Source organism: Dreissena polymorpha, chromosome 16 (assembly GCF_020536995.1).
Source record: "Dreissena polymorpha isolate Duluth1 chromosome 16, UMN_Dpol_1.0, whole genome shotgun sequence".
Lineage (NCBI taxonomy): Eukaryota > Metazoa > Mollusca > Bivalvia > Myida > Dreissenidae > Dreissena > Dreissena polymorpha.
This window is the reverse complement of record NC_068370.1, coordinates 43,888,597-43,960,685: the sequence shown is the minus strand read 5'-3', so window position 1 is coordinate 43,960,685 and position 72,089 is coordinate 43,888,597. Positions and strand designations below refer to the sequence as shown.

The 72,089-nt window shown below is 34.3% G+C and overlaps 4 protein-coding genes and 1 long non-coding RNA gene across 8 annotated transcripts in view; 1 reads left to right on the top strand and 4 right to left on the bottom strand.

Annotated features, from left to right (window-relative positions):
• LOC127862038 (uncharacterized) overlaps positions 1-900 on the top strand; it is an 8,948-nt gene extending 8,048 nt beyond the window's left edge. For 3 of the 4 annotated variants that reach the window (XM_052400975.1, XM_052400974.1, XM_052400973.1), the window contains exons 6-7: positions 232-396; positions 511-900. In XM_052400975.1, the coding sequence (XP_052256935.1) occupies positions 232-396; positions 511-663 (318 nt within the window). In that variant the 3' untranslated portion in view covers positions 664-900. Of the gene's footprint in view, positions 1-231; positions 397-510 lie in introns of those variants that run through there. The other variant, XM_052400976.1, reaches the window with a different exon arrangement.
• Positions 901-15,355: 14,455 nt separating this feature from the next.
• On the bottom strand, positions 15,356-16,348 carry LOC127862059 (uncharacterized). Its single transcript, XM_052401009.1, has 2 exons — positions 16,236-16,348; positions 15,356-15,745 (listed from the first exon to the last, which is right to left on the bottom strand). The coding sequence occupies exons 1-2, from the start codon at positions 16,282-16,284 to the stop codon at positions 15,483-15,485; spliced, it is 312 nt and encodes a 103-aa protein (XP_052256969.1). The 5' UTR covers positions 16,285-16,348; the 3' UTR covers positions 15,356-15,482.
• Positions 16,349-30,183: 13,835 nt separating this feature from the next.
• On the bottom strand, positions 30,184-33,283 carry LOC127862064 (uncharacterized). The gene is made up of 2 exons (XR_008040410.1): positions 33,135-33,283; positions 30,184-30,574 (listed from the first exon to the last, which is right to left on the bottom strand). It is a non-coding gene; the product is annotated as an uncharacterized LOC127862064 (long non-coding RNA).
• A 17,366-nt stretch (positions 33,284-50,649) lies between these two features.
• Positions 50,650-53,077, bottom strand: LOC127861793 (neuronal acetylcholine receptor subunit alpha-7-like). The gene is made up of 2 exons (XM_052400473.1): positions 52,775-53,077; positions 50,650-51,501 (listed from the first exon to the last, which is right to left on the bottom strand). Exons 1-2 carry the CDS (start codon positions 53,075-53,077, stop codon positions 50,650-50,652), a joined length of 1,155 nt encoding a protein of 384 aa, XP_052256433.1.
• A 6,867-nt stretch (positions 53,078-59,944) lies between these two features.
• Positions 59,945-60,799, bottom strand: LOC127861792 (chemokine XC receptor 1-like). Its single transcript, XM_052400472.1, has one exon. The coding sequence runs from the start codon at positions 60,797-60,799 to the stop codon at positions 59,945-59,947; it is 855 nt and encodes a 284-aa protein (XP_052256432.1).
• Between the last annotated feature and the right edge of the window lie 11,290 nt (positions 60,800-72,089).

Here is a 72,089-nt window from a genome sequence, read left to right as displayed (position 1 = left end):
TAGTGCACACAGTCAAACGGCCAAATGTTAGGCTATTGTGTTGTAATTATACATATGAACTGTGCGCAAGAGTGTCTCCACATATTCATCTTTAAATAGTGTCAGTCGAAATTCAATCAACATTTGAATATTTAAATGTTTACATTAAATACCAACTTTTTATAAAATACTATAACAAAAGCAATATTAAATTAAAGAATTAAAAATATCATAAATCTTTTATTTAAAAAGGTGGGGGTAAACGGCTGCACTAATTGTCGCGGCGTCATCACAGTGCCGTCTGGCGGCGGCTATACGAAGAACGTGGAGTACTATGCCATGGGACACATGAGCAGGTTCGTCAAGCCGGGAGCCGTTCGACTTGAGACCAACAACTTTGGCTGGGATGACTTGCAGTTAGGTTTATGATCATATTGAAATTTCTGTTCGGCTAAGAATACATCGTCGAAATAATTTAATTGTGTGAAAGATAAAAATAATCCCAACCTTAAATACCTTACGTATTTACAGGCGGTTGCATTCGTAAACCCAGACGGCACGACTGTCATTGTGGTACAGAACCCAAGCACGAGCAAGTCTGCTAGCTTCTCTCTCGACATCGACGCCAAGCACTACCACTACAACAATCTCCCTCCGCAGTCTGTAGTCACGTTCGTGAAATAATCTGAACATCTAAGTCTTGTTAACCAACATCGTACGATATAGCATACATCCTCGAAACAACATGTATATTCCTTATACACAGTTCAGAAAGTGGATAAAAACTTATTTTCAAACGCATAACAGTTAATACAAGTTTTAAGATATTTTGTTTTGTTAATGATCATTCTTACGAGCATAAATGTTGCTAGTTATTGCAACACTGTTCCAATAACCGCCAATAAACAATCACATGTTCAACGCTTTTTATGTTAACTTTATAGCATTAATAATCGTATTTTTGTCAAGCGTTGATAAAGGTCATGTAAGGCGGCATTTACTAAGTATCCTTCTGTGTAACCACACTGTCCGTGCCAGAAAAACGCCTGCAACTTGATTTGGATCTTGTTCAGTTGTTGTTTTTAATGTGACACGATTAATGTATCAATATACAATTTTCTGCACCGGCATTTAGAAACATAAATCACGATATACGGTAAGTTAGCATCTTTTAAACTGCCTTTTGCATTTGAATGGCAAGGTTTTTTACGGATATGATGTGTTACTAAAATATAATTTCAAAATAAATAAGCAAATATTTAATAATATTTTTTTTTTTCTTCGCCAACCAAACAATTCATGAAACTATGATACAATCTTTAAAAACTAATTCTATATATTGCATTCATCAATAAGCACTGGTTGACATCCTGGATTGAAGTTACTAAATTAATAAGAATGTTAAACGAGTTTTCGCTCGTTAAAAATTATGTGAATGAAACAGCATTACACATATTGCTAATCAGAACGCAGAGGTTTGTCATTGGTGTTTTACTTGGAAAAATCAGTAAAAATAGAATCCGGATGTTTTTGATAACGAAGTCCGTTTACGTCGAATAAGTATAACTCTGTGTCAGCTATTTTCTTAACGTTGAGCGATATATTTATTTTGTGTGGGTACTATGCTTCGATAAATGGGAACTCCTTAGTTCGTATTTATTATTGAGTTGCGTCATTAAAAAAAGTCCCCAGTCGGATAAGGGGCTACGCTGTCCGGTATATAGTCACGCAAGTCTCAGAACTCGTGACTAGAAGTAAATGATTGTTTGAACTATAAAGTAGTTCGATGAACACATGCTTGTTTGAACATGATCTTAAGTAACTTATACTCAACATCAGCATAATAAGAGCATTCAATAAAAAAAATATTTTCATCCTCGATATCATTAATTTTTCTTAATACACATTTGCGTTGATCACGGTCAATGTTCTGGTTTCTTCCTGTCTGTATATATAATATTATGAGACAATACACGTTATAACGCTTTTTATTTTCATCAATATCAAAATATGAAGATCTTTCGACTAGTTTATTTCTTAATATTGAATCAATAATTATTTCAAAACGGATTTCTTTAACATCTTTTTTAAATGCTCGATGTTTTTTCATTATTTAAAAAATTAAAATAAACAATTGAAGATGGGTGTTTGTGAACATGGTTGAAATTCGACTACTGTGTGTAGTTTATTATAAAGAATATGGAGGACTGATATTCATCTAGTTATCTGAAATTGTGACACTTAATCCGCTTCTGAATGTTACGAAAACGGTCGGAAACGAATACTTGAACGAAGAAAATGTCCATGAAAACAATGCGTGTACTTTTTACTTCCTGTAGTATTTTTTTTTTTACTTCAAATTTGCAAAAGCAAATATATATAACTAGGCTATTTATTGAAAAAATAAACATGTTTAATGGAATATAGAATTATATCAAAATGTTAGCAATTAAATTGATCCAATTATATATACACCAGTCCGGCAGAGTATAGCAACAGTTGCTAATGAACGAATCTATCGATTAAACTCCTGCTAATGCTAACACCTTTATGATAGTGCTAAACTACATGACAGAAAGTTTGAAAATAGAAATAAACCTGGTTTACTATATGGTTCGCACAAAATATTGTGGTATGAAATTATCAAGCTTGGATGTACACATGATAACTTTTAACGGAATAATAAGTGACCATAAGCTGCTGATAGCGCTGGCCCTTAACCATACATTAAACAAATCTTTGATAAATGGACTTTGTTTGCAAACGCATCAATATAGCATGTCATACTTAGTAACTACGTATTTCCATGGACCATTGTAAATCATGTCTTTGTTCGAAAAACGAAATTACTCTGAACGTAATTATATGAAACTTCATGGGTGTATAGGTATCAAGAAGGAAAATGGCTTTTCAATAGAACCATACCCATAACTTTCTTAAACAAGAGTTATTGCCCTTTTATTTTTTTGAATGGTGTACTTTTTCACGGCTATATCTCAGATACGCTACAAGATTTCAACATGAAACTTCATGAGTGTATTCATATAAAGGAGGAGAATTCGAATGCATACAAACAATTTCCCTACATTTAATTATTTTTTTAGGGTTATACCGTTTATGATGGGATTTTCTCCCTTCCATAAACAACATTTATTCGGCCGGGGATATCAATTCAACAAATTTGCTTGTTAAAGTATAGTTGTCGTGTGCGTATTAAGTTAACAAATCCTTGCTGCGATAATCAATGCAGAGATGAACTATTTGAACTTCCCATTATTTTAATGTTTACAAAACTAAAACCCCTCATGTATACTTTAAATCCAATTATGTGTAATGCACGATGCTGCATCTTAATAGAACATGACCAACTGCAAAGTGTGTTCATTAAAACCGAAATGGCGGAGGCATTAAAACAATATAAAGAAGTGAAACTCCAGCTGCTGGAGCAGTATTGAATTTTCATTAAAAACAATTAGTTGGTCCTTTATTTAAGGCAAGTGACCGATTGCCAAAACAGTACAAAACAGCACAATACAGCACAATACAAACCAACATAAACACAAAATAAGCATTAATTATTAAGACTGTCGAAGGCTTTATTAAAATCAGAAAAAAAGATACCGCTTTCGTTATTTTTCGTTCAATAATGTCTTGCAAAAGTCTTTCGCTTTCGCAAATGTCGTTTCTTTTTATCAATTTAATTGTAATGATTATATGTTTAAGAAAGATTTAATGCGATTGGCAATATATTTGGAAGCTATTTAGTAATCAATACTTATAAGTGAAAAAGGTCTCCAGTTATCGATAAAAAAAGGATGTCTTTCCGGTCGTTTCACCCCGAAACCAACGCTCCCTCACACTCCCGCCCAATGCTGTCTGATATATTTGATGGTTGAATTGTTCTGGTATTTTTTATATTATGATAAAAAATATATGAATACTCAAATACGATCCGTTTTAATTTGATAACATATTAACCGGGTTTGAACGGTAATTCATGCCTGCACGAGTGTAGACCACGTAGTTAACCCAATTTTTTTTCAATTGTTCACACACAATCGTGTAATTCACGCACCAACGATACGTATCTCGATACATAGCATCAACAAGAACCCCTTTAATAACATTATCCACATAAAAAGTGGTATTTACTTCGTATATACTCGTTCAGAACCTATTTTTTCTTTTCAAATTGCGTGTTAGTACAATTCAATTTTATCGGCCTTATTCTGCACAATTCGACAAGTCGCGATCCATCATCTATTCATTACCTCTTCATTTTAAAATACTGTGCGCCACACATGTTTTGAATTAAGTTGTTAATGTAATTACAAATGGTCTTCAAAATTGAGACTACACTCGTCTTTACATGTTTCTCTCATAGGTTTTATGACTGTCTTATCATAACAGAACGTAATGAAGGTATTTTACGATTATATGTCCAGATAAACATGTTATGAATAAATTGTAAATGCAACAGTAATGGCAAGTTCTACTAATTTGTCCAAATTCCATTGTCAAGGATCTTTCGAGACATAAACAATTATTAAATGCTCATAATTGGTAACAACGTTTTTTCAATTGTTTATTTAGTTTACTTCCAATAAAGGGGTCTATAACTCAGCATGGTGAGACACATTTTTTGAATAAATGGGCATGATGTAGACCATCTAGCTGAAGAAGACCTAAACAAAGTAACATCCCAGATACAAAACCTGTTGGCCTAGCATGTTCAAAACGACTTTGTTTATTTTCACTTAATATTGACAGAAGTAACCACCAGGTGGGAGCAACATGTTGTTACATGTCAAATACCGAACTTCTCTGCCTTGTGGTTTCAGAGTAAAATACTTTAAATTTTTACTATCAACTTGACAAAAAACAAATAGACCTTAGGGAGGGGCCAATTTAATCAGAAGGAGCAGACTTATAATCGGGCACCATCATGTGATATCACATAAAAAATACACAAACCATCCTATGTGTAAACGTTTCGGTTTCAGAGGAGAATTTGGTTTTGTTTACATATCTTATCTTTTTATATCTGGTGACCTACATGCAACATACCGGAACGGTTCCAGACCAGAGCATTTAAAACAAACTTTAAGAAATGTCAAATGCACGAAACACAAAGAAAAAGCCACCTATCACACTATCTTTCAATGTGCTAAAAATAGGATTAGCATTAGCGAAAGCGAGTTCTATCAACATGACCATGTGTGGACCGCACATCGCTTTCAAAATGCAAGGCATGCATACGTCACTTTACGGTGGCATAGAGGTGACATTCACTCCTCTTTTTTGTAATTGCACTCCTCTTTTTTCTATCTTATGAAAATGAGTCGCATCTCTTTCTGACGAAAATGAAAGCAATGATACAAAATGATCTAGAGTTGACGCAACAAGTTATTATCGTTGTTATTATTCGCATTATACAACACAATATCGCCTTTAGGGTTGCATATGTAAAATACACACATCATTTGTTTAACACCATATTAAATACAGAATACAGATTTTGCCAGGACTGCCATAAAGACAATACAGAAAATTGTTTTCTGTTGAAGATGAAATACATTTGTATTATCTATCAGTAGTAAAAATACTACGGGGTCAATTATTAAAAGACGGATGTAACAATATTCTTATTTCACAGTTTAGACAGTATATATATGTCCCGTTTTTTTTCATTAGTTTTTTAATAAACCATTGTCAAAAAACAAATTTTAAGCGATAATCGGTATCATGTTAAGAGGTCTATATTTGTTCATACTCAGTGCATATCTAATGTCATGTTTATTTTTACCCCAGAAAAAAACAACCCGATCCCGATTACTCAGTAGTAGCCATGCAAATATGATACAGTATCGTTTTGTTAAACCTTGATGAAGGGAAAATTTTTTAATTCAAATGTTAAGTGCCTCACTGGATTTTGCCTCAAGCCGCATGCGTCCTATGTTAGCGTTTACATTCACAGTCATTTTGAATCCTTTTATCAAGTCAATAGCGGCTTGTAGTATAATTCTCAAGGAGTGTATCTTATTCTAATTGTAAAGTACATGTTTGTATATCAATGTATTGCAAGTTTGAATCTGGTTCATTAAAAGAAATTTTGAAATTTGAAAGAAACATTGCCATATATAACATTTGTGTAGGCCAAAAACATATAATAATCGTTATTTTTAATTTAGACCAAAAAAGTACAAAATACGGGTTTGGTTTTTGACGAAACAAAGTTGGAATTGACGAATACAAATAAAATAAAGCAAATTAAATTACAATTTGTTTGTTAAACTGAACTCATTTTAACCGCTCAAGACTTATATATTAAAGAATATCTTATTAAGGAGCGAACATAATCACGATGACTTTTTAGTAAAAAACCAAGACATAATTTAGACAGGTGCTTGTTCGGTTAGAGTGTTATAAAAGCACATTATTCAAAGCCATAAATACATTAAATACAAGATCCTTGACATTTTCCGCAATGAGGAACGATGTTGTTATCTCGTGACAGTTAACGTTAGTGGAACGTATGCTGGGAAACAGAGCGTGAATTCGTGTACGTTGGCGCGACTATTGAAATGAATGTTTACGTTATTTGAATGTATTCAGGGAAAATGAGTTTTTATTTGCCTTCTTGTATTAAAAGCTTCATTTTGACACCAACGCAAACATCAGCCTCCTCGTACTCACTTGATATGAAACCTGCTGTGAGTCGAATACATATACGGAAACTTGACTAGTATTCGAATACATCCTAAGAAAAATCTTAACTGGATTACAGGATATATGGTTAAATTTAAGATTTCAAACTTTACATTAGAAATCATGTTTCCGGCTGAGAAAATAATAACATATTTATCATTGTATCTATAATAACATGTTTAATACAGTTAAAAGTTTAAAACAGCTACATGTCCACGGAATAAATGACAAAATAAAGGGACACTTAATGATGTTTATTAATTTGTTGAAATTCCTTTTGTTTTCCTCAAGAAACTTTAAGAATACTGGCCCATGTATCTTGTCGTATTTATATTTGAATCATACATTGATTGCAAAGAGTTTTGGTTGTACATTAAGTCACCTAGATATACTAAACGAAAACATTAAATGCTGCATAAATGAAAACATATCTATATTATTAGTTTTTTATATTGTGGTTAATTATCGTATACATTAATTAGACATGTTATAGAGCAAAAGTTGCAACAAACTATAGACTTATACCAGTTATCGTCGTATTCAATGAAAATGTCTTGTTTACAGAGCAGGCAGTTATGTTGTCTCTAGTTAAATGATTGATGAACAGAGCATTTCCAGGTCATGTCACGATTACAATAAGACTTCTATTCAAATGTGACGTTGAGTACAACTTTCTTTACGAAAACGTTTAACATTGAAATGTGCGTATGTTTGTTTGTCGTTTATCGCTCCTTGTGATTACATTGTGCTGTAAGAATAAGCATAATGCTATGTGCGTAGTAATTAATGTCCGTAGAAACGATAACATTGCCGTTGCTATGAAAAAAAGGTATCTGATTTTAATCGTATGCGAACTTATTCAGAATGTTCATATTACGAACTATGTTCTTTGTAGCAATATTTTGTTAACAGTTACCTTCATTATTGATAAACATGTTCCAATGTTTAATCAATATTCGGATACACATTATATGTGATTATTTTTCTTATTTACTTACAAAATATTTATGGTTTGTTTATGGCATTCATTCAACAAAAAAGACGTATTACAATGATGTCTATATTGTCTTCATGCGTGTATGTCCTAATGCAGTGCATATGACGTATGGCATTCCTGCTTATGAGCATTGATTTAAGTCTTCTGGGTTGAATTTGAAACATCTTGGAAATACCTTTAATCTTCAGCTTCTGGCTGTATAAAGCAAAAATGATATAGACGATTGTGTTTCTATTATTACAATTAAGTTATTTATAAACATGATATACATCCTTTAGTCAGCCATGATTCTTTTGTCCATATAAAAATGTAGTGGACCGCTTTTTTTAAAATCCTTTGTAAATTTATCGCAAAACTGTATATTGGGGGGGGGGGGGGGGGTTAAGAAAGTTTGATCGAAAGAAACTATGTTTTTTACCTGTTCTATCACATTTGCCGATATTGCAAAAACTTATTCCAAAGTTCGTTGATTTACAAATAGAACTCACGCCATCCTATCGTTAGGCGGCTTATCTGCTGTCTCAGAGGTAAGATGGAATCGTACTTGTTACGCCCTTTTGAAGGTTTCACTTAGAGACGTACCGCCATTGCAACTGACCGCCTAACTGATGTGTTCTGATTCGTTTTACGAGTTTATAATTCAGCTTAACACAGAGTCTCTTGCGCTCATATATACAATAAGCGATACAACTCTTATAACGGAATGACACTTATAACAGCATTTTTGGTGCGCATTTATCGGACATGAGCAATTACAAACAGGATATATAACTATGTTCTGTTATGTACAAGAACTTTTCAGCTATACACCGAATTTGCAGGTTATACAATCAATAATAAATCTCAATTAGAGTATTATCGAATGCTAGAGTCTTATTTCAACTTCTATAAAAATTAATATCGTATAAATTTTAAAACAAACAATTATAAAAATTCCGCTTTTCAGCATTCAGCTAAACATCAAAAAATTAAACATAATAAATAGCACAATAACGCCTATTTCCAATATGGCTTATTTTGTATTTATATTTCTTTCAGATGATTACGCCCTTTCGGCTCTACAGTGTTTGCGCTTACCTCGGTTTTTAGTGTGAGCGTTAGCTCACACTAATGTTACAGACCATATTTTGCAAATCAGTATGTGCTTAGAAGCCTTAGGTACGGTATGGAAAGACAACCACTTCCTGTTGTAGCAGACGACTAATGCCATTCTTCTAGCGGAGTTGTCGTTTGTGCCTCAAATACATGTGAATGTGATGAACCGCAGTGTAAGAGAGTGGACAAATGCTATGAACGTCTGCTAGGAAAGATAACCAGCACATTTGCCTATTTATAGTTCACCACTGGTACACTGCAGAGGGTTTATATGACTAATAGTTTTTAACAGCTTGTAAGACGAGATGGCCAGTCTGGTGTTTATCATTGAAATCTGTACATATTGGCTGCTTTATGGGAAAACGGGGCTTAATACATGTCAAATAAGATTAGCCTGTGCATACTGATTAGCCTGTGCAATACGCACACGCTAATCAAGGACGACATTTTACAACAGCGAACACCTACAGTGCCTTCAGCGCTTTGATTTGCTTCAAGATCGTAGTCGTCGGGATAAAAAAAAGTAATTAAAGGTAAACCGTCAATAAATCTGTTGTCTTCTTACTTGACGTTCAAGAAATTTTACGTACAATTTTCTCTTATAATACACAGTATTCACCCGAGTGTATAGTAATATAGTTTTGCACCAAAACACACTGCACAAATTAAATTGTAAGCAGTAAAGAACGCTGTTCACTTTAATAATTAACGATAGTATTATTTTGCAATTGGTTGGATTTAAACTAATTGCGGAATCTTAGGGACGCTTTCTTTACCATGCTTGTATAGCGAAATAAGAAACGCTTTTTATTGTGTTTATCTTCAATTAGTTTAACAAACAAGGTTTATCCACGGGCAAAGCAGTTAAACAACAACTGTCATGTTAAGTTGTTGTTGGTTTTTGACAGCATGTCTTAATCGTTACGTAAAGAGGTGAAGAAATCAAAGTTAAATACAGTTTACTTAAAGGCTTATTCACGCATTATGCGTGTTACGGATACCTTCATGGGTCATATTGAAAGCGAGTCTTTATAAAGAAAGATCCAAATTATGATAAGGAATCTTAACAAAATCAAACAGAATGGTGTGTTGTGAAGAAAGTTAGAAAGTTCCCTAGTGAACCTATATTGTAATGCTTGCAATCAAATGTATATAAAATGCAGTATTTAGCAGTCAACATATTAACTGTCAAAACAAAAAAACTAAGTTAAATAGTAATCTAGCATTCATTTAATCTGTCCTACCTGTTTACACTTGTAAATAATATTTTACTTTACGACATCCGCAGTTTGTTTTCATCAACCTCCCTTACACATGAGCTGGGTATCTGAATGAAAATCGGTATATTTAAAAATTATCATATTTCAAATACAGTGTCATTCACTCAATTTACTTAATTTATTGCTACAAAAGACCCAATCAATGTGCACTAAATGTAAATACAGTATCCCTACTAACTGTGCTCTGATATTGCCACATATACTGAGAAGAAAGCCGAAAAGCTGTGAGGCTTTCTGTAAGTCGATACAACCCAAAGACCATTTCACCCTACAGTACCCGTTCCCATCAGAACCGAGGCAATTGCGATTATAACATTTTATTTTTGTCAATGTAAAACATACATAAATAGTTTCACTTATGACATGTTATCATCAATTGTATTTTTGTATCATATGATCATGGGTTCTAAATTCTTATTTAAACATGAAGAAATTAACTCATACATTTACTTCACGTTAGTCGTGCCCCGGAACGTTGTTTTTCTGCTAGTATCGTGCATATTTATGGTACTTGTTATCATAGTTTGGAAAACAATGAATGTGCGTCATTTAACGTTAAAACTAACAAAATGTAAGAAAAGAGACGAAACTGCAGAAGTAAAATAACCAGTAAATATAAGAAAATAGAAGGCAAAAAACCGTAAGGCGTTTTTCTTAAACGTATCAGTATCATTATTACACTCTATCTCCGGGTTTGACATTTCCTAACACCCTGCCGGATTACCTATGGTGCAGTATATGGTTTGATTGTGGTTTGAGTTTTTTTTGTATTATTATAAATGGAAAACTTCAACTCCCATTGGCAGCCATGTGTTTAACGGACCGGAAATATGTTCATTGTCAGCTAAGACATCATACAAACGATTTTCTAATAAAGTTTCATACAGACTGGGTCAAAATATGAATTGTATCTATATATAAACAAGTAATCTCCAGCAAGGGGCCAATTGTGACTCAATGGGCATGAATGGAACAAACTTGGTAAAGGACCAACCCATTGTGCGAAATGCCATATAAAAAACCTCTTGGCCATGACGTGCTAAATGAGATTTTTTAGTTTTCATTCTATGCATATGAAGGAAACAAATAACATCTAGGAAGGTACGAATTGCTCAAAGAGCAGCGTTTGCAAAAGCTTTGTAGAATCATCATATGTTACATCTCATATATCAAACATATAGAAATTATAGGTCTTGCAGTTTCGAAGTAGAATGTTTCCATTTAAAGGGTCCTTTTCAAGTTTTGGTAAATTGACAAAATGTATAAATAAATATTGTTTCAGATTCGCAATTTTACGTTCTAGGTATGATATTTTGTGAGGAAACAGTAAAACAGAACATTAACCCTGCTCCAAAATATCCATGATATGCATCTTTTGACGATTCAAAAACCTAAAAGTTATAAGGCGTTGCAATGCGAAACCACTCCAGGTAGGCTAGTTAATGCAGAATGTTGGGTCAAACAAATTCCTTCACAACAGTTATTATCAACACACGATTTATCAATAACATATCTTACTTCAACAAAAGTCCTACAAAAATCTCCGTGCAGTCTCCGAGATATTTTACTGTTTAAAGTCAGTAAAATTCTTAGAAATAGCGATGTTACCGTTACACTATACAGCCGTATTTTACCGGAACCGGTGTAGAGGTAAGCAATGTGCTCTGAGCAGCGTTCTTTTCTTGGATCATTTTCTTGGCTATTTCCAGCTATAAGCAGCATTATAGGTAAGTAATGTGTTTCAGAATCAAAAATATATAATACGAAAGAACGCTAGTCTTATAAATTCAATTATGTGTACCCGTTTCTTAAAAATGAAAATGAACATCGTTGCAGACGATGGAAACTCATTTTCGCTTTACATTATATATTTTTTTCAATTTTCGGTTTTATATATGATATTTGTTAAGATTGCTACTTCGTAAATTATGAAAACATCAATTATATATGCATATGGGATTGATAATATATGCATATGGGATTGATATTTTATTATTATTATATTAAGTAGACAAAAACAATATATCGCACGATGCATTTTTTTAATTACGGAAGCGTGAAATTGCCATCTAATTAAAAAAGTAAACATTTTAATAAAGAATTTATGTTGTGTTTTTAATTCTTTTTCAGGAGGAGATGTTTGTTTATCAAAATCGCATCTGCTTTTATGAGCTTGCTGGTTTTTCAGCTTAATATAGATAAAATAAAGGTATTTTAACTTTATATTTATATTTCTTTAAACCATTATAATAGCTCTACAAATAAGAAACTTTATATGAATAAAATAAAGATATACATGTACATATAAACTGGATAAGGTCTAGTTTCTGTGTGTTTTTATTATATACAGGTGTAATAATGTAACTGTAACATTAATACTTTATTAACTTATAATACAATAATGTCTGGATAAAGAATCAAACAGCACTCATAAAATTATGCATGTCTCTTCTTTTTCAGACTGATGTCTTTGTTTTTATCGTCAATTATCTACCTTTGCGTGATCTAAAGAGACAACTGTGATTTCTCCGCATATGAGAAAACAACTGTATATAGCAAAAAATGAGGTTACCAAATTTAATATAGTAATGAATAAAATATGGTTTTAGAAGATGAACCAGTAATATGTGAGATCATTTACAAAAACATCAGTAAATGATTAAGTCTACCTTAATATTTTGATTATAGCTGTATATATTTGATTAGCCATGCTGGCTGCATTTATATACTTATTTTGAGGAAAAAAAAATACAACTTGATTATATATAGTAATATACTATAAATGCATGTAGCTTTAAAGATATTTTCAATATTTACAGCCTGGAAGAAACCTGTATAGACATTACTAAAAAGGTGTGTGTCATCTGTGAAGAGCAAGATGACCGTCCAGTTTCAAAACTTGGAGAAAAGGGATGTCAAGGACTTTCATTAGCTGCAAAAAACTATAAAGGTATCCTAACTTATATATTTATATTCATTTAAAATCATGTATAATAACATAACATAACATATGATTTATTGTAATGCAAGGCCTCCGGCCAAAAATACAATTATTCAACAATCATCCAATGTTGTGACAACAGAGATATGTTAATAAATACTATATTATCAACAAGATGAACAGCTTCTACTTTCATTTTAGAATAGAAAACTGTAGATACCAATTGTGAAGGAATTTGTTTGAGGTTAAGTGTTTATTTTGGCTAATATACCTAGCCTAAGGGGTCAGTGTTTCGAGCCCAGATAAGGGTTACTTTTTTCTTTCTTTAATTTTATTCTTGTTTTATTTTTACTGGAGCTTCTAAGATCCAATGTTTACATTTATAAGGGTAAAGAATTTAATGAAACTTCAATACGTGCCAAAATCTATGAAAAGGTCTTAAAAAGTATATTGTTTGTTATCTGTTGACAAACAACGAGCGTACAGGAACGCCTTGAAAAACTTTTAAGCTTTGTCACTTACGCGACACACGGAAGACAAATACACCTACCACACTCGCTTTTAGGTGAGTAAACGTAAAAATACGACGAAAAGTATCAAAAGCTGAGTCTATCAACAGGACCGCCCATCGCTTAAAAGATATACGACACACATGGAGGCCTGTCGTAATTTTGTGGTCATTATGAATGAACGATCAAATGGATACTGTATCAGGTAGTAACTGAACTTGTGCAAATGTCCAACATCGATTTGAGAAGTGAAATACTATATCATAACCACGTTTTGGACATTTACTTTTTCCGTTTATAGAGGTTACCTATGCTTTTTGGAAGTGTATATATGCAGGTATGTTTTTGTCAATAATAAGTTAACCTCGCGTTACTATCTAATATCGACTTTCGGTTTCAACATATCAGTCTTAGTATACATTCCTTTCCTCTCCATGACCCATACATTGAATTTTCCTTGCACTTTTGTACCATGTGTACCGATTTTTTTCACATAATTCGTCTTTCCTTTTACTAGTATGTTGTCAATATTACTACCACGTATACAAGCCCCATTTGCATGTCCTCAAATACATCTTTAATTTGATCAGTCTTATTTAATGCAGGGCGGTTATTTCTAAAAAGTGTACCAACAAGCTATGGGTGTTTGGAATATGTAATTACACGTGGAACCCTCTCATTTCTCTTCTCTTCTGTTTTGTTCTTGTTATCCCTCGAAATAGAGAATATCGGGTTATTAACGTATCGTTTTGAAATAAGGTTGTGCTTAGAAAAAAACGACAGTTACTTATTTTTCTGTGTATCATGTGTGTTTTTAAAATCCCCATTTTAAAAGAAATGACGCAATTATACAATTGCTACGACGGTGCATTTTTAGCCGAAATACATCTGATATTTATCGTTTGACTTTTAAGTAATGACTTGGTGCGCACTTGCGCTTAATATTTGTAAAATATGTTTTTCGCTGTTTTTGTTGCGCGTTGTGTCTAAAATATAGGTAAATGTGATAACTGATGTACGAAACATATCCACAAACATCAGAGCTCAACTTGTTAATGCGCCAAATTCATATCATGTTGAATTTGTTTGCATTAACTATTTAACTTAAGAACCAAAGGGAGGAACACAATATATATAATATTATGTGTTTTCGCGACTTAAGAAATAGCGCCCCGTCTTCAGAAATCGCGTCAAATCATGTTTAGTTTGTTGTTTCATTTTGTTTTGTATTGATTGCATAAATTTTATACTATATTCAATCGGTCATGATAATTTTTAAATATTAAACATATATAATATTCTTTTGGTAGGTTGAATTAACCCAATTTTCTGTGTATGCGTTAACATTGACAGCCATTGCTGAAGTACTTTTAAGATGAACTTACAACCGTTATGTTTGTTTTCTGACGATGGTCAGTTCTTGGCGATCTGATACCGTTAACATTGTTATAAATCGAAACAAATAACCCATGCTATCACACCATCGAATTGTCGGCTTATACCAAAGAGTTACAAATGGCGCCAAACGTGTTTTGATCACATGGACAGGCACAAACGGATAGGAAAATTGGGTCGAACATTCCTGGTCAGGTAAAATGTGGGGATTATTGTCTGAACCGTGTCGGGTCTTTGGTAATTGTCAGTGAAGAACCAGCGGAACCCAGAACAGTATTTACAAGAAAGATGGTCAATCATTAGCGTCGTTCGCATTACATGTTGTGACTGAAAACACTTCAGGACGTTCCGGATAAAGGCGCGCCGGCCGTTCAGGACCATTGGGATCCAGCCATGCCGGTCGTTTTAGATGCCGTTTGACTAAGCTGATAAATTAATACAAGACATAAGATATCAATTCTACACGATTTTAATTATTAGATAGACAAACATAGCATTTACATTGGCGGAAAAAAATGTATGGATAGTTGTGTCTTAAAACAAGATTATAATGCAGAGTGAATGCGTGGTAACATCGTTTAATCGTGTATGCAGTCTCCATGGCATGCCCTGTCGTCGCACGTGGCGTTTGGACCGCACTCTCGCACGCAGTCTGCGTTAACCCTGCACTCGTTCGGTACATGACAATGGCACTCGGCGCCCGTAGGGGACGAAGCGGCTCTGTGGCACTCAGGGACCTCACCGTAGATGGTGCATACTACACGCTTACAGTCCCTGTCATATCTGCACGGTGGATGAATAGGCGACTTCGGTGTTGTTCTGCGTATTCTAACGGATAGAACTGAATATACAAGGTAAACTATAGTCTGAGAATACCATTAGCATGGCATTAACCCTTCCATTTAGATAGAACTAAAATTATGTTCAAGTCCCATCTTACATCAAAGTGTTTTTAAATAGACATGCATATATCAGTATTTGATTTGAATTTTAATGGTCTGAAAGTGCATACATTTAATTCATTTTCGTATACATCATAAAAAAAAATATTTATTTAAAAAAGTGCACCATGTCTTATAAGTATGAGAAAAATACTCTTCAAACGCCGCAATTGCAATATGCGGATTACATTCAAGAAATACCTGCTTAAGTTTTGCAATCTGTTTTTTTTAAGTAAAAAATATATTACTTTGATATATGTATATTGCGACTTAACAAATTATTCGCTGTAATAAATAAGTTTTGACACAATATCAAGTTCAGCTCACGTTAGCACTTCAACAATTAAATTTACACCACATATAAAATAATTCACGCATAAATTTACTTACCCATCGCAAAACAGCAAAAAGCGACAATCACAGCAAATCCGTTATTCATGTTTTAATAATAATATTGTGCTTCTTAATTTCTTCCAGAAATTGTGTACCTTATTATCGACATAAAAGCCTTTTTATATGTTGTTCTTTCAGGATCTACGCCAACTACGTCATTCGAGGAAATAAAAAATATATCCTGTTCGGACAGTTATTCATAGTAAAACTAACCACAATGTCATGTCGTAAAAAATAGATTGCTTCAAGTGCAAACCAGTGACATCCGATTCACTGTAATTAAATTTACACCCATCGTGTTTACCTTTTAATTGGATCGACAACAGAACATTAATATGTGTATAATGCAGCAAATTAAATACCAATACCGTATATTTGTATCATACGGCAACCGGACCGAGCTAAATGATCATTTACGAAGACATATAATTACAAAAGTGGTAAATATTTTTTTGAAAAGAAACAATGTTTCATTCACATAAATTATATAAACATTAAAAAATACAAAACTTAATGTTAAATTGTATATTAAGGATTTCAACGTGCTCATAACGTCCATTTCATGAACATAAATAATTTCGTTTTATAGTGTGTATACTGAATCTTTTTTATCATACGTTATGTTAATATTTTTTCTGTGGATTAAGAATATAATTTCACTTTAAAAAAAAAAAAATTTTTCAATAGCATGTCTTGAAATCGACAGACAAGAAGAATATGGATTTCATCTTCAACCGAAAACAAATAGTTTTGTGGCATTGCCGATCAATATTGTGACGCGTACCCTTTTTAATGTTCAATTCATCGCTTGAGCAACCAAAGATATGACATTAATTTGTATAATTCAACAGAAATGATTCATGTTATTATACTTTTTATCGGCAATGAGCCTTTGTTTACATGACACTGTGTGCAAACTACTAGTTTGCGAAATGGCCTAGCAATACTACACATTGACCAAACATCTGAAACGTGGTCACACGAGAACAGCGGTCACACCGCCATACTGAACTGAATAAGTTCGTTAACCTGGGTCCCTTTACATGTGTAAGCGAGGTTACTCTGTCCTGCTCGGGGGAAGGACCAATTCGTAGTACTGGCGCGGTTATCGGCGTATAGGCATCGTTTAAAGATTAAGCCAGTATGTAACACACTTTGCCATGTACATTATTGATTGTGTCAGACGCCCTGCTTTGCTGGGAAATGCTCGCAACGTTTCTATTTAAACAATCTTACTGTTTACAAAACATGTTCCCATCAACTGGCGGGAATCGGATAAACCTTAATAGGAAACTTCCATAGATATAAAAATACACAAAATACCCTATGTGTAGGCGTTTTGGTTTCAGAGGAGAATTTGGTTTTGTTTACATACCTTATCTTTTTATATCTGGTGACCTACATGCAACATAACGGAACGGTTTAAGACCAGAACATTTTAAACAAACTTTAAGTAATGTCACATACACAAAACACGAAGAAAAAGCCACCTATCACACTATCTTTCAATGACCATTTTGTGCTAAAAATAAGATAAGTAATATCGAAAGCGAGTTCTATCAACATGACCATGTGTGGACCGCACATCGCTTTAAAAATGCAAAGCATGCATGCGTCACTTTACGGTGGCATAGAGGTGACATTCACTACTCTTTTTTTTCGAGCTATGTCCCGATTTATTTTTTCATTTGTTTTGTATAAACCATTGTCAAATAACAAATTTTAAGCGATAATCTTTATCATGTTAAGAGGTCAATATTTGTTCACACTCTGTATTCAGTGCATTTCAAATGTCATGTTTATTTTTACCACATAAAAAAACGATCCGAATTACTCAGTAGTAGCCGTGCAATAATTATACAGTATCCTGTTGTTAAACCTTGATGAAGGACAAACTTTTTTAATGAAAATGTTAAGTGCATCACTGGATTTTGCCTTAAGCCGCATGCCTCCTTTTTTAGCCTTTACATTCACAGTCATTTTGAATCCTGTAAACAAGTCTAGAGCGGCTTGTAGTGTAATTCTCAAGGAGTGTATCTTATTTTAATTGTAAAATACATGTTTGTATTTGTTGCGAGTTTGAATCTGAATTTGAAAGACACATTGCCATATATAACATTTGTGTAGGCCAAACACATAGCAAATTATTATATAAAATGACATTTGTATGTAAAACTGAACTCATTTTAAAATAACCGCTCAAGACTTATATATTAAAGAATATCTTCTTAAGGAGCTAACATAATCACGATGACTTTTTAGTTAAAAACCAATACATTATTTAGACAGGTGCTTATTCGGTAAGAACCTTATAAAAGCACGTTATTCAAAGCAATGAATGTATTAAATACAAGATCCGTGACATTTTCCGCCATGAGAAACGATGTTGTCATCTGGTGACAGTTTACGTTAGTGGAACGTATGCGCGTGAATTCTTGTATGTTTGCGCGACTCTTGAAATGACCGTTTACGTTATTCGAATGTTTTTAGGGAAAATGAGCTTGAATTTTGCCTTCTTGTATTTAAAGCTTCATTTTGACACCAACACAAACATCAGCCTCCTCGTACTGTGACACTCACTTGAAATGAAACCTGCTGTGAGTCGAATACATATACGGAAACTTGACTAGTATTCGAATACATAGTAAGAAAAATCTAAACTGGATATATGGTTTAATTTAGGATTTAAAACTTTGAATGAGAAATCCTGTTTCCGCTTGAGAAAATAATTAAATATGTATCATTGTATCTATAATAACTTGTTTAATACAGTTAAGAGTTAAAAACAGCTACATATCCACGAACTAAATGACAAAAAAAAGAGAGACTTAATGATGTTTATGAATTTGTTGAAATTCCTAATTTTTTTCCTCAAGAAACATCTAGTTAAATGATTGATGAACCGAGCATTTCAAGGTCATGTCACGATTACAATAACACCTCTATTCAAGTGTGACGTTAAGTACAACTCTCTCTACGTTTACGTTAAACATTGCGTATGTTTGTTTGTCGTTAAGCGCTCCTTGTGATTACATTGTGTTGCAAGAATAAGCATAATGCTATGCGCTTAGGAATTAATGTCCATAGAAACGATAACATTGCCGTTGCTATAAAGAAAACGGTATCTGATTTTAATCGTATGTGTACAGGTTACACATGCGCAATGAATTTCCTTCTATATTACAAATAAAATAGTTGAAGTTCGATATCAATTTTTACCACGACAAGCTTATAGCCACTATATACATTTGTAATCATACATCATTGGAAGAGATAAATGCAAAATCTTTTGAACAAAAATGCATGTCATTAAATTCTATGCGTTGTAACTCAAAATATTTACCTTAGAATAGGCAAACCGGTTTTGACAGCTGTGGAGGCGGCCATTTTGGGCTCAAATAGTATGACCTTCTTTCCAAGCCGGGAACCATCAACAGAAAACGAAGAGCAAACAAATGGTCTTTTTTCTTATTGCTTACAAATATACCTTTATTTTGATACCAAAACATACCATTTGCAATGTATTTTAGAAATCCTAGGCAGCATGCACTGAACAATGTGTGCTAAGTATCAAGTTGACAAAATGTAACCCTAAAACAGGAGTTCCGGTTTTGGGTTGTGTGACCTACATATTCAGATTGTTCATATTACGAACCATTTTCTGCGTAGCAATATTTTTTGACAGTTAACTTCATTATTGATAAACATGTTCAGATGTTTCATCAATATTCGGGACACATAATATGTGATTATTTGTCTTATTTACTTATGAAATCTTTATAGTTTGTTTTAGACATTCAGAACATAAAAGGCATATTACAATTATGTCTATTTTGTCGATGAATGAATGTCCTAAGGCAGTGCATATGACGTATAACATTCCTGCTTATGAGCATCGATTTAACTTTTCTGGGTTGAATTTGAAACAGCTTGGAAATGCCTTTAATCTTCAGCTTCTGACTGTATTAAGCAAAACTGATATAGACGAGTGTGTTTCTATTATTACAATTAAGTTATTTATAAACATCATATACATCCTTTAGTCAGCCATGATTCTTTTGTTTATATAATAACGTAGTGGACCGCTTTTTCTAAAATCCTTTTTTAAATTTATCGCAAAACTGTATTTTGGGGGAATTTAAGAAAGTTTGATTGAAAGAAAGTATGTTTTTATCTGTTCTGTCAAATTTGACGATATTGCAAAAACGTACTCCACAATTCGTTGATTTACAAATAGAACTCACGCCATCCTATCGTAAGGCGGGTTATCTGCTGTCTCAGAGGTAAGATGGAATCGTACTTGTTACGTCCTTTTGAAGGTTTCACTTAGAGACGTACCGCCATTGCAACTGACCGCCTATCTATAGTATTCAGACTTGTTTTACGAGTTTATAATCGAGCTTAACACAGAGTCTCTTGCGCTCATATATACAATAAGCGATACAACTTTTATAACGAAATGACACTTATAACAGCATTTTTGGTGCGCATTTATCGGACATAAGCAATTACGAACAGGATATATAACTATGTTCTGTTATGTGCAAGAACTTTTCAGCTATAAAATTCTCATAGGTTAAAAGCTGTTAATTCACCGAATTCGCAAGTTATACAATCAATAATAAATCTAAATTAGAGTAGTATCGAATGCTAAGGTCTTATTTCAACTTCAATAAAAATTAAGATCGTATAAAAATAAAACAAACAATTCTCAAAATTCCCCTATTCAGCCTTCAGCTAATCATTTAAAAAGTAAACATAACACAATAACACATATTTTCAATAGGTAAGCCATTGTGTATTTAAATTTCTTTTAAATGATTACGCCCTTTTGGCTCTACAGTGTTTGCGCTCCCCTCGTTTTTTTGTTTCACGATCGTAGTCGTACCATCAATTAATCTGTTGTCTTCTTACTTGACGTTCGAGAAATTAGATGTACAAGTATCATTTTCTCATATAATACACAGTATTAAACCAAGTTTATAGTAATATATAGCTAAAATCACGATTTTTTTTCGACGCCTTTTCATCTCTGATAATTAATTTATTGCAAATACATTTTTGTTTAAAACTGAATCGTACGTCCGCAGGAACGTCATTTTGTCCCTCATTGTTTAAAACGTACACTTATTATTATTCTAAAAGGTCACGAAAATTATTTGGGTCTGAAATGTCCCCATATATATGTGTTGTAATGATAACCCCAGTTGACCAGCTGTGTTGAAATCGTTTGTTATGAAGTATGTGTAACGTGTCTACCGTTCCTTCGGGATATATATATAATGGCTTTTCCTCGGGCTTTCCTTAGCCGTGTGATTTAATAAACAAATAATATAATTTGCCTCTATACAAGCCGGTTCCGTATGCCCTGTGCGCCTTGGATTTCTTTGATCACTTGGGTTGACTTGGGTCGACTCGGGTTGACATGGGTTGACTTGGGTCGACTTGGGTCGACTTGGGTTGACTTGAGTCAACTTGGGTTGACTTGGGTCGACTTGGGTTGACTTGGGTTGACTTGGGTTGGCTTGAGTCGACTTGGGTCGACTTGGGTTGTCTTGGGTCGACTTGGATCGACTTGGGTCGACTTGGGTCGACTTGGGTTGACTTGGGTTGACTTGGGTGATTTGAGTCACCTTGGGTTGACTTGGGTCACCTAGGGTGTCTTGGGTGACTTGGGTCACCTCGGGTGTCTTGGGTGACTTGGGTCACCTCGGGTGTCTTGGGTGACTTGGGTCACCTCGGGTGTCTTACACCTATAGCAACGAGTCTGCAGTGTCTCCCCTCTGCGTTACGCAAGGAAGACAATCAATGTCCCCCTCTGCGTTATGCGAAGGAAGACAATCGGTCAGTGTTGTACAAGCGACAATCAGTAGCTTGACAGACTCAGGCTGACCTACGAGACCTGACACGTGCACTAACTGGAATGGAAACCTTTGACCCGGACTTATATACGAGTCTCTAGGCTACCCAGCAAGCCAATGGTATGTTGTGCGCAAAGTTGCCAGGGTCACCTTCACTCGAAAGTATCCAAAGTCACATAGATGTCCCTTGCTCAGGCTGACCTAAGAGACCAGAAACGTGCACTGTCTTATATTACCAAAGGAAAACCTGTGCCCGGACTAGTATATGAGTCTCAAGCTTACCCAGCAAGCTATGGTATGTTATGCGCAAAGTTGCCTGGGTCACCCCCACTCAATAGGCATCCAAAGTCACAGATACTTCCAATGGTATTTGGTCTCTATAACGTATTAAACGTTGTGTTTTGTTCGACGATCGAACGCAGACTGCTCGCTCCCCGTGTGTGTGTTTCAGAGTTTATTTACAGGTCCTACTGGCCTCTTCACGAGGTTACGGTAGCCCGACCTGTCTCGCTCCCCATAAGAGCAGCGCTTTATATACTGATATATATACCACGTGACCCGCTTGCTAAAGACATCACCCTACTATTTCATGTAAACACAACCCTACCGTTTCAAATAGTAATTGTATAATACTGTGGCTATATTATGAAATACATATTATGCATCTTAATAACCGACTTGTATAATTAAATCATCCAATTATGTACATAAAAATACAATGATCAATCCAAAATACACACGCTATTTGCGTGGAACGTACCGAATAGTCGAATGCTTGTTCGCGGGAAATGTACTTTCGTTTTGGTGTAAATAATAGAAAGAACTCAAAAGAATAATGAACCTAAAGGAAAAAGTACCGGCAAAAATCGTCACACTACCCACGCCTCCGATTTAAGCGTCCCGCTTACAATACTCTGTCTAAGTGTGAAACAAAAACGTCAACAACATCTTTTATTGACGATCAAAATACTACTCCCGGTAATCATGTTAAAAGCAAATGTTAAGACAAAACATGATATCTAATGCTAAATGAATGACTAGTATCCTGATGAGATGAGAAAAACAAACATGAGTATAACCTGATAAATAATGATTAACTTGATAGTTCAACAATGAAAAGAAAGGGGAAAGAAAAAAACATTAACGCAACAGTAACAAAACAAACTGCACAGCTAACGTAAACAGTTCTAAAATCATCACTCTACTGGATTCTTTGAAGTATCCTCTAAAGTTGGTGCTCGCACTACTACTAACTGTTTTATTCTCAGCCTTGTAGAATGCGTCCAATTCTACGGCATGCCTAACAGCATCATTGAGACTGATCGGGCGTGCTTGCTTGGTACGAATACGTAACTCAGTGCTATGTAAGGAATCTATGAACTGTTCCTTTGCTAGTGTCTCGCGTACATCAGCAGGGGCAGTGGGATATGCCAGGTTAGTAAGCCTGCGTATATCCTGAGCTAACTCAGATAGCTGTTCAGAGGCCCGCTGTCGGCGCTCTCTTAATTGCACCCTGTACACTTCCGTTTGGTTCGGCGGAAGAAATCTTTCCTGGAGGGCTTGAACCAACGCAAAATAGTCATGTGACTTTTCAGGAAGATTACCGAACACACCCTGGGCCTGTCCCCTCAAAGATACTGCTAGATACAACCCCATTTCTGACTCAGTCCATTTGTTTATATACTCAATAGGCATCCAAAGTCACAGATACTTCCAATGGTATTTGGTCTCTATAACGTATTAAACGTTGTGTTTTGTTCGACGATCGAACGCAGACTGCTCGCTCCCCATAAGAGCAGCGCTTTATATACTGATATATATACCGCGTGACCCGCTTGCTTAAGACATCACCCTACTATTTCATGTAAACACAACCCTACCGTTTCAAACAGTAATTGTATAATACTGTGGCTATATTATGAAATACATATTGTGCATCTTAATGACCGACTTGTATAATTAAATCATCCAATTATGTACATAAAAATACAATGATCAATCCAAAATACACACGCTATTTGCGTGGAACGTACCGAATAGTCGAATGCTTGTTCGCGGGAAATGTACTTTCGTTTTAGTGTAAATAATAGAAAGAACTCAAAAGAATAATGAACCTTAAGGAGAAAGTACCGGCAAAAATCGTCACATATGTAATTAAATAATACTTTAAATTGCTTGGCGATGAAATAAATTGTTTCTGTAAAAGTATTCGACTATTATATCTGTATATATAATATTGTCATGCGAATGCGTTTAAAGAAATACACACGCGTAAGACTATTTTAATGTATCGGTTCCTTTTACATTTCTGTAATGTACTTTCGACTATTTTTTACCACATTTATATAGCGCCCTTTTCATACAGTACAGTTCGGAGACGCTTCACATTTTTCCCCTGATCACTGTATAAGTCGTCCGTTAACATTTCAGCGCAGTATGCAGCCACGGCACATTGGAGTGTGGGATACATTTCTTGCTCAGGAATTATTCCAGTGGTCAGGGCGGGATTCGAACCAGGGACCTCTCGATCTCTACGCCAGCGTCCTACATTAGACCACTGCTCCAACTGACTTAAAATTTGATACACGTGATATATTTATGAAAGGCAAGGTAGATATTTTCCTTTGAAGCTTTATTTGTAAAAACAGAAATAAAATATTTACATTTACATAATATGCATCGCAGAAAGATCATTTATTTAAAACATTTCTAAGAAACTAATTATTTGATATAAAGTTATGTCCGTAATCAATGCTGTGGCAGGCATTCTTATCGCATGTTGCATCAGGGCCGCACTCCAGACCGCAGTCTTGCGCTTCAAAACACTCTCTTTCAGGAACGTGGCAGTGGCAATCTCTGCCCGTGGTGGAGGACAGGGAATCGTGGCATACTGAGACCTCGCCTGGCTTGGAGCATTTTAAGACCTTGCAGTCCGCGTCGGTCTTACATGGCGGATGGAAGGCAGACTTAGCCGTTGTGGTGCTGAGTGTTGATGTGGATAGAACTGGATGAACAAGATATATACAATTGATTGTAACAGAATGGGGTGTTGTTGTGAACCGACCTGATTTACAGGATACCTTAAATGAATCGTAACAGGAGTTTGTATTATTGCAGATGGAGCATAATATAAAAGATACATAATGAATTGGCGAATGGCGTTAAATGTAATTTGAAACCGTAAGTACATAATGTGGAATGATATTCAACCTAATCAATTTGTTGTTGGAACAAAAAATGATAAACAATGACAATCCTAAATACACGTTTGATTTATTAAAAAATGATTTATTATTTAATGTTGGAAATTTGTATACATACATTGTACATGCACATGTAATTGTTATTTTCTGTTTAATGGATGCATTTTATTTATATTGAAATAATTTGTTTAAGAGAACAAAAAAAAATTCTGAAAAAAAGACACGTTTTAGGACATGTATTCCTTTTTAATACATTTTAAGCCGTATTTAATGTATTAAATATTCTAAAAATGTTGATAAGAAATACTCTTACATGTCAAAAGAAGATAAGGACAAGTCTCTGTTTCTACGTTAAGAAATAGTGCTATAAATTATGGTTTTGAACGTTTATATTAGCAGTTCTCATATGGTCTACGCGAACTACGCATTAAATGAAAAACATATTATCCTGTTGTGACAGAAATACAAGAACAAGAAAACGATTACAACGCCAATCATGTTGAAGACACGAGTCGGTGTTTTGCACCAAAACACACTGCACAAATTATATTGTAAGCAGTAAAGAACGCTGTTCACTTTAATAATTAACGATAGCATTATATTGCAATTGGTTGGATTTAAACTAATTGCGGAATCTTTAAGACGCTATGTTTACCATGCTTGTATAGCGAAATAAGAAACGCTTTTTATTGTGTTTATCTTCAATTAGTTTAACAAACAAGGTATATTCACGGGCAAAGCAGTTGAACAACAACTGTCATGTTTAGTTGTTGTTGGTATTTGACAGCATGTCTTAATTGTTACGTAAATAGGTGAAGAAATCAAAGTTAAATAAAGTTTACTTTACGGCTAATTAACGCACTATGCGTACGTGTTACTGATACCATCATGGGTCATATTGATAGCGAGTCTTCATAAAGAACAATCCAAACTTATGATAAGGCATCTAAAAAAATCAAACAGAATGGTGTGTTGTGAAGAAAGTTCCTTAGTGAACCTATATTTCAATGCTAGCGATCAAATGTATGTAAAATGCAGTAGTTATCAAGTAACATATTAACCGTAAAAAACTTATTTAAATAGTAATCTAGCATTCATTTAATCTGTCCTTCTTGTGAACACTTGTAAATGGTATTTTACTTTACGACATCCGCAGTTTGTTTTCATCAACCTCCCTTACAAATTAGCTGGATATCTGAATGACAATCGGTATATTTTAAAATTATCATATTTCAAATACAGTGTCATTCACTCAATTTACTTAATTTATTGCTACAAAAGACCCAATCAATGTGTACTTATTGAAAATACAGTATCCCTACTAACTGTGCTCTGATATTGCCACATATACTGAGACGAAAGCCGAAAAGCTGCGACGCTTTCTGCAAGTCGATACAACCCAAAGACCATTTCACCCTACAGTACCCGTTCCCATCAGAACCGAGGCAAATGCGATAATAACATTTTATTTTTATCAATGTAAATCATACATAAATAGTTTCACTTATTACATGTTAACATCAATTTTATTTTTGTATCATACGATCATGGGTTCATTAATCTTATTTAAACATAAAGAAATTAACTCAAATTAACATTTACTTCACGTTAGTCGTGCCCCGGAACGTTGTTTTTCTGCTAGTATCGTGAATATTTATGGTACTTGTTATCATAGTTTGGAAAACAATGAAGTGCATGAACGTCATTTTAAAAAGTTTTAATTAACACAATTTAAGAAAAGAGACGAAACTGCAAAAGTATAATAACCAGTAAATATAAGAAAATAGAAGGCATAAAACCGTAAAGCGTTTTTCTTACAGGTATCAGTATCATTATTACACTCTATCTCCGAGCCAAACACTTCCTAACACCCTACCGGATTACCTATGGTGTAGTATATGATTTGATTGTGGTTTGAGGTTCTTTTTAATTATTATAAATGAAAACTTCAACTCCCATTGGCAGCCATGTGTTTAACGGACTGGAAATAGGTTCATTGTCAGCTAAGACATCACACAAACGATGTTTTAATTAGGTTTCATTAAGACTGGGTCAAAATATGAATTGTATCTATATATAAACAAGTGACCTCCAGCAAGGGGCCAATTGTGACTCAAGGGGCATGATTTGAACAAACTCGGTAAAAAACCACCCCATTGTGCGAAATGGCATATACAAAACCTCTTGGCCATGAAGTTCTGAAGGAGAAGATTGTTCAGTTTTAACTGTATGCATATGAAGGAAACAAATAACATCTAGGAAGGGACGAATTGCTCATAGAGCAGCGTTTGCAAAAGCTGTGTAGAACCATCATTTGTTACATCTCATATATCAAACATATAGGAATTATAGGTCTTGCTATTTCAGAGTAGAATGTTTCCATTAAAGGGTTCTTTTCAAGTTTTGGTAAATTGACAAAATATATAAATAAATATTGTTTCAGATTCGCAAATTTTCTTTGTAGTTATGATATTTTTGTGAGGAAACAGTAAAACAGAACATTTACCGTGTTAAAAATATCCATGATATGCATCTTTTGACGATTTAAACACCTGAAAATTATAAAGCGTTGCAATGCGAAACCACTCCAGGGGTCAGTGTTTCGAGCCCAGATAAGGGTTACTTTTTTCTTTCTTTCATTTTATTCTTGTTTTTTTTCACTGGATCTTCTTAGATATAATGTCTACATATATCAGAGTAAAGAATTAAATGAAACTTCAATACGTGTCAACATCTATGAAAAGGTCCCATTAACAAGTATATTGTTTGTTATCTGTTGACAAACAAAAAGCGTACAGGAATGCCTTGAACAACTTTTAAGCTTTGTCAACTACTCGACACACGGAAGACAAATACACCTACCACAATCGCTCTAAGGTGAGTAAAAATACGACAAGTAGAGTCAAAAGCGGAGTCTATCAACAGGACCGCCCATCGCTTAAAAGATATAAGACACTTATGGAGGCCTGTCTTAATTGTGTGGTGCATTATGAATGAACGATCAAGTGGGTACTGTATCAGGTATAAACTGAACTTGTGCCACTTGATAAGTGAAATACAATATCATAATCACGTTTTGGTTATTTACTTTTTCCGTTTATAGAAGTTACCTATGCTTTAAGAAGTGTATATATGCAGGTCTGTTTTTGTCAATTAAAAGGTAACCTCACGTTACTACCTAATATCGACTTTCAGTTTCAACAGGTCAGTCTTAGTATAAATTCCTTTCCTATACATGACCCACACATTGAATTTTCCTTGCACGTTTGTACCATGTGTACCGATTTTTTCACATAATTCGTCTTTACTTTTACTAGTATGTTGTCAATATTACTACCACGTTTACAAGCCGCATTTGCATGTCCCCAAATACATCTTTAATATGATCAGTCTTATTTAATGCAGGGCGGTTATTTCTAAAAAAAGTGTACCAAAAAGCTGGGTGTGTTTAAAATATGTAATTACACGTTGAACCCTCTCATTTCTCTTCTGTTTTGTTGTTGTTATCCCTCGAAATAGAGAATAATAGGTTACTAACGTATCGTTTTGAAATAAGGTTGTGCTTAGAAAAAACAAACAACGACAGTTACTTATTTTTCTGTGTATCATGTCTCATTTAAAAATCCCCATTTTAAAAGAAATGATGCAATTATACAATCGTTACGACGGTGAACTTTAAGCCGAAATAATCTGACATGTATCGTTTGACTTTTTAGTAATTACTTGGTGCGCACTCGCGCTTAATATTTGTAAAATATGTTTTTCGCTGTTTTTGTTGCGCTTTGTTTCTAAAATATAGGTAAATGTGATAGCTGATGTAAGAAACATATCCACAAACATCAAAGCTCAACTTGTTAATGCGCCCAAATCATATCATGTTCAATTTGTTTGCATTGATTCTCAAACTTAAGAACAAAAGGGAGGAACACAATATATATAATATTATGTGTTTCTGCGACTTAAGAAATAGCGCCCCGTCCTCAGAAATCGCGTCAAATCATGTTTAGTTATGTTGATTCAATTAGTTTAATATTGATTGCATTTATTGTATACTTGATTTAATCAGTCACTATAATTTTTATATAATATTCTTTTGGTTGGTTGAATTAACCCAATTTTCTGTGTATGGGTTAACATTGGCAGCCATTGCTGACGTACTTTTAAGATGTACTTACAACCGTTATGCTTGTTTTCTGACGATGGTCAGTTCTTGTCGATCTGGGGACCGTTTCAATAAAGATCGTAGTACACATTCACGATACAATACATTTTTGAAAGATACATAATTGCTAAAGTCCATATCATATGATTATAAATGGTCAGTACTTAATTAATTACATTGGCATCTCGAGCGTCGTATATATTTAACGAGCATGGCGAGCTAGTTCGTCTACAAATTAAGATTACAAAATTCCCTCGTTTGTTAAAATTGTCGTATGATCGTTTATGAAACAGCCCCCTGATACCGTATTTGTTATAAATCGAAAAAAAGAACCCATGCTATCACACCCTCGAATTGTCGGCTTATACCAAAGAGTAAAAAATGGCGCCAAATGTGTTTTGATCACGCGGGAAGTCTTAACGGGCAAACATTGGAAAAATTGGGCCGAACATTCCTGGTCAGGTAAAATGTGGAGATTATTGTCTGAAACCGTGTCTGGTCTTTGATAATTGTCAGTGAAGAACCAGCGGAACACAGAATGGTATTAACAAGGAAGATGGTCAATCATTAGCGTCGTTAGCATTACATGTTGTGACTGAAATCACTTCAGGACGCTCCGGATAAAGGCGTGCCGGTCGTGCAGGACCATTAGGATCCAGTCATGTCGGTCGTTTTAGATGTCGTTTCACACATATGATAAATTAATACAAGACGTAAGATATCAATTCTACACGATTTTAATTATTGGAAAGACAAATATAACATTAACATTGGCGGAAAAATGTGTCTTCAAACAATATTATAATGCAGAGTGAATGCGTGGTAACATCGTTTAATCGTGTATGCAGTCTCCATGGCATGCCCCGTCGTCGCACGTGGCGTGTGGACCGCACTCCCGCACGCAGTCTGCGTTAACCCAGCACTCGTCCGGTACATGGCAATGGCACTCGGCGCCCGTGGGGGACGAAGCGGCTCTGTGGCACTCAGGGACCTCACCGTACTTAGTGCATACTACTGGCCAACAGTCTATGTCATGTCTGCACGGTGGATGGATAGGCGACTCCGTTGTTGTTCTGCGTGTTGTTGTTCTGCGTGTTCTTGCGGATAGAACTAAATATACAAGGTAAACTATAGTTTGAGAATATAATGTAGAATGGCATTAACCCATCCATTTAGATAGAACTAAAATTATGTTCAAGTCCCATCTTACATCAAAGCGTTTTTAAATAGACATGCATCATTATTTGTTTCGAATTTTAATGGTCTGAAAGTGCATACATTTAATTTATTTTCGTATACATCATAAAGAAATAATTTATTTTAAAAAGTACATCCTGTCTTTTAAGTATGAGAAAAGGACTCTTCAAACGCCGCATTTGAAATATCACGCTGGTAATGCGGATACTTCAATAACAGAAGGCACTTCGATAACAGAGAACAACAAAAGCCACTCGCGAGAGGTAAGTTCCTCAGGTTTTTTTTAAGTTATAACCTTAAGATAAGTGTTTTAGACAAGACACATTGTCGATTTGAAAAATTGTGTATCCTTTTCTATTGGGAAGAAAAAAAACGCACTACTAGCAGATTTTTGCCCCAAAAGATAGACCATTCGGTCGGAAAACAGTATGAACTAGATGAACAGTGAACATTTCAACAAAGTAAAACTACTTAGAAATATTGCAAGACATTGTTTGATATTCCAGCATGTGGAGTAATCACTTTGCTTCAAATACTGAAATTTTGACAGTATTCAATGAAATATAAACGAAGATATGGCATGTTTTAATAGGTAGTATTCATGAAGTTGCAGACACTTCGATTCCCAATAAAGGACACTTCGGATAACAGAGACTTTCAACAAAAGGGGCACTTTGATAGCTGAGTTTTATCTTCTACCTGAAATGTATTTATGTATATTATGGCTATTTTTACCAAACATTTTGAAGTATGTATCAATGTGCAAAGTCAAGAGCGACACATTGGGAATCTATGCATAACTTAATTACAATCAAAAGTGAAATATAACCAATATCGTTTTTCGTTATCACAAGTATCATTTCTAATAATTTATACTATTTATATTATAATTGCAATCTTTTAATAAGATTAAAATGCTTATTTCTGAAGAAATATATTTCAAGTGACGACCGGAAATAATTGTCAAGATAATGAATTTGTTTTTAGTGGTAACTTGAGATTCAGAGAGATGAAAATACAACGGATCATGTGGATCAACACGATCGTGTTTAATTTTACTTAAAGCAGGGCTCGAAATAACGGAAGCAAAGGGGTCTTTAAAAGGCAAATACACATTTGTTCTTCATAAAATCTTATGTCGTTGGTTCTCAATAGAATCGCATCATCATGACGATACTAATGCGTAGCCATAAAATGAACAAGAGAATAGAAAACTGCCTTTAGTTCTGCTTTATAGTGAGCATTTTCTTTTACTCAATGATAACGTTAGCTCGAAGTGCAACCTTAAATCACTTTATTGGTTGAGTTAAAAGAATTTCGGACCTGCATCGCCGCTGATATTTATCTCTAAGTAGCAGTTTTAGCAGAGTGATGTTTCATGTCATGATATCTAATATATAAGTAAGTGGCCTAAGTACCTTCATTAGTACATAATTACACCTGCTTTGGAGCAACCGTTTTGCTAAAAAGAACGTTAGTAAAAAATGTTTAAGCTCGTGTACTATGCGGAGTTTGGGTGACTTTAAAACTGGAAAATATATGTTCATATAGACTGTACTCATCAGACATATCGAATGAGTTTCACATTTATCTTTCACATTTATGCAAAATTATTATCATTTTCCAAAGGGATAAAAAATGTTTCTGTAATTCGTTTTTAATTTACGTCAGTACATACATTTGTATGTATTGCCTGCTTACGATTACAGTATTTCACCGCGAATTCTGCATTTCTGATACACTGAAAGAGTGTGTTATATCTGGTAAAAAGTGTCGAGTAATCGGGATTAGAAGTGCCACTGTCATTGAAATGATCGGTTAAAAAAGTGTCCATGAAAATTTGGCATCAGACTCTTGAAGCATTCGAATTTCCCCAAATACGTTATTAAACTAAAATGAAACATAGTTCAACATTAATGGACATATTGATCTTTTATTTGGAATAGTACGCACGTTTTTATTTATTTCCAAGTATTTTTATGTTGTTAAAATACGTACTGATCATCCGATTCATGCTGATTTTCGATGGAATTTAATCTTTTTTTTTTAAATGTAATCCACCGTTTTTTTTTCGCGAATTTCTTTCTTCTCAATACGATGTGCTATACCATAAATCGACCAAACAATATTCCGTGTTTGAAAACCAAATGAACAGGGCATAAATGCAAAATAGCTGAAGAAATCTTGTCTTGCGCCTGGCTTTTGTTGTTCTCTGTTATCGAAGTGCCATCTGTTATCAAAGTATCCGCATACCCGGCGTGAATATGCGGAATACATGCAAGAAATACCTGCTTATGTTTGGCAATCTTTTTTTTAAGTTGTAAAGAATATATTGATATATGTTTATTGCGACTTAACACATTATTCGCCGTAATAAACAAGTTTTAACACAATATCAAGTTCAGCACACGTTAGCACTTGAACAGTTAATTTTACACAACATATAAAGTAATTAAAACATAAATTTTCTTACCAATCGCAAAGCAGCACAAAGCAACGATAACAGCGAATCCGGTATTCATGTTTTAATATAAATATGGTGCTTCTTAATTTCTTCTAGAAAGTGTGTACGTTATAAACGACAGAACAGCCTTTTTATATGTTGTTGTTTCATGATCTACGCCAACTACGCAAGAGAGGAAATAAAAAATATATCCTGTTTGGACAGTAATTCATAGTAAATGCTTACCTCAGTTTAATGTCGTAAACCTTGATTGCTTCAAGTGCTAACCAGTGACATGATCGATTAACTGTAATTAAATTTACACTCATCAAGTTAAACATTTGCAGTGGGTCGACAACAGGGCAGTTATATGTTTATGATGCAGCGAATTAAATACCAATACAATAAATTTGTATCAAACGGCAACCGGACCGAATTAAATTATAGTTAACGAAGATATATAATTACAAAAGTAGTACATATTTAGTGAAAACAAAACACAATATTTCATTTACGCAAATTATATTAACATTATAAAATCCAAAACTAACTGTTAAATTGTATATTAAGGATTTTAACGTGCTAATAACGTCCGTTTCATAAACATAAATAATTTCGTTTTATAGTGTGTATACTGAATGTTTTTTATCATTCGTTATGTTAATATTTTTTCTGTGGATTAAAAATATAATTTCACTCTTAAAAAAAAAAATATTTGTCGATAGCTTGTCTTCAACTCGACAGACAAGTAGAATATGGATTTCATCTTCAACATAAAACAAATAGTTGTATGGCATTACCGATCAATATTGTGACGCCTACCCTTTTTAATGTTCAATTCATCGCTTGAGCAACCAAAAATATTATATTTATTTGTATTATTCAACAGAAATGATTCATGTTATTATACATTTTATCAGCAATGGGCCTTTGTTTACATGACACTGTGTGCAACCGACTAGGTGGGGAAATGACCTAACAATACAACACATTGACCAAACATCTGAAACGTTGTCACATGAGAATTGCGGTCACATGTCTACACGGTTCCTTTGGACATTGTTCTCGACCGACCGATTTTCTAAGGTTGGGCTGTATTGACAGAGATATATAAAATTATGTCGTCAATGCCGATGTATACATTCTATAACTAAGTACTTTTGTGAAGAAACGATAGTCGAGAAGTTTTTCAGACTCACAGTCTTCTATTTGGTTTGTGCATGTCTGTAGAAGTAGTTCCTGCTGATCAACCTATTGTTACAGCCATACTGAACTGAATAAGCTCGTTAACCTGGGTCCCTTTACATGAGTAAGCGAGGTTACTCTGTCCCCCTCGTTTAGGGAAAGTACCAATTCGTAGTATTGGCTGGGTAATCGCCCTGCTTTGCTGGGAAAATTTTGCCACGTTTTTATTTAAACAATCTCACTGTTTACAAAACATGTTCCCATCAACTGGCGGGAATCGGATAAACCTTAATAGGAAACTTCCATAGATATATTACCAAAACGTTCTGCTTATCAGTATTTGTACCAATTCTGGTCTGGTTATTACACACTCATCATTTTACTTCCTGAGTAACTCGAGCATTTCAATAACATGGAGTAATTTTATTATCTTATAAACATACTTTGCTGATACACTTAGAAAAAAAAACTGAAAATGATTTACTTTAAATAATGTTACTGTAATGCTATATTCTGATAATGAATATAGATATGCCTTAGTAGTACCATGGTTACCATTTCAGTAACAAGGTATTACTTTTCACAATTCTTTTTTTCCACTCTTTCATATCGATAACTGTAGTGGTGTTAATTTTTAATGTATGCAACTGTTTAAGTTTTATTACTACCACATATTACTTGTTTTTGGTGGCATTTGTTATTCTCCAAATAATTGTTTGATATGTAACTTAGGCTTCTGCATGTGTTATTGTTAAATTATTAATTTCCTTATTTATGACCACATTTTCTTTCTTAATTTTAACAGCTTAAAACAACAAATCAACTGGAGATGACTCTATTGCAAAATAATATATAATTATAATCTATTTCCACCATGTTGCCCATAAATGTAAAATAATACAATTTAATGTTTGAAAGCGAAATCATCCCAAAAAGGATATTGGTCAATACAAATAAAATCCCACTGTCCTAGAAAACTAAAAGCTAGTCTCACTGATAAGTTGTTTCGGAAACTCTTCACATGCATTCCTATCAATAGATTAAACACATTTTCAGAAAAAAAAACATAATTTAATAAACGAAACCCATGCTGTTTTTCGCAAACAACTCTTTTCCAAAGATAACAGTTTCATACCCAAAAAACTATGTAACACCTGCAAAAAAAAACAAACATTACTGTTGCGTTGTCGACTTCAAACAAGAATTCGACTCTGTCTGGAGACAAGGAATCTGGAAGAACCTACAAAAAGAAAAAAATAATTGGTAAATGTTTTCATTATAACCAGCATGTGTAATACAATCGCAAATAATAACAATCCAAGGGCAAAGTGCTTTCTTTAAGTGCCAGGTCGGAGTACAATAGGGCGAAAACGTAAGCCCTTTCCGGTTCAATATCTTCCTAAATGATCTGCACCTATACCTAAATTCATGCGGGATAAATGGACTTAAACACGATACATCTGTCCAAGTTCTACAAATACACTTGAACATGTTTCTATTTCTATAATCGCACGATACGGTACCATTTACTGTTCACCCCTCAGATCTAAAAAAAGCACTTAATTATTTAAAAACATACTGTGATAACTGGAAATTTTACAATAATTTAAGTAAATAATTATATTAAAAAAAGGCGTCACAAGAAGAAATTTAACACATAATAATTCAAAATTGGAAATGCAGATATTATAATTTTAATGAATAAATATTAAGGCATACACTAAACGAAAACCGGATATTTGTCAAAATAATAAAAAATATATTGCTGAACAAGCCTCTAAGACCGTGTTTGCCCTTCTCAAAAAAGATTTAGGCGCTATCAATACAATATGACCTGCAAATATATCTTTTTGAAAAAAAAACATAAAGCCGATTCTCCTTTATGTCAGTGAAATTTGGGGAATGGGAAATGTTGATGTAATCGAAAGAGTGCATCACCGCTTGGATTCTGAACTCGCTAAATAGAAAACACAGAATCGTGGGTAACATTAAAGATTTAAAGATATAGCATTTCTCTTTAACCTAGACACCAAAAACGTAATAAATTCCCATGGATAGAAAACATAAAAACAATACTATGTAACCATAGATATTTTGGAGTCTGGTTTAGCTAGTCATTTAGCAATGGCAAATTGATTAACAAATCACTGGCTTAGAAACTGTAAGATATTTATTTCCAGAACTAGAAGACTGTTATAGACAGAACTTCAGACATAAATACCTACATTTTTTTTAAATTTTACGCCATTTGATAATTTACCTAATCCTAAATTATGATTGACATTCATTACATAAGACATTAACTGTAGAACATCTAACGAAAACGACTTTATAATTTTGACAAGTATTTAGACGATTTTCAACCAATGACCACCCAAGTAAATGATAATAATTCACAACGAAACAGTAAAGACACAGTCATTGATGCTGCTGGTAGAAATCTTGTACGACCTTGTCAAGCAACTGAATAAAATATTTTAAACCTTATTACCGTCAATACCGTCCAAAGCCTACCCTAAATATTCGAATTTCGTCTTAAAGTTTAATAGTAAAATTATATCGAATTGTTGCAAATGTTTAAGAAAGTCTTCGTCACTTACACATGTAGTTTCCGCTTTAGTCAATTTATATTCCATGATACTTTGCGGATCGAATGTTCCGAATGTCCCATGGGGGCCTTGTACGGACTTCCATTAACGTCGAGTGCCGGTTGGATGAAATTAGCACTTTTTCCATTATTATTGTGCGTCGCATAACATCATATAGCGGTTTGTGGGCATCTCTTATCTCCTTTGGAAGATTCACGCCTATGCTGATGCGATTGTCCTTTAATCGGTTCTTTGTATATGTTTCAAACGATGCCGCGCGGATTCGATCGCGATCCTTGCTATAGTGAAAACCGAAGATGATCAGGCGTGGTCGGTTTCCATTGACGCTTCCCCTCGTGGCCTCGGCGATATGAAAAATCCAGCGATATTTCCTCTCCTATCTACAGCACTGTTTGAATGACGTCGGCAACGAATTTTGTACAGTCCTCAGTTACAGCTGAGCTGGCTCCCGGCACGCCATATACGACAAGATAGTTGCGCATGGACTTTGTCACCAGATCAGGAAGTTTTGCCTTTGCCTTTTTACCAGTGCCTCTAGGGCGCGATACTGTTCTTCTCAATGTATGCACGATTGATTACTCTACTTAATCTTTGATCTTATGTTTGAGAGACTCTTGGAATTCTCAAGTGTTGAGCCCAGAAATAGAGCACATGTATCAGTGTGTTGCACTCGGCAGTCAATATTTTTAGTGTCGTTTCCAGATCCGATACTTTCGCATCGATGGAATCGATGGTCTGTTTGATACGATCTATCGACTTCATTTTGTCTTTGATACACTTGATTTCGGACAAGAGTTCAGTGGTGGTTGCATGATGGGCCTAAATCCTAACGGGGAATGTTGGGGTTGGGGCATATGACCATACCCAGGGTAGGGTTGCGAGTATGTCATATATGGCAAATGTCCGCCAAAGTCCTTTATAATTAATCGAGATGGGTTGTACTGACCAATGTCCACAATGTCCACCTGTGTGTTGGTTTGTTTATTTCTCTTATCGACGTGGTCGGTTTCGACAATGCCCGCGCTGCTCGGTTCCCTCATGCTGTCCTCTAATAATGGTTAAATTGTTTTCCTGTTAGATTTTCTGCTACCAGTATTTTAAGGAAACACCTTAAATCCATAAAATAAAAACTGAGCTCGAAAAGTGTGTATTCCTCCATTTACAGTCACGTGATCTTTGCTTGATAGCTGTTTTGTATGCTTTGTTCCTTTGTATAACTTAACAAACAAATAGCGATAATACATTTCCCAGAATTAAGAACAACTCCTTATAAGTTTTTCGCCGTAATCACTCGCCTATTCTGCCCTCAAGGATACAAAATACGTGAATAAAATGATCAAGTCCCTTATATACTGCATGAAATATATGCGGGTATCGCCTGATTAAAAACAATGATAAAAACACTTCAGTGGTAAATCGATTAAATATGGCTAACTTATATTGTACAAACATAGTACTCGGTAATAGGAGTTCAAATTAATAATTATTTCTTACAAGTTACTATAGTTTCATTTATAAATGTTGTACACATTAACTATTATACATAAAAATGTTAAGTCAGTATATTATTCTGAATGTTGAATGTTTACACCTTTACTCCTGAATGTTGTAGTTTATCGTTATGTCCTATGAATAACATGATATATTAAACGTTTTTTGCTCATTCTATTCGCATATTATGAAAACTTGCTTATTGTAATATACAAAACGAATAGTCCGCATCCGTATATGGCAACAATATTAATCGATGTTTAATTTTTGTTTTATTATTGTGTGGAAGTAATAAAGTGTCAAAATTAAAGTATTTTGAATACAGGTCTGCAATTGTATGTCAATTTGTATTGAATATGGTAAAACTTTATTAAATGGATACACCAATTTAAATCAATACATATTTTTGACGTTTTATTATCCGAAGGTAGTTTGCGTTTAAATATTTTTATACATGTTTAAGTGCACTGCCAACTTTCATTTATGATCAGAATAATACAAAATTAGGGGCATTGAACAATCTTTCTAAACAAAACTGTTTTACCAGTATTTATAAGACCAGACATGCACTAGTATTGGTTTGTTTATATAAATGGTCAATATAAATATTCATTCTGTGCTTCAATCACAAAAGCTAATGTAAGTGTTCAATTTAATGTTTTGATTCTTTAGGATCGTGTTAAAACTGCCCATTTTTATATGATGAGATCAAATATACGGTACCCACTCGTTACTTTTGTAATTTTAATTACGTAAGAACTTTACGAGTTTGAACCATAGCTTTCACGAGAAGCATTATTATAAACATAAGCATAGAAAGTGACTTAAACGTAATAAATAGGGAATTACAGGCTACTGCCCGATAGTTTTGTTATATATAGAAAAGGAGGTAAACTCAGTAAAACATTGAAATGGACATATAAAGGTCAAGAAATAGAAATTGTTTATAATTTTAATTACCTTGGAATTGTCATGTCAAGCGGTGGATCATTTATGCCCGCAACATATACACTTTACGGCAAAGCTTTAAAAGCAATGCATTCTTTGTTCGCCTTAACAAAAGACATGGACGTACCTATAAAGATCATGTTAAATTTATTTAACGCAAATGTATCATCAATTCTAAACTATAACTGTGAGGTTTGGGAATTTATCAAAGCGGAAAACATTGAGCGCGTCCATCGTAAATTTTGTAAAAGAATATTAAATGTAAAAATGTCAACAAACTCATTAGCGATCTATGCCGAAGTTGGTCGATTCCCCTCGTATTTAGACAGATATGTCAGAATCGTCAAATACTTTTTGAAATTATATACATTAAAGCAGGGTAATTGTATACTAAAACAAATTGTTCTATCACAGAGATTAGAAATTGAACGCAAACACAACACAAACAATTGGTCATCAAAAGTACGGGATATTCTTAACCAAACCGGTTTTAACGATGTATCGTTATTCCCCGAATCTGTGAACTCCAATCAATTTATCCCGTTATTTAAAAACAGATTACGAGACCAATATATCACTAATTGGAATATAAGTGTCACATCATCTAGTTCAATGATGTTATATAAGGAATTGAAACAAATATTCGAAAGATCGGCCTATCTCGATATTGGTGAAAATAAAAAAAAACATAGGAACATTATTACTTAATTACGTTTGTCGTCTAACAAATTATTTATTGAAACGGGTAGACACCAGAACATTGTTAGAGATCAACGTAAATGTGTTTTATGCAACCTTAACGATATCGAGGATGAGTATCACTTTGTTCTTAAATGCCCTTACTATGCCGATGTTAGGAAAACATTAATTCCAAAGTATTATAGATTTCGTCCAAATATGTTTAAGTTTATCGAACTACTTAATAGTTCAAAGATAAAGGTGTTAAGAAAACTAGCCATGTTTTGTGTTAAAGGCTATGAAATGCGAGAAAATGTATTATATATGTAGTATACATTATATATCTTCCATAAAGCTAATAAGCTTTGAATAATGTGATACTTGTTGCTATCATTAAACAACGTTTTTATATTATGTGGTCACTGAGTATTTACCTCTTCCATGTGACATTCTCACTTAAACATGTTGTATTTAATTTGTTTTTGAAACGCTCTTTCTTTGAAATGATGTATGTTTTGTATATTATTGAAACGCATGCTGTTATTGAATATGTATGTTTATGACGATGAGCTGTATATAAAATAAACCATTCTGTTCTGTTCTATATCAGGCAAGGCTTAGAATACAATTAAAGCCGAGCCGTTATTTTATTCGAGCCGAGCCTGATATATTACAAAACGATCAGGCAGTATTCTGTTTTTATGTTTATCTTACCTCTACGTCCCACATTGTATAAGTACTTGTGATAAATCATCACTACGACGCTGCATTTTCGCGGGAATGAATATGATTTTTGGCGTTTGATGTGTTAATAATTACTTAACGTAATGGCCTGTTTGAGGGAAAATATTTATCCCATTATCAGACGTGCATTGACGGTATAACACCCCATGAATAGACTAGCCTCTATCCCACTTTGTTGAATAAACCTGTCGCGTGCTATTTTTAGATCATTTGTGTTTTTTTCCAAAAATTGGAGAATCTGCGTTTGTCAACTGCGGAAGAACAAAATCGTCTAAAAATGCGATATTTGAACATTATTAATATAAAAATGGAAGAAATAATAGGATAAATAGAATATTATGTGAGTTTTGCAAGCCTCGCGCTACCATGGTTCTTAGCCTCGCATGATAAACTTGATCTTTATCCAACACTCACATAATATTCTTTATATATACAACACATAAGAGCATTCAAAGATGGATCAGAGTTGATATAACAACTTATATTAAATAACATTATTTATAAAACACATTAATAAGCGCAAACATAAATATGTTTCCATTTTATTACCAATTGGTTCTCTTTTATAAACCATTTTCAAATACGGAAATACGAAATTATCAGCGATAATCTATAAAACAGTCACTTTAAGCGGTCTCAATAAGTAAACAAACTGTTGTCAGTGTATATCCAAGGTCATGTTTATATAACAAACAGAAAAAAACGGAGCCTTATTAACTTACAGTCACCATGGAAAATATAATGCTATATTATTGTTGTCGAGCTGAAGTGTATATGCAAATTTTGAGTTCGCATTAAGCAGGATGTGTCGTTTTTTTAGCGCGTACAATCAGTGTCCATGTGAATCATGTTGTTATTCTAGAGCGGTTCGGAAATTTCTCAAGGAGTGTTTCTTATTTGAATTGTAAAAAAACATGTGTGTTATGCGTTGCGAGTTCGATTCTGTTTCATTTATAGATATTCTATAATTTTTTATTCACATTGTCAGATCAAAAACACATTTTCTTAGGCTAGATATTATAGAAATATATATGTAACAGTGAATTTGTGAAACTAGAAAATATAAATTTTACGAAATTCCTAATGATTCAGTATTTTTGTAAAAATGACTGTTTTACTTAGAAACTTCACAAAATACCTGAACTTTGAAATACTTTTTTTTCCGAACACATTTTTACCACTCAAGGCTTAAACAAGCTTCTACCAGTAAATGCAAGTTAATTAATACGTTTAAAAATAATTTTTATTTATATAGTTTAGGTTAAATTCTTTTTGTTTGGCCGAAACTGTGGTTGTGTATCTCGGGAAACAAAAGATAAAGAAATGCGGGCCATGTGTTTAGGTGAAAACTTTAAGCACATACTCATTAGTCAAACATATTTATATATTCGGCAATATTAAATAAATGCGTGTTTATTATACGATGCCTATCTATTTTAAAACCAAGCCAGCATATAATCTAATGTTTATCAACCGTATGAAACCTAAAAGTGTGGAGGCACTTTGTTGAAAATTTATGGTTAAACTTAATGTTATCGTAATATTCGAAAAACGATGTGCAAAGTATACAATTAAAAAAAAAAATGGCATTGCGAGACGTTACGGCAAATCACACGGAGGTTTCCTTCAAAGGCTTTGCTGAGTGAAATTTACAAATTTGCGTATTCCAACCTGAGGTATCCGCATTGTTGGCTATCATGCCCAGTTGCCCAGGTGCTTGCTCAGTCACACGGTTTTAATTATCACGTTACTCAATCCTAACGATACATTAACAACAGGATCCGTGACATTTTCCGCCATAGATACGTTGTGGTCTTCTCGTGCCTTGCCGCAGTTGGTACGTCGTTTAACTTGATATTCAGTGCATCAATATAAAAGTATATTTCGAAATAGCATTATTTGCATAAATGTATCGTTTATAACGTATCGTTTTTAGTGCTTTCAACCAGATGTGTCGCTCTAGTCTTTCTGAGCTGTGCACTTATATACTCAGGATGTTTCTTGATATAAACTATGACAACTTCAATCATACAAGACTTTCATCACTAGTCTGCAAAATGTTTTACAGTAGGGGACTCACTAAATGATTACATTGCGATTATATTAAGATATATATATATATTATATACAGTACACTTAAGATATACATGTATATATATTGTATACAGTACACTTAAATAGTCTTTTTTACAGCCAGGCATCGTCTGTCTAGCAATTTCGTGTTTCGGTGCTAGGCTAGAGATTGGCTGATTATATATCTTACTTAACATATGATCATGGTACCACGATACTCCTGGCTGCCTGACTAGAATTTCGCTTTTGCCTCCTTGATGGGACAACTTGGTGACTCTTCCAAGTTTACCCGAACCCTTTTTCATATATAGTTATATTGTTTTACGATCTTCGTATCTTGTATATGGGGGAATAAAAGTAAAAGCTGTAAGAATGTCTTATTAATGATTATCAGGATTGTGTTTTTAAAGAATAACGGGTCTAATTTATTCAATAATCCAAACGTCTCTTGAGAGAGACATTCGGCGTTGACATTTATATAAATATTGCGAGGTCATACCTTAAATACAATTCAAGCGGGCCAAGATGGTCGGTTACGTTCCATCTTGAGCCCCATAATATGACATATATGGAGTATATGATATTGCCACTGCAATAAGTTTGTAGACAAGTGACCAAATTTACCTTTCGATGTACAAAGATACTTAATTGTTCTTTAGTTGTCTATCCTTACATGAATTACACCAACCATAAAAGTTGCATATTTTGCAATAATAAATTATTTTAGATAAAAAGCGATCACACTATAAACATTAATAAAATGAAATGTCAGATAATCAAAATAACCGAAGTTATGATTTATTGAAAACGATTTGTTAGTTGTGTTTAAAAATATGTTTACCGTGCTATATTTTTATGAATATTTTTTTAATACTTATTCACGCTACCCAAGTCGACTGCTCCGATAAGTATCTACAATTCTTTTTTTTAACCTAATAAAATCGGTAGTTGTGTTAAATGAATTTTCGCATGTTGACAGAAGTTTGCGGGAATATGCAATCCACTATGGGTTAAGGTAGATTTTATTTGAATCACATGTTCATGATAGATTAAAGAGTTTATATTGAATTCCGAATAACGACTTTTTTAAAGAAACAACGTATCAGTTACATTTTTATATTTTCCATTTTAGTTCTCGCCATAACGTTACTTTCTTTGGATGCGTTGATAGTTTCTATACTAGAGTAGATATTGTAAATTAAATTATTGTAAATTAAATTGCTGGTTATACCATACATTTAATTAAATTGATGTATTTAAACTTTTTGCAAGCATCCATGTCTTGGTTTTTGTTTTAACTAATCAAACACTTGTACAGGGGATTGACAATATTAGTATTATACTTGCTTGTACCACATGTCTAAATAATAGGAAATGTATTTAATTCATCGAAATATAAAAGCGTAGCAACACCATACCAAAGAAAAATTAACAATATCATTAGTTTATGGATAATCATCTATCATAATATAGTGTTGACAACACAACACTTTTCTTCGATTAAGGCTGATGGTTTCTTATAAACTATGCGATTTTATAAATGTTTATGTTAAAGGGGCCTTTTCACAGATTTTGGCATTTTTTAACTTATTCATTAAATGCTTTAAATCGATAAATGTAAACATTGGATCGTAAAAGCGCCAGTAAAAAATCAAGAATAAAATTAAAAAAAAGAAAAGAACATTGCCTGGACCAGGTTTCGAACCAGTGACCCCTGGAGTCCTGCCAGAGTCCTGAAGTAAAAACGCTTTAGCCTACTGAGCTATTCCGCCGATTACACTAGTTGATGTATTTTATATGTTATATAAGCAATCTTCGTAGTTTCACAAAATTTAACGACAAAAACAGAACTCTCCAAATTATTCAATCGTTTCGCGTTGCAACGCTTTATAATTTTTAGGTTTTAAAATCGTCAAAAGATGCATATAATGGCTATATTAGACCATGGTAAATGTTCAGTATTACTGTTTCCTCACAAATATCATAACTAAAACGAAAATTTGCGAATCCGAAACAACTTTTTTCAATTTGTCAATTTACCAAAGCGTGAAAAGATCCCTTTAATACATATTTGAATAAATACAAAATAACCCTGCGTTATCAATTATAGATAAATATCAAACAGTGAAAAAGTGGCAGGAGGCAACTTTCGTTGTAATTATTTGCTAAATTTCGCAATATCGTTAGTAGTTGCCACTCCATAAGTTAATTACATCTACTTTTCCATAAGAACAACAACGCGATGTTGACAACACAAGTGATCCGTACAAAGCGGTTTACGTTTTTCCTTGTAGTTGTCAAAACAGGATGTTTGATGTGTGTTTTTAATTTATTGCAAAATCCGTGACTATCCTGTAACAACTGTATATAAAAGCGTCCGCGATCGTTATTGCAAGCACTTTTTCTTAACGTTAAAAAAGAATATTGTACAAAATGAACTTTGTACTAGCCGTGTTTCTTATGTCATGCTAAGTTGCGATGGGAAAGTAAATTATTGAGTTTGCAACTGCTGTCATGTGTTTGACTCAAAACTAACTCCAGAAAGCGTAGATTTATATTTAAGTTGCAGTATAATGTAAATAATAATATAAGTTTCTACTATTAATAAGTCTATCTTTATGAAAAAACAAATATGTATAAACCTTTCCTCCATATATTGCGTTAATAAATACAAAAAAGATTTACTCAATGTGAAAAATGAAAATAATGTCGAATGTATTTAATAAAGCATGTGGTTATTTGCTTATAATGAATATATATATTAAGATCATATGGTCAAATTATCTATTTTTTTAACACTATCGTAAGTGTTTGATGTCTTTCTAATTGATAAACTTTATTTGAAATGATACACTCTAAACAGTTATCGATTTATTCCGTGTATTTGGTACAATCAGTTCTCGCCGCGACAACACCCAGCAGCACCACTGAGGCACCCATCCATCTGCCGTGAACAAATGACACAGTACAATGTTTTATTTCACGCAATGCGAAAAATGATTTAACAATACCAGTGACAACGGATCGATCATTTCAATTTCGGTTGAGTGATCTTTTCAATTTAGTAATATTGATTGAATTTTGTTTCATTTTTTAAATAATCAAGTCGTTATGCAGTCTAAATATCGGCTTCTTAAGTAATAAACGATAATTGATAGGAATCGTTATAAATGTACACAGATGCAGAAATTAATCCGATATTGTTCCACTATATCAGTTCGCTGCACTTGTGAAATCATTAGATGTCAAAAGTGACGTCAAAATACAATACTCTTACGAGGCTAAAACACATCTTAAGCGTTGGTATGCATCGCCAGAAGCATGAATTATACAGCAATTTGTCGATCAGTGAGTAAGATTCAACATAAATCTTAACAAAAAGCCTGGGCAACTGGAATATATTTTAGTAGAAGAACCACACGCTCATAAAGCATCGATTTGTCACGCAACATGCTTCAGTAACACAATTCGATTATATATTTTATTCTTAATGGCAATCACAGTCCGAGCCATAAACGTTTATTTGACATATTTGACACATACAGTATTAAATGCACCATGATGGCATCACCAAGAACCAACCGTCTGGTAATCTGACACTCACTTAAAATGACTGTTTACGTTAGTGGAATGTATGTAGGTAAACTGAGCTGGTAATCTGCATCCTTAAACATTGTCCCGACTCTTAAAGTGACAGTGTACGTAAGTGGAATGAATGTATGGAAATTGGGCATGTAATCTGCATCCTTTTACATTGTCACGACTCTTGACGTGGCAGTTAAAGTAACAGTTCACATTAGTGGAATGTATGTACTTCCACGTGATATCAGCAAAAACATCAGCCTATGTGAACGTTGGCACACAATAGAAGTAAAACTTTATGTAAGTCTAATATTTGAACTGAAACCTGACTAGTATTAAAAAACATTCTTAGAAAAAACTTAAGGTAGCGCACCTCTAATGGGCACATATCCAAATATAATCTAATTAATTATTATCTTAATCAGCATCATTTTACTGAACTACATGCAAATTTGTAGGTAGGATTTCCATGCTTTTTAAAAAAATATACCGATTTTTTCAAAACCACCCCCACGCTCGGCTTTTGTCCAATTTATTTTCACCCCCGGGGTATATAAAAGTTCCATAATTCATTCAAATTTCCAAATATGGGCATGCAGTTGGTGTGTACAGATGCTGTAAAGGTGTTTAAAGTTTAAACAAGATGAAATAAGTATTCTTTTACAGACATTTATTTTTTACAATTTTTTATCTATGGAAGAGCGCCATGAAATGTAAGTGATTTCAGCCAAGTAAAAATTGGGTCGGTTAAAAACAAAGTGTCATAAAATTCAAAATAGTATCATTTAAGTCATATTTTAAACTTAGTTTTTATAGAAACACTATATACAGCAAAAATACCAAGAAATAGACAGATTTACCGTTTACTTTTTGAAATAAAAATAAAAATGCAACATGCATGGTTCGTATTTTCAACAGTTAATCACCCAATTTCGCCATAACGTTGTTTTAATTTTAATAATTGAAGAATGTGCATAAAAATTGCAACATATTTAAAATAAATATAGCTTATATGCCATATTAAATCAAATTACGTTAGAAAATAAATAAAACGCGTCGCAAAAAAGTATACGTCGTCGACAGGATTCGAACCTGCGCGGGAATATCCCAAAAGATTTCTAGTCTATCGCCTTAACCACTAGGCTACGGCACCTAATAGTAGGCTCTTCAACCTTCGAAGAAATCGCGGGAAATCATTAGAGGTGCGCTACCTTAAGTGGAGAAGTGGTTACATTTAATATGTCAGATTTCAAACTTGTAATGAGAAATCCTTTTGCGGCTGAGAAAATATTTTATAAAATGATAATTTAAATATGCTAAATTGTTTAATACAGTTAAGAGTTTAAAACATGTACAAGGACAAAACGGACAAAATAAACAGAGACTTAATTATTTGTATGAATTTGTTGACATTCCTGATTTTTGCCTCAAGACACTTAAAGAATACGAGCCCATGTGTCTTGACGTATTTATTTCGAATAATACGTTGATGACAATGAGTTTTAAAAATACATCAAGTCACCTAGATAGAGTAAATGCAAACATTAAATTTCGAATTTATAAAAACATATCTATAGTGTCTATGTTTTATATTGTGGTTTATTTCAGTATACATTATTTAGACATGTCATAAAACTTGTTTCAGCGTGACTTTTCGTGCCTGTTCATTTTAACACGCATCCTGTACCGCAGGGTTCGATAATAGCCCCTGTATGATCTATGGACCTGTCATTAATGGCCTGCTTACTACCGATTTAGTAGTGAGCTTCAGAATGCATATGAACAAGTTTTTAACACCACCACTATACATTATCCGACGGTGTGCCCAGTTGTTATCATTTTAATATTTTGTGTTGTGAATGCCGTGTAGTTAATACCTTAAATAAAGAGCAATAAAACTAAATGAGTTTGTTTCAATAGTTATGTGCAATCAAATGAACGGATCCATTATCAATACGTTTTTAAATTGTAGACACGAAAGATGTCTTTGAATCAATGTAAGCTTATTTTAAAGTTAACTATTTTTGAAAAAAGAAAAATACTTCATGTCCATCGATATTTCTGCATAAAACAACAAAAACATTTTATCTCAATAGTTATAAGGTAGCTAGAAACTATTAATAATATTTTTATTTCTTAACAAACGCCCTGAAGTATAGTTCGCAGATTTATGTTTAATGATATAAGATAGAAATATGATTAGTTTGTTTTGTCCGTCATTAATGCATGTTCAATGAAGCATCCTTGAATTTTGAAAAGACGTGTGATATATTAGATTGTCTGACGCTTTGCAAAATTTCCAAACTTTAGTTCGTTTTGAAATTTTGCAACTGCCAACCAGATTAAATTTTCTAAAATTTTGCTGTCGCAGTCATGGTATCGTCATCAGTAAATACAGTTACAGTGTAATACTCTTCTTTCCATATCTAATGGATAACATCGATAAGAGATATAACTTAATTGATTTTGTTGTTTCAGTGATTTTATTTAACAAATAATCGCGCGAGCCTATTAAGAAACACATTGAACCAATCCATAAATACAATGTCTTATTCCAATAATATTTACGACTCCTCATTAACTAGGTTATCACTGTAATTAGTGCGATACGTTGAAACAGAGTTATTCAATATTAACACGTAACTTGATTTACCTCTAAATATATCGTAGTTGATAAATCGTTTTTCTGCACGAAACTATCGATCGCAGCTCATTTACAAATAATAAGTAAAATACGGATTGATTGTACATGTATCTACTTCCAATCCAGGCCATACAGACTTTATTCAGTAGCTTCCGATAATGTAGCTGTAAGCTTGAAACTTGCTCTAATTTTGACTTCCCTGATAGCCCTTATTCGTTTCTTCATCTGATTATTTCGGGGTTTTAAATAAATAACATATTTTATTACGTTTTATTTGTTGATTATCTTCCCATGCTATTTGAAGATATAAATCTTATTTGAAGCGGTATTCATTAGCCATTTATGGAACGAGAACATTGTATTCCAAATATATTTACACCAAAAGAGAAATTGCAAAATTGAAAGTGCGGTGTTAACTCCGCCCACGAAGGGTTAGGGTTAGGAGTAAGGTTAGGGTTAGGGTAAGGGGTTCATTGATGTGTAATATCTATTTGGTATCTACTACTTGTGTCGTATGTATCTGGAAAACAATGCCATCCTTTATGGAAGAGCCACGATAGGAAAAAGTAAGTGTGTTATTACCATATAACAAGCACGCAAGCTTAGGAACAACAAAAACTTAGTCAGTGCCGACGGTTATGCCTCTGAAAAAGACACTTAAAAAGGTCGTCTTTACTGGACGTTGAGTTTTTGTTGAGTAGCAACATTTGAAGCAGGTTACTTATGAGCCAAATAGAGGTCACCGTGACAATGACCGTACCTTGCGACGAAAGCGCGGTAACAATTTGTATCACCGCCTTTCACTATATTTTAAAGCTGAAGTGCTATATGCACTTTGGAAGTACAAGTTACGTCATAAGACCTGATGCAGTTTAGAGTGAATGTGATTTTTAAAACACAATTACGTTCATCTTTAAGTGACAATTAAAATGTATAGATATGTAAGAAATTAGTACTGAATCGCGAGTGTTGTATTACTTTGTCTTTAAATGGCTTCTAGCTTTGAAAAGATACCAATATATTCTTGTTCGAGATGGCAGCCCCATGCCTTTCAAAACCTGTGTGTTTCTCTCAATTAAATATTTAGAGGTACACAGATGTTTTTGACATGCTGATGTTTGGTTTGTGTTTTTTTTTAAATGTATGATATATTCTTACAAACAATAGATGATATTGTATTTGAAAGCAGCTAAATTATGATGGTAATTGAGATAAAATATTGACTTTTTCATGAGATGAAGTGTTGAATACTGTATAATTAACAAAGAACACATAGATTGGCGCATGCGTAATCGACGATCGCGGGTCATTAACAATACGTTTTTGTAGACAAGAAAACAAATAAATGAAAACGCTTTTTTATTCAAGATTATTGAGGCAATATACAACGGTCAGAGCCCTGATTTTTTCTACTCAAGCGCGTACGGGGTCAACGTACAATATATATCAAAATAATGTTTTCGTCACTGGTCCCTGCTGCTTAAATTTATTTTGTGCATGCGTCTTGTATCATTTGTTCTATGAAGCACATACTGAAGGACCATAACAGCATTTTTGCAGGAAATATAAACAGAAGTTTATGAAACGGGGTTCATTGATCCCTCGTGTTCAAGTAAAGCAGCGCCATTAGGATGAACAACGAGACAATGTTAAACACAACAAATACTGCAAAGAAAAGCCAGTTAAGTCGTGAAGAAACTTGGCCCCAGTCAACGATTGGCGCTTCTTCTCTGTTGTCGCCTAAACTACTTTCATGTTCGTGGCATTCGTCAATAAAGAACGGTTCTACTTTGTTGTTTTCGCACTTCTGTTTTCCAAGACATAGATTGCAACCATCCTTCGTGGGATCAGACGAGCGCGATAATACCTTGTAGCACGTTATGCATATGATAAGCGACGCTAACCAATCCGGGACGCGGTCAGAACGTCCCTCGATGCGAACAAGGCAAATGGCGACTATCGTGATGACAGAGCTTTCAACAGTTTGAAGCGTGACAAAAACAGATAGGTACCAAACGTTTTCTGAGTTCACCGGAAGTGTAGCCTGTACGATTATCGCAAACACCATAAAGGAGAGAAACACGGTTACTGCGAATCCGGTTTTCTCGCCACTCCGTTCAGGTAACAGAAACACGCAGCCGTTCAAAGCGATGAGAACAATGAGCGGGAGGATTATGTTGTTCACTACGTATGTCGGTTTGCGCTTCAAATACACGTCAAAAATAATCATCGGGCGAGGATTCGACTCGTTGCGAGTTCTGACCCCAACCAGGTCCCACTCAGGGTTAGGCAGAATGTCTTCTAAATTTGCCGCTTGTCCCAGTTCCGGTCTCCAAATACGGACGTCAGACGCCGTGTAGCCCCAAGTAACAAAAATCATTTCACAGGCCTGTTTGTCGAATGGAAAATACGTGATGTCAAATCGGCATCTGGAGGAAAATATCTGGAATAAGACAATATATTCACAATAAGACATTTGTTTAGGTTAATGTTATGCTTTTCGACACTATCAATCTAATACGCGTCATTGTTTACACACTTGTTCCCGAACAAATACTGCAAACCTTATGTAAGGTATCCAGTTTAATTCACTCGTCATCGACGCGGATGCAAATATTCACTCTCAGCTACAATGATCACTCGTAGAATAATATATACATGTATATTCTACTGATTACAAGAGATTTTCTGTGTATTGAATTTATATACAAATAACATATGTTTCACTAAGATACATTAGAATGCCATTGTTTTGTGCATGGTGATAAAACGCAAATGATTTGTTGAATTGACTGTTAATAAAAAATATTTCTGTACATTGTTAAAATTCCGAAACCAACAACCAATATTTTCTGTTACGTTTAAGCCACCGTTAGGTGTTGCATTTCAAAGCGTTTAACTAGCGAACTCACCAGTTATCACAAACGTCATGACGTCAAAATATTTAATAAATGCGTTTTACCCAAGGTGGGTTCAGCATTAATTAGGATCCGTTTTATACACGTAAACATTCGAGAACCGTAAAAAAAACGTCAAAAACAAAGTGAAACAATGGCAATTGTTATTCATTTTCAATTTCTATATTATTTTGTATTAGTAACAGTTAATAAGCAATACTAAATCACCGGTATTTTCCTATTAATCACTGTTATGAATTACATAATGTAATGTACGTTAAAACGTTTAAATATTAGAATAAATAATCCCGTTCGCGTTGTCAACTGAAACGATGAAAACGTGAGTGACTGAGTACTTTTTATCTGATATATTAACGTTTTGTCAGTGACGATACTATTACGATTGTATTGTATTCATTTCTGCAATCTCGAACGTTTGAAATGTTCAAGAAACAACAACAATAGCAAACATTTATTTACTTAAGCTTCTATAGCAGGAGAGAAAACTATATCTAAAAAAACAAACATGTTTCCTAAGTTTTTGAAAAAACACATTTTGCAAAACACGCTGAAACCACAACTGTACACAAAAACACTGAAGATTGCACGAAACTAGCAACAAATACACATACATTAAAACGGGTGTCATCGCCTTGATATTTTTTCAACAGCGAAATATGTCCAAAAGAACGCCAATGTTATTCATTTTAGCTTTTTCAGTGAACAACATATATTTTTTTTAAACAGCGATTGCTCTAACAATATTTACAACAGTTCTCAATCGATTTTAAACCAGCACTATTTGTACTTTCGACAAACCTGGTAAGGTTCCCACGTTACAAGTCCCTTGAACGTGACGATCACATTGAGAGACGGGTCTCCGAGTGTCTTGAAATCATCCACCGAGTTCTTGAGAGACACATCCGGCTTCCAGACGCTGTTCTGTGGGTAGACGCCCGTTTGTATACCGTCAAAGTCGTCAGGATTCCATACCAAATGCTCGTCAAGCCAGCTGAGGCGTAAAGACGCCGATACCTTCAACGTCTGCATCACCTCATCGACGTCATAGATGACGTATATCTGAAGAGACACGTGAACGATTGTTGGGACGGATTGGTCCATCATCGGCCTCGAAATGACGTCATATTCATTCGTTTGAAATAACGTCTTCCGTAGTAACGACACATTATGAAAGGAATATGCAGATATTGATAGCCATAAGAAACTACTTAATATCAGACTTGCGAACTCCATTTGACAAAAATGGTTCATCGTTCTAATACTGTTCTACTACATTATCAAGCCGCTACTTGACTGAAACTGCACGAATACGTTATTATAAAAGGAACTCTAGGACGTATGAAAGGAACCTAATCAATAGAACATCAGATACAATTGCCGATGACAGCTAAAACGAAGGTAATTGGCTTTCTAATAAACCTCAACTAATGTCGCCATTAACTAACAAAACACTGATGAACTAGAAAAGTCAATTAGACACATCGACCCATCATTTGTATTATATTTGCGGATAGATACAAATTAACTATCCAACCAGTAATTGCGGGCATTGATCAAAGTAATCTATGATATCTCTTTAAAAGGGCATTTTCAACGCTTTGGTAAATTGATAAAATCAAAATATTGTTTCAGATTCGCAAATTTTTGTTTTAGTTTTTTACACAATATTTGTGCTTTTGTGAAATTAGTAGTTTCCATCGACTAAAAGTACGTATTATCTAAAGAACTGCGTAAAGCTGACACAATAAACTCGTTAAATACAACCAATCGGAACATCACAGGCATTTTATATTTTATATTTACCTTAAGCCTCCGTGTAGTTTAAAGGCACATATCTCTGTAAGCATTAAGCGTTTATTCTCTGTTTCAAACAGTGAAAAATAATGCAAAGTATGGATAATTTTCACTGTTTAACAGTTGAATGATGTCAATATTTAAAATAAAAAATATGCTCTTGTCACCCTGGGTCCATAATGCTTTATGTGTTATGTTGATATGTATTTATTATCGTGTATTGGATCATTAGCATATTTCCTGATAATTCTTGAGTCGCATATTCATATGTTGATGTAAACTGAATGCATATCTATTCTACGATAGACCTTTGTATTCATACAAAACACATCATTTTTGTATTTAACTAAATGTAAGCAACCGCACTGCTAAGTTGAAACAATTCAACATGTCAATCAAGGCTTTAGCAGACCTTTAATGCTTTTAATTTTCAGTCGTAGATAAAGTAGTGTTGTTGCATGTCTGACCTCATTCACTTTAAACCATTTAGACAAACAATATTATAAAAACAGAAGTCAAAATAAAACTATGTTTTGCAACTGATTGATAGGTAGGTGTCATGGCATCAACGTTTAAAATAACACAATTAGCATTTAGAAAACATCGATCGTTCGGCCTTTCTTTTTTTCCAGACCTGTGCATTTCAAATGTCGCTGTATATTGATTGGATTCTACAGTAATTAGACATGTGATATTATTTACTGCTAAATTATAATGTCTTTAATTTTAAAACCCTATTGGACTGATTCGAAGCACAACTTATCCCTATTACACACAGCTCGCTTAAATGTTATGCATTTGCGACATATAAAATATTGAATGCTGATTACAGTTTAACGTATGATTAGTTTGAACGACAAAATATCATCCTATGAGTTTAGGTAGCTTGTATTCGTGCTGCATGCAAATCAGCAAAATAACATTCTGATTCTATATTTATCTTGAAGTTCTCGGCATGAGATTTCGCGCTACGGAAACGCAAACCTGCCGTACTGTTCCGACTTGGGTAAGATGCTAGTAATATTCTTAAATCAACCAAGACTAACACAGTTACTCCCCTTTATCTGCATTGAATGTTCAATTTACTCGATTGATAAATTTTATGTCCACTTTCGATGAAGGGAGAAAATAATATTCGCGCTGTCCGCCTTTGCAAAATGTCCATAATTGAGTAATATATTGATTGATTTTAAAAGAAATCTTAACAAATACCCACCATCATAAGAACGCGTAAGCACCTGTCTCCCGACAGAAAAGGTCACAATTTGTGATCAAACTTGGTTATGAAACAACTTGAAAATTCCTCTCTAAGTCATGACTTCGTAAACTCACTCCCGCTGATCTACGTTACAATGAGAGGTGCGTCTGTACGACAACGCGATACGGCGTCATAACTGCAACGGTTACAGCGTCTTTCCACAGTGTGTTGACGATACGGGACGTTGTTGAAATAAATAATAATAACGGTAATTTTTAATAGTTTTGTATGTGTACGCAAATGTTTGTTTAAATACGAATATTGTGTTCCTCTTTCTCAGCTTGCCATGTAATTTATTCCTATGTTATCGATAAAATGGAAGTGTTACAGACCTGTATAGACAACTCATGAAATCATTGGAATATTATTCAAAGTCTGACATTAAACAGAAGAAAATGCAAACAAACGTAAGCAAGAACGAATATTTAATCAATCTTATCAGGATCTGTCTAAAAAAATAACTGCATGTTAGTGTAACGAGATTAATTTTGATGAATTAAAATGTTACGGCGTCTTACAGAGAGTGTTACAGTGCATTTACTACAATATGTTTTAGGTTACGGTATAGTATCGACGGGTACTAGAGGTTTCGGCAAATAACAAGCTCGGTAAATTGTATTTATATAGTAAATGTTGTGGAGGCTTTGGTAAAATGGATCATTATAGAGGTATTCCCACAATGAGGCGTTGATGCCACCTATAATTGTCTTACATCAGGGGCATATATTTGCAAACTGGTGATTAATTTTTAATTGATTAATTAGTGCAATGCCTACAGGAAAGATTTTTAGGGGAATTAATAAGCTACCACTGAACGTTTAAAGAAGAGTAATTTTAGGTACCAAACCAAAAATGTACATTGAATTTAAAATGTAACTTTATTGGAAGTAAATTTACGATTTAAATAAATCAATATTTTTTATATTATAAGATGCATTTATTTAAAAAAAATAGTAATAATAAATGTTGACTGAATTAATAGAAGATCTTCAATTTAGATTAATTCTTTTAACAATTGTTCAAAGTCTTGTAAAATATTATAGTAGATTTATTTAAAAAAAATATTAATGAATTTGCGATTCTAAGAATAATTCAGTCTTTAATAAAATATTTTTACTATTATTTTATCTCAAAATAAATGTACCAAATCTTTAAATTTTTTATTACTGATTGATTAAAAAAACGCCATAAAGACACACAAATAAATTTTATCCAAATGAAGTCTTGCTTTTAAATTACCTCAATATGTTATTTTATTCCCCACTTTCGGTGTGTGAAATATTTTCTACATTCCTGTTAAAGTCTCTATAACGTTCAAAATCAACGAAAATTTCGTAAAGTATTTCGTAAAATAAAGTTAACACCTAAACAATCTGTGTTCCTTATAGCAATAGCCACAATTTCAACGCTAGATGTGGTATGATTACATAGATTTTTGTAGATACAAATGCTCGTTTTTATTTATTTGTGACAATTTATTCCATTTTAATTTCCCGCAACCATGTTGGTGTTCATGTGTCGTATGAATAGATATCGTTGCGGGAAATACAATGGAAAACAACGCGCATTTTGTATCTACAAACATCTGTTTTACAAGACCACATCTGGCGTTGAAATTTCGGCAATTGACATAAGAAACACTGATTTTTAATTGGTTTAAGTTTATATTACGAAATATTGTCCGAACTTTTCGTTGATTTTGAGTAGTAATGTTACAGTAATTGAGGTAATTAGTAACTGTTGTTGTTGCAATCAATGACGACCTCCGTCCTCACGTCCAAGATGCTACTATCGTGGAACGATAGAAATCTCCATGGTTGTAAATTTGACTTCCTGCAGGCGCTGTAACATGCCTTAGTCGTAAGAGAAGATATCGTAACATGTACACGGAGTTGACATGCTACAACATTTTTGCAAAAACGGATAGAAATAACCAATAATAGAATACATATGGGCATCACATGTTTGTAAAAGAGTGAACTTGATAAAAATAATTGAAAATAATCATCGTGACAGAAACTGCACGCCAGAAACAACGAATTTATTGGATTTTCTATGTTTTGAGCTTGAACTTCTTTCTTTTATCATGATTTCGCGCTAGAAAATGTCTCGATAGCTTAGGTAGCGAGTAAAGAAACATTAATAAATGAAAATAAATGCCAAAATGGCGTTTTACGTGTAAGTTTAAACAAAGAATTAACTCTGTAAACGCGTGGGTATGTCTATAACTGTCAAGACGCTGTAACCGTTGTAGTTATGACACCGTATCGCATTGTCTAACAGAAGACGCACCTCTCATTGTAATGTAGTTCAGCGGGAGTGAAACTATCATAAAAAGATATTTAACGCTTAACAATAGTCTCTTTACTTCAAATGTCAAGAGCAGACATAGAGTTCAAGCGTCTAATTGCCATAAACAGTTTTAAATATTCCATTCCCTTCATTTCATTGCGATCTTGCAATGGTTTTTTTTAACAACCTTGCATGAATGAACCAAATAGCTTTTAAAAGTGTTTCATTGCCTCAAATGTCAAGATCACAATTTAGATTGTGTTTATCAAATCAGACGATTAAATAGCTTGTTATGGACTTTTATTTTTTCACTAATCGTGCTATTGTAAAATAAATTACCACGAACAAACTGGCGGAAAATGCATTTTCAGGTGAAACAAAATCCTACAGTACCTCAAAGATCCAGGCCAAACTGAAAGGTCATAGAATAGCTTCAAATTCCTATATAAGCCAATGGTTTGACATATTTTGATGGATTTAAAAATAACTTTGCGAAAATGCAATTCGTCTTAAAACAACATGTTGCACGTGTAACATCTCCCCTTATCTCAAAGATCAAAGTAACACTTCGAAGATCAAATTTGGCCATATTGCAGCTTATTTGGACACTAAATGTGTTATTCATCAGGCCTTTCAACTATTAACAACCATGACGACCTGGCATTTATCCCTACCTCAGAGGTCAGGGTCATACTCTAGGTTCAAAGATAGAATCCGGTTTTACAACAGCATATCCATTGCCGCGAGTTTAACCTGTCTCATGAGGTCTATGCAACACGTAAATGTTAAAAGTCACATGTGACCATAAACAGCGTGTATTTGATATAAGCAGATTGTTGGGACGAAAGCGGGGCATCATGTCAAAATAAGGTGTTCAGTTCGATATATTGTATTGTTCTCTTACTCGTTTCGTGCCTTTTATCGTATAATCAATGCTTTGAACTCAGGTGGGTGCCTCAGGGCCATTATGGCCCTCTCGTCTGGCATGTTTCTGGTATTTTCTTTTTTTATAACTGAAGCTTCCGACTTAAAAATTCGCATTATGTTTTATTTGGTGGTCTGTCCTTTCTTATTCCGGGAGATACTTGTGCACTTATTCCCCTGTTCCCACGATGCGCCTCATTTTGATTCCAGAAAAAGCTTCAGCTGGACAATTATGTCGAATGCTTTGTGTGCAATGAGATAGATAAAATAATGAGAAGGATTGTGTGGATGATAAAACAGATTTTCTGATTTATTTTAGACTATTCATTGACATTTGTTATTGGCGTATACCTTATTCAATCAATAAAAATTGAAATGCAAGTTTTGACTCTTTCTGTATTGTGGTGCGCTGCGCATGAGAGCATTTGACAAAGTAGTTTTTGTTAACATTTGTCCAAAAGTACTTTGTCAATCACGGATGTATTTTCATATGACTTTGTATACACGTTAAAAAATTAGGGATATTGCGCACAAGAACCAGGCCTATTATAATTAAATTAAGTGATAATTCAATACCAAAGGTCACATCAAGCAAAGTAACCCATTTGTAGCGTTGACCATTGAATTACTTTGTTTAGTCTTTAAATATTTCCAAAGTACTTTTTAGAATCGATACAACTTATAATGTATATACATGTAGATCGAAACATTTTTGTCCGGAACTGCACGACATATTACAAAACGGAAGTTAAACTTACAATCCACATTTAATTAATGAATGAAAACTAAATTCATTTGAGAAATTTTAGTACACAACATCTCGAAGAGGAAACTGGGAATTTAACGAGCTTTAATCGCTATATTACGTTTAATATTAATTCGCTTTCCGACTGAATAAACTTGTCATTTAACACTACTTACTCCTTGTGAGCATTTGTGATTGTCATTGGTCCGCATTTCGCTAGGCGTCGTCAAAATTAGCATTGTGAACAATTTAGTTGCTACATTTATTTCCCTTTTTTCATGAAACTTGGCTTGATGAATTATTATGATATTTCGACAGAGTTTGAAATTGTCAGGTATTATGACAAACAAAGTCACTAGGTAAAATAGAGAGAGAAAAAAAAAATTGAAAAGACTGAGTATTTCGATTTGGACTTACATGTCATCGAACTTGCTCTGATCATTTTTTTCTAATGATGCCTAGGCCGATTAAAAAATAAAAGGTAAAAGTCTTTTGAAAAACTTGGCCGGTTTAACGTATGGACATATTCTTGAAATGGCTATAGTTACACCTTCTGGACAGTCGTACAGTCAAATGTTTCCACATTTTTGGCTTGCCTTATTTATCTGTATTATTACACTGTCTTCAGCATACAGCTGAATGCATCTAATAGCCCCGATGACTGTTATTCTCAGGTTCATAAACGCTTTTCAGGAAAAAAGTAGATCTACCAACGGATTCGAAAATAGATGTGTTCAAGTTTGATGAATATTGTAAACAAAGCTTGGATTTTGCTATTCAATAACACTACCCTATTGCAAATAAAAACGCATGTTGTACTAGTATGAAGTGTTTATTGCTACCGTATAAAATTGACGTTCAATATGAATGATCTATATCCGAAATCAGAGCAAGCATACAATTGTTGTTTGAAATGTTACATTTTGTTAAATATTTGTATTGATAACTGTATTCGTCATTTGCTGGTGGTGGTGATAAACAGGCTGGTGCCTTTTCTTTCCTGACAACAACCCATGCTCTTCAGCTCTGTCCGGAATTTCGTGCCGCTGAACACGTAGAAGACAAAGTTAAATGTGGAGTTGAAGTAGCAGACCAGTTCGACAACGGTTTGCTGGAACAACAGGTATTCGTAGTCATACCAGGCCGTGTACGGATCCACGCGCTCGAGTGCCAAAATCTTCTCCATAAGGTAGGGGTAGGACACATCCATGACGGCAATTGGTGTCATGGTGAGGAAGAACACCGCAGACAGCGCAATTATGAGCATCGACAAAGGACGCGTGTCGTGCGCCTGCCCGGAAATGTTCATCCGCTTATTTCTTGAACGGGAGCGCGCGAGCTGCACTACGATGACGACGTTGCCAATGAGCAGCAGAGGAAACGGAGCGCCAAAAGACAACGTGAAGTCGATCCATTGGTAAACGTTCCACACTATATCGATGGAGGGAGCGCACTTCTTACCTTCGTATCCATTCAGATCAAATATCACGGGCAATATTATATTAATTCCGAACACGGCTATCACAATTGTGACAATGATCAGCCAAGCGTTTCGTGGGGAGCAGTCCAGTCTCACTTTGTGCGGGAAGAGCACGCATGCTGTTCTTTCGAGCGTTACAGCCACGATAAGCCACGTGGAGAGGTGGATGCTACAGTAGATCATGTAGACTAACGTTTTACATCCGGGGTTACTCAGTAACCGGATGTCAAGGTCCCAGGTAAACATCACCCAGCCAGTCAGAAGTCCACTGAACAGCGTTAGCGTATCTGAAATCGCCAGAGCAAACAAAAATAGTGCCGTTGACGTCATCTTTTGTTGATGAAGCAATACGAGAATAGTCATCGTATTTCCGATCGTTCCAACGGTCATAAGAATCGGCGGGATAACCCTCCAGAGCAGCGCCGTTGTATTTCCATAGTAACCGACCGGAAAACTCCATTCGGACATATTTGGTGACGTCGTGTTGAACGTCTCCTGTTCTGTAACATTTCCCAATGTCACATTTCTTGCAAGCGTTGTTGTTGAATCCATAGTTTCCTTTGTTTCTTCGTATGCGTCGAACCCGCACCTTTACTTGAACAATGATTATATAATCTGGCTGTCATCGATATTTGACACAGCTGTTGAAAAATTACTGTCTCTTCTGAGCTCATGAAATCGCAATTTCCGACTGATCAAAATCTGAAATGTGAGCGATGAATTCCGAAACTGACGAAGTTACGAATATTGTAATGTTCAGAGACTTAATACTGATGTAATGCATTTTGTAATAAATTCACTATGATTTGATGATTATCAACACCTTCAAATGCCTATTTGGTGATTGTCAATGTGCACCACAAATTGCAAAACACATTAAAGTACATAAGGGAGCAAAATACCAATCAGACAAAGCAGCAAATATCATGGTTGCCATGGAAACGAAAAACCAGAATATTTCATAAAATTAGCATGATTTCATTGCGATTAAATTGCGTAAAAAGCAGCAAATATAAACAGATGTGTGAGAAAGCTTACTTTTTTTTAATGCTACTTTATAATGCAAACCAAAACAAATAAAACTTACAAAAGGTCTGAAATTTATTAATTGATATAAACAATTTTGCACTCGCCGCCCATGTGGCATATTTTACAGAAATTAAACGATATTCTTCAAATAACTGTAAATCAAAACATGTGTTTTTAGAACTTTACAATCATTTATATTTGTTTTCACAAGTTTCACAATATTTAGAACTACGTGAGCAAACGATCGATATACCATTATATAGATAGAACATGGATGATATTGTTACTAAGAAATTGTGTTACGTTTTTCATGTTGTCTCTTTTAAATAATTTTGACTGCCAATTAGTACAATTAATGTCCACACAAGTTATTGGAGGGTGTAGAAGAGTATGTGACACAAAATAACAAACAGAAAAAATGGAGAAACTCATTTTATTGAATAAGTTTACATACTTTTATGACAGATGGCGTCAAAAACTGAATGATATTTTTTGAAATATTTTTGAATATGGTGAACACATTGGCAAACACATTGATAATAAATGGTTGCACCTAAAATATATATCCTTTTTATAGGGAGCTTTATACACAATTATATTAGTACAATGAAAAAGTACGCTATGTTTTAACAGAACTGAGTGTACATTGAATTTACTGTATTTGAAATTGCATGAAGGAACAACAAATATTATATTAGATTCACGTGACACGTAGATTCATAAACATGCTGGATATGTTTATTAATGGATGACACACTAAAAAAGAACAGAGAATTATATGCATTTATATATGCAGTTATCTATCAGAATCTTAAATGTAACTCATTTAGTGAATACTGGATTAATAGTGCATGACGGATATTTGGATATCAAAGAGAAGCGAACGCGCGGGAAAAAAGTCACACAGCAACAATTATTACTAATTTTGTAGCTTTTCCAATAAACATTGGGGACTATGAAGCACTAAACAAAATGACATGGTCGTTTCCTCCGTCATCAATGAAGCCCTTTTTAAAAAGATGGCAGAATTATTATGTGATTATCAATCTGGGTTCCCTAAAGTCGAACAATCGTATGACTATGAATTTATAGCTTTCCTTCATTGCCCAAAATCCTCATTCCCCTAATAAGCCTCAGTCCGAGAAAGGTACCTTCAACCTGTCTTTGACCGGTACCTACTCAGGCTATATTTAGTACGATCACGATATATATTATATTACCGCGAGATGACCATCAACCTGTACAATAAAAGGGGGCGACAAAAGCGGCTGCAACAACTACAGATGTGATATCCCCTCTGAGTATTATTGTTTTTAAGTCTTTTCAGTTTTCACGTGTCGCTCTAAACATAATACAGAATTCACGTGTCGCTCTAAACATAATACAGAAGCTTGCTAATATAGTCTACCCAGACTCGAAGTGCATGTTCCGCTTGGAAATATCTGCCATAGATATGATCTTCTCCATCAGGCAACTGCAAGAACAGTGCAGAGGGAAACACAAGATCCTCTTCTTGTCCATCATAGACTTGACCAAAACGTTCGACCTTGTAAGCAGGGATGGCGTAGTCACCGTCCTGGCAAATATTGGCTGGCCGACGAGTCTCCTGAGCGTGATTCACGACGATTCCACGACAGGATGAAAGGCAGTGTGAAGTATGGCGGCTCTACGTCAGACATCCGCAGCGGCGTAAAACAGGGCTTCGTGCTCGCTTTCACTCTTTTCAGCATTGTCTTTGCTGTCTTTCTGAGGCGTGCCTTTGGAATATCAACTGAAAGTGCTTACTAGCACGTCTGGTATGACAGCAGTCTCTTCAACATGGCTCGAGTGAAGGAAAAGAGCAATGTACGGAAGGTGATGATCGGGGGCAAGCTGTTTGCACATGACACTGCTCTGGTCACCAACATCGACACAGAACTGCATAGACTGATTGGCCGATTCGTGTTGAACAGATTCGCAAAGGTATGCGAAGAGTTTATCCTAACAATAAGCCTGAAAACAAACACACGTGATGGGTCAGCATGTCGAACCACTCCACGTCATTATTAACAACTATAAATTAGAGGCCGTCAGCCAGTTCACATACCTTGGAAACACCATCACTGACACCCTTTCACTTGAAGCACAGATTAATTAAAATAAGTTTCGATAAAGGGATGGAAGAATAAAAAATTTAAATGAATATCGCTTCGACTTTATTGTTATAAACATTGGATTAACATTGGCATTGAGGTAAGCATGTCGTTTATTCTAAATTAAGTTGTTGTTTTTTTACTCTTGTTAAAGCTGAAATAGTGTCAATGCTGTTCAATAAAACGCTTCAACACAATGCACATTTAGTGGTGTGTAACCCCGAACGGTCCATATACAAAAAATAGTGACCGGTCCATATACTCTTAGGTTTCTGTATCGCATTTTACAGACTGAAACCGGTCATATAGATTTAGAAGGACCAATATCTCTGAGGTGTAATATTCTAAGTTATTATGACGGTGCGACTTACTTATCAAATGCATCCAATTAACAACTTAATGATGAGGATGTTTTCATAAAGCAGTAAATATTGTCTTACGGTAATAATACTGTGTAATCTCTGAAGCATTTGAGTTGTTTCAAAAAGCTCTTAATTGTTTGTTTAATTATTATGATCAATGACATTAATATGAAAAAACTGATACGATACATGGCTAAAGGAAAGCTAAGAAGAAACGTTTGCTAAATTATAATGATACACCAATCGATTTTGAAGATAACTTTAGTTTAAAAAAATGGCAAATTCAGTATTCATTGTAAATTTGAAAGAAACAAAAGAGGACAGTAACAATCAAGCCCGTAGAGCAATGTTAATTGCAATTAACAAAATATAAAAGAATGATGTGCTTGCAAATTAACGTTTTTTCAATAACAATTATATGTAATGTGTACTGACTAGATATGAAGTGGTGGGAAAAGAGGATATTGCTCCCAGTTGCAAATGAAAAGTATATCCTCAACCTCAAATTGGCGACGCACCTACTAGTAGTATTACGCCAGAAAGATTATTTATTGTGTCAAAATTTCTTCTGGTAAGACGACTAAGATATGTTCCGGAATAAATCATATGTACACTTTCAATGAAATACTTTATTTATTATCGCTGGATCGCATCATTATAGATGTAAGTAGATTATTGACGTTTTTTAAAAGACTTGCTTAGCCTTAATATATATTATTGTATAACATAAAGGCAAACATAATATTATGGATCAGTGCAAAGTTTTCATTATAAAACACTTAAGTCTGCTCCCGGTGCGGAGAACCATTTGTTGTGTTACGTAGAAACGTATCATGTGCTCTTCGGAAATTTAGATGTCATACCTTTAACTTACCTCTCGAAAAATAACTATGAAGGTGAAAATTGACGTTATACACTATGTCATTTAAACATTATTCATTACATTGGTTATGGATTCCACGTTCTATTTAACTGTATGAACTTGACTTTCGTTAGAGGCAAACATATTGCCATAAACTTATATAGTACTACTAATACAACTGTACTGGTAAAACTAGTTTTTGTGAACACTTTAATGCGAAATTGTTGCCATGTTGTTTGCGTGTTGTTTTGTTTTGTTGTTGATATGCATATGTTATGCCCATACAGGCCACGAGTTCTTTTAAGAAAATTTGACTGATTATGCGTTCAACTTGACTACGTGTCGCATTACAGTCGGACACAACGCTCACTGCCTTACGAATACCAGACAATTATACAAACATACAAACATTTTATGTGTTTGCATGGCATTCGCACAGCAATGTTTAGTAACCGTAGTCTACATAAGACACGTGGCGCTTGACACGTTTGAATAACAATAGACAAAAATCAGATGTTTTTATGAAGTTTGTGTTCGACAGACATATACAACTTTCGCATTTTGGAAAAAATGTACATATTGTTATGTCTCCAATAAGAAAATAAAAAAAGTGTACATACTTGTTGATATCGTTTAAGTTTAAAAGCAGTTACCGTGGCAAGTTGTTACCGCACGTGGCGTTCAGACCGAACTCTAATAACACACTCCACACTCTACCGGTATGTGACAAAGGCACTCGAACCTCCTGGGTACGAAACAGAAATATTATACATATGGACCTTGTTTTGCAATATAACTCAAGATAGAATTACAAGGTTAGCTGCAATCTGAGATACCTAAAGCATTTGGAATACCACGAGGCACTATCATTGGTATGGGACAAAAATTAATGTTCGAGAATCGTCTTGATTGAATGTGTGATTCAATATTATTGTATATATATACTAGCAATTTAATTAGATATACACAAAAATGTATTTTTGATTGTCCAATAGGCAATAAGTGGATACAACCTGTTATCTCTTGTATTTTATTGATAACAGCATAGCATTTATTAAACATAAAAACATGCTGTAATTTGTTGAATGCGCATACAATTTTAATATCAAACATAAATTTCGCAAATTTTAAAGCGCGTATATAAGATTCTATTTTGTTTTAACACAGGTAAAACGTTAATGGTTAAAAAAAAACATTGAAAAAGAATCCGTACCAGAATATATTGCAAAATACCCAATTACGGCATTTGTCTGCGCAGATTGGTTCATATGGCACAAAAACACGTATTTGGTTGTGCAACAACTGCGAGTAAATGTTACGGTATCGGCTTGTAATTTGTCGTTATGAATTTCATTAAAATAACAAAATTAGATTTTTTTATTTATTGCACCGGTATCATATCATGATATATTTTTCATAACCTGTCTAGTTTATATTCATGTATATAAGTTGAAAACGAGAAAACATAATGGTGATATTAAAATTGGATACTATACCTTTACCTTAGACATGATTTCGTTTCACATACAATTATTTTACAAAATATGTTATGAACTGCTTAAATGTCCCACAACAGTTTGATGATCATACAATTAAACAAAAATTAGTTACTGTTATTAGCACAAATAGTCTGTCCTCCTAATTGATCGTGCTAAGCGCACCACGATACTTCCTATGTACGTGAAAGTTGAATTAAATATTTATTGGGACCATGCTCTGTGAAAAGGGGATTTTATGCATGTGCGTAAAGTGTTGTCCCGGATAATCAGGGACGACACTATATGCTTTAATGATTTTGCTTGTTTACAGAAAGTCTCTTCTTATAAAAAATCCAGTTAAGAAGGAAAAGAGTTTTCCCTGATTAGCCTGTTCGGACTTTACGGACACTTTACGCACATGCATTTACCCCCCCCCCCCTTTAACAGAGCACGGCTCATATAAAATTATGTTGTAATTTGTAAGCAGTCTCTCTGCAGTTAGTTACATCTTCAGCGAACGTGCGATTATTTTGTCGTAAATTTCAAGCAAGACATGTACAATACACACGTTTTTCGCGTAACATGTAAACAATATATCATCTCGGTGTGTTTTCCGTGCACTATAAAATAACACGTGAATAGAGTAACATTTTATATAATGCATATAATGATTTGCCGTCCATGTATTTCCTTTGAAGGTATTCGAACAATACGTCAAGGTTAATATTATCAAAGGCTTTCCGGAGATCAATGTAAAAATGATACAATAAATGCCATGTGCTGGAGAGATTTGTATGCGCCATGGCTTGAAGGTGGAAGATATAATAAAAAGCTTTCGAAAGAAATTTTTCAGGAATGTTTTTGAAAAGTATTTAACCGTTTATATGTACATTCCAAGAAATATTTCACATACCGTGACAGTATCGATCAACCATTGGTGAATCTTCATCAGACGGTGACTTCGCGGGGAGTGATCTCGGCATCTCCCATAACATGCGCCCCTAAACTTTAGAAGAGATATGTGGATGATATTCTAGAGATTGTGAAGAAAGGGTATGTTAATCAGTTGACTGAGCACTTGAACAGTGGATATTACAGGCAGTATCAAATTTTCATACGAGGAGGAAGGTGAGGGCAGGATACCATTTCTGGACTCTTTGATAGTGAGAAAGGAGGACGGATTGGTGAAGCTATTTGTTTACAGGAAATCTACCCATACATATCAATATCTGCAATTCGACTCCCACCACCCGTTATGTCAAAAATTGAGTGTGGTAAGAACTCTAGTCGACAGATATTTTACAATAGTGACTGATAAAGAGGATCATAAAAGGGAACTTGACCACATCAGGTGAGCACTGAAAGTGTGTGGATATGGGCAATACACAAAGTGGTTGAAGACACTGAAATAAAGATATCAGAAAAACAGGAAGGGAAAGGTAAAAGGAGGGAAGAAATGGAATAAAATTAAGAACAAGGCAAAGGGTATGATAGTCATTCCCTATGCGAAAAACGTATCTGAGACGCTGGCGCGAGTCTACAGAAAGCACAGCATAAGTGTAGCAATGCGACAACACATCACTCTCAGACGCTTTCTCGTACATCCTAAGGACAAGACGCTGACGAAAAAGGTATGCGGCTGTGTATACAAGATCCCGTGCAAGAATTGTGAAACTGTGTACATAGGAGAAACAGGTCCCAAACTTGGTACTCGGATCAATGAGCACAAAAAGATGCCAAAAACAGTCCACGAGTTTTCACGCGGTCAGGAAGGAGAGAATCGAAAACAACAGAACACTCCAGTGCAGTTACAAACCATATAGCTTAGCACAACCATGTCATTGACTTGGAGGGGTGAAAGTGATAGATAGGGAAAACAACACCGCACTCAGAAAAACTTAGGGAATCGATAGCGATAGCTAAGGAGAGACGGTTGATGAACAGGGAAGAGGGGGGCTACCAACTGAGCCCCAAGGGAAGAGGGGGCTACCAACTGAGCCCCATCTTCACGCCTTTGTTTACTGCTAGGAACCAGTCCGGCAGTAAGCCAGCCCTGTGATGTTCACTTCCCGCGAAGTCACAGTCTGATGAAGATTCACCAATGGTGGATCGAAACTGTCACGGTATGTGAAAATTTTCTTGGAATGTATATAAAAACGGTTAAATAATAATAAAAAACTAAATAAACGGTGAGACATCCTGACTGTGATTTGTCAATATTGTTACTTATTGTTTCTATTGCTTTCCGTGCAGTACTAAATTAGGGAGATAGATCTACTTAATATTGTTTTAAGATTCAACAATTTAATATGAATGTGAAATTAGATGCAGAATTATTTCCATCTGTACAATGCATTGTTTGTTGTTGTTTTTTGTTTGTTTTTTCACTTTTTTAAATTTCAAGTTTTAGACAATTCAGAGAATATGATGTTTTGAAGAATAAGTATCGCAAACTTAAAAGTGAAACGTGTGACAATGATCGCCTTCGGCAAATATATAGAAAATTAAACCAGAATTGCTAAACAAAAGTTTATGGTCGGCACAAAAAAGGGTCGGAAGGGTAAATGGAAACAAACAGCTTTTATTGTGTGTCATGCCTTTCGCCTCTGTTAGCATTGTTTTTGTAGATAAATTAAAATAATATGGAAATATATATGTCATGTGTTTACTTGATATTTTTTTCCATAGAATTGCTTTTTATTAAATTAAATGATGACTAGCCTTAACTGAAAGAGTTGCGAATGGTAATATTTATTTCTCTGCTGAAAGTATTTAACGAGTTTTATTTGTTATATATCGATTAATTAAAAAAAGAACAGTGACGATCAAATGTGTAGGCGAAAAAGATATCAACCATACTCAACCTGACTCAGCAGTACTTCAGCGTTAATGTAAACCGTCCTACTTGTTCATATATGAAAATAGTAATAACAAAATATATCTTAACGACAATCGCTATCTATACCAACACGTAGTTGTCGGATATTTAAATAAACTCTTTGAATCCTACAGTTGCTGTAAAGCGAAAGCTGAGATGAAACGACGTGAGCCTACGACACTGGGCAGCCATCAGCACCCTCTGCAATCATGCAAACAAAACGACCATTAGCTGGAACTCGTATTTTATTAATACTATGAATAAAATTTTCGTTGGAAGTTTGCGATTGTTTTTATCTGGGGGAGAATTAAACGATTTAGAAGTGAGCTTCAGAATGCATATGAACCAGTTTTTAACACCACCAATATACATTATCCGACGGTGTGCCCAGTTGTTATCATTTTAATATTTTGTGTTGTGAATGCCGTGAAGTTAATACCTTAAATAACGAGCAATAAAACTAAATGAGTTTGTTTCAATAGTTATGTGCAATCAAATGAATGGATCCATTATCAATACGTTTTTAAATTGTAGACACGAAAGTTGTCTTTGAATCTATGTCAGCTTAGTTTTAAGGTAACTATTTTGAAAGTGTACTAAAGAGCAAAAGAAAAATACTTCATGGCCATCGATATTTCGGCATAAGACAACACAAACATCTTATCTTAATAATTATAAGGTAGTTAGAAACTAATAATAATAATTTATTATTTTATTTCTTAACGAACGCCCCGAAGTATAGTTCGCAAATTTATTTTTAATGATATAAGATAGAAATATGATTAGTTTGTTTTGTCCGTCATTGATGCATGTTCAATGAAGCATCCTTGAATTTTGAAAAGACGTGTGATATATTAGATTGTCTAACGCTTTCCAATATTTCCAAACTTTAGTTCGTTTTGAAATTTTGCGACTTCCAACCAGAGCAAATATTCTAAAATATTGCTGTCGCAGTCATGGTATCGTCATCAGTAAATACAGTTACAGTGTAATACTCTTCTTTCCATATCTAATGGATAACATCAATAAGAGATATAACTTAATTGATTGTGTTGTTTCAGTGATTTTATAAAACAAATAATCGCGCGAGCCTATTAAGAAACACATTGAACCAATCCATGAATACAATGTCTTATTCCAATAATATTTACGGCTCCTCATTAACTAGGTTATCACTGTAACTAGTGCGATACGTTGAAAAGAGAAAGTTGTTACAGAGTTATTCAATATTAACACGTTACTTGATTTACCTCTAAATATATCGTAGTTGATAAATCGTTTTTTCTGCACGAAACTATCAATCGCAGCTTATTTACAAATAATAAGTAACATACGGATTGATTGTACATGTATCTACTTCCAATCCAGGCCATACAGACTTTATTCAGTAGCTTCTGATAATGTAGCTGTAAGCTTGAAACTTGCTCTAATTATGTCTTCCCTGATAACCCTTATTCGTCTCTTCATCTGCTAATTTCGGGGTTTTAAATAAATAACATATTTTTATCACGTTTTTTGTTGTTGATTATCTGCCCATGCTATGTGAAAATATAAATCTTATTTGAAGCGGTATTTATTAGCCATTTATGGAACGAGAACATTGTATTCCAAATATATTTACACCAAAAGAGAAATTGCAAAATTGAAAATGCGGTGTTAACTCCGCCCACGAAGGGTAAGGGGTATGAGTAAGGTTATGGTTAGGGTAAGAGGTTCATTGATGTGTAATATGTATTTGGTATCTGCTATTTGTGTCGTATGTATATGGAAAACAATGCCATCGTTATGGAAGAGCCACGATAGGAAAAGGTAAGTGTGTTATTAATATATAACAAGCACGCAAGCTTGGGAACAACAAAAACTTAGTCAGTGCCGACGGTTTTACCTCTGAAAAGGACAATTGAAATGGTCGTCTTTACTGGACGTTGAGTTTTTGCTGAGTAGCAATATTTGAAGCAGGTTACTTATGAGCCAAATAGAGGTCACCGTGACAATGACCGTACCTTGCGACGAAAGCGCGGTTACAATTTGTATCACCGCCTTTCACTATATTTTAAAGCTGAAGTGCCCATATGCACTTTGGAAGTACAAGTTACGTCATAAGACCTTATGCAGTTCAGAGTGAATGTGATTTTCAAAACACAATTACGTTCATTTTTAAGTGACAATTAAAATGTATAGATATGTAAGAAATTAGTACTGACTAGCGATTGTTGTATTACTTAGTCTTTAAATGGCTTCTAGCTTCGAAAAGATACCAATATATTCTTGTTCGAGATGGCAGCCACATGCCTTTCAAAACCTGTGTGTTTCTCCAAATTTATTATTTAGAGGTACACATATGTTTTTTGACATGCTGATGTTTGGTTTGTGTTTAAAAAAATGTATGATATATTCTTACAAACAATATATGATATTGTATTTGAAAGCAGCTATGTTATGATGGTAATTGAGATAAAATATTGACTTTTTCATGAGATGAAGTGTTGAAATGTATAATTAACAAAGAACAAATAGATTTGCGCATGCGTAATCGACGATCGCGGGTCATTAACAATACGATTTTGTAGACAAGAAAACTAACAAATGAAAACGCTTTTTATTCAAGATTATTGAGGCAATATACAACGGTCAGAGCCCTGATTTTTTCTACTCAAGCGCGTACGTGGCCAACGAACAATATATATCAAATAATGTTTTCGTCACTGGTCCCTGCTGCTTGAATTTATTTTGAGCATTTGTTCTTTGAAGCACATACTGAAGGACCATAACAGCATTTTTGCAGGAAATATAAACGGAAGTTTATGAAACGGGGTTCATTGATCCCTCGTGTTCAAGTAAAGCACCGCCATTAGGATGAACAACGAGGCAATTTTTAA

Excerpts from the sequence above, each read along its gene's own strand:
- LOC127862059 (XM_052401009.1), bottom strand. The coding sequence starts at position 16,284 with ATGAATAACGGATTTGCTGTGATTGTCGCTTTTTGCTGTTTTGCGATG. Across the intron at positions 15,746-16,235 it reads TTTTTGCTGTTTTGCGATGG|TTCTATCCGTTAGAATACGC; the intron begins GTAAGTAAATTT and ends TTGTATATTCAG.
- LOC127861793 (XM_052400473.1), bottom strand. The coding sequence starts at position 53,077 with ATGGACCAATCCGTCCCAACAATCGTTCACGTGTCTCTTCAGATATAC. Across the intron at positions 51,502-52,774 it reads TAACGTGGGAACCTTACCAG|ATATTTTCCTCCAGATGCCG; the intron begins GTTTGTCGAAAG and ends GTCTTATTCCAG.
- LOC127861792 (XM_052400472.1), bottom strand. The coding sequence starts at position 60,799 with ATGACGTCAACGGCACTATTTTTGTTTGCTCTGGCGATTTCAGATACG.